Genomic DNA, 69,241 nt, shown 5'->3' with positions numbered 1-69,241 from the left:
GGTGACTTGGGGCCGGCTGCTAGCGATCGGCCGGGGTTTGGACAGGGCTGGGTGGAGAGGATTTTTTCTCTCGCCGGGGGAGGCGGTGGGTTTCCGTAGTCTTAACAAGTAATGTTCATTTCCAACGGTAATGAACGATTAACCGACCTGGCAGAGGCGGGCGGTGGACAGCTGTGTAAAATGGGCAGCTCTTTGCACAGCACTTGCCCAGTATCTGCCTGCAGCCCTTCGGGGAAATCCTCCTCTTGGGCAACATTTCCCTCCTGGGACTAGGCCTCCTTCCTTTACTTCCGATCTCCGTGACCTTTCTTTGCAAACGCGTCGCGCTGGAAAGTGGTGAACCAGGATTCGCTCTGCCCCTCTGACCTCTAACACCCTCCTCCGCTGGGGGCACGATGGGAGGAAGACGGTGGTCCAGGGCGGACGGGCGGGGTGAAGGGGACGACTGAAGGTCGTCACTGTAAGCAAACCACTAAGCTGTCAGTGGTTGAAAAAAAATATTTTTCTCCCCTCTATAGACCGAAAAAAATGCAGACCACCGGGACACTGCTCGTTACTCCGGCTCTGGTAAGTTGCCACTCTGGATGGATTTTATAATGCCCGGTGTGGGACCCATCCGTGATTAATGAATGAACAGAGGGAAGCTTGACATCCTAATGATAATGGCTCTTTGGAGAGGACGCAGGGTGAGATACAGTTAGCCCCTGTTTATTCGACCCTGTAAACCAAGCTATCTTGGCTTGGGGATGTCGTCAGAGTCAGGATCTGACCTTTACCCACAGCGTCTGACTTGGCCATAGCCAAAGAGCCCACTGAAGCAGTGATTCTCCATCTTGGCTGCACTTTGGAATCACGTGGGGAGTTTTTAAAAATGGTGATGCCTCCGCTGCACCCTGGACCAGTTCATTAGACTGGGAATGGGCAGAACCCATGCATCCGTAGTGCTTAGAACTCCCGGGTGTTCCCAGTGCTCTGCTGAGCTTGAGAACCTCAGCATTCCATTCCTGAAAAACTTCAAGGACAGGATGCCAAGGTTCTGGCAAGCGTCTGGCCTTGTCATTTCATTCAGGCTGTATGGCCCTAAGCACTTTTTTAGCCAGTGTTTCCCCGTCTGATTCCTTCTGTGACTTTAGTACATATATGCCCTGTACCTGCTAGAATACAGGGGAGATCCTTATTCTGTCCTGGGATACGATTAGGGCCGGGCCTAAACTAGTGAACTTTGGTACCCCAGTTTTAATGGGAAGTTTGCCACTGCAGACTCTGCCAGGGTCTTGGGACAGCCCTTGGTGGGGCAGGCCTCTCTGGTAAAAGCAGGAATCTGTGACTTGACCGTGAGATGCATTGAACTTTTCCCTTTTATAGTATTATAATTGTTTTTTTTACAATGCTCAGCAATGTTGTTGGGTTTGTTTGTTTGCTTGTTTGTTTGTTTTTCTTGTTTCTGATTAAGGTGTGTGGTGGGGTTGTTGTGTCTTTCTGCTTTTTATAGATCCGCTGTTGTACCAGGGGTCTAATCAGGCCCGTGTCTGCCTCCTTCCTGAACAGGCCTGAGATCCTATCTAAAGAGGTAAGGGAGCGTGGGCCATTCGTGACTTTCCCCAAACAGGTGTCCTTCAGGTTAGGAAAGTTGCCTTTAGGCCGTTGGGGGAGGAAAATTAGAAAATCCTGTTTTCGTGGTTTTAAGTTCCTCGAGTTGAGCGTTCTGAGAAGCTTGTTCACAAGCGAGGTTTCCCTAACCCACTCAGTTTCCCTTGCTGCCACTGGAACCAAACCCTAAGACTAAGTCCCATATACTGCACAGTCCTAGCCCTCTGTCATCTGGGCATTCTGCCAGCGGTTTCAGAGCGCGGGTGGGTGGGGTGAAGGTGGAGCCAGCCGGCTCTGTGCCTGCTCTCTCCCTGCTCTCACTCCTGTTCTTCGCTCTCTTCCCTCTCTCAGCCGCAGCCTTCGTATAACAACTCCCTGCTCCAGGTGGCCAGGCGGGAGTTCCAGACCAGCGTGGTCTCCCGGGACATTGACACGGCAGCCAAGTTTATTGGTGCTGGGGCCGCCACGGTGGGTGTGGCTGGCTCAGGGGCTGGCATTGGGACCGTGTTTGGCAGCTTGATCATCGGTTATGCCAGGTAAGTTTGGGGGTGGCCTCAAGCACCTGCCACTACAAATCCACTGTTTTTTTGGCAGGGGAGAATCAACAGGAGGGGCTCCCTTTGGACTTGGAGTTGATTTCATTTACCTCCTGTTCCCCATCCCTACCCCCACCCCCTGACACCCCCCCCCCCCCCCGCATACTGATCTCTGAATCAGAATTGATATGTTTTCAATCTGGTTCACTTAAACTTGCCTCATTAGTTACTCTGTGTGCCCTTCCAGGCCCCCAGATAGGCCGGGCCCTCACTGTTCAGATTTCCCCTTCACTTAACCTTCCTGTCCTCCACCACCCATGCCCTCAGTCCCTTCCCCTTCCTTGGACTGGCATCGATCTCTGTCCCTGGCAGGAACCCGTCTCTCAAGCAGCAGCTCTTCTCCTATGCCATCCTGGGCTTTGCCCTGTCTGAGGCCATGGGGCTCTTCTGTTTGATGGTCGCCTTCCTCATCCTCTTCGCCATGTGAGGCTCCGTGGGGGTCACCTACCCATCCCTGCTGCTTCGACTCCAGGCCACACCCAGTACTGGAGTGTACTGAGCTTTACCATTAAACACAACGTTTCTCTAAACCCATAAGCCTGCGCCTCCGTCCTTTGGCCGCGGGGAGGGCCTTGGTGGAAAGGTGGGACGAGGGAAATCGATGGTTCAGACATTGGTGACAAGAACCTTCCAAGGTTAAGAAGCTGCACTGCCATGAATTGATGCGCAATGTTTGTAAGGGCTTACCCTTGGCTCAGCACTCGGGAATCACTTCTGGCGGTCCTTGGGCGCCATATGGGATACCAGGGACTGAACTCAGATTGGCTATGTGTAGGCAGGCACCCTGCTCACTACACTATCTCTCTGGCCCAAAGTGCAGTATTTTTGAAGAGCTTACTTTCACTAAGTTCTATACCAAGGATATACATTGCAATGCTCAACAGTCTCACAAATTAGAAGTACTATCATACTATCATCTATTTTGCAAATGAGGGAACTGAGGCCCAGGAGGGCAAAAATTACATGTCTTAACAGAAAAGCTGACAGAGATGGGGATTGCCCTTGGGCCAGCCTCAGCCTTTCATTGCCACCCCATCCTGACTTTTATTTTGATCACAAAACGAGTTGGCTTCTAAAGGGGAAAAATAATTGTACAGCCCCTGAGAGGTGGACAGAGACCTGCATTTGGTTTCATTCTCAGCTTCTTCAGAAATCCCTAAAGACTCTTGAATAAAGCAGATGAGGAGCATAGTTCCTGTGCTTAGGAATTTACAGTCTGTCTTTTGTTAGAGATGAAATGAGCATTTTCTGATGGTGAAGCTACTCATGAAATGCTTAGAGAATTTTGTGCAGTATTTCAGGTGCTGCTCTGTGAGCTTCCTGCACTTGCTAAAGTGGGACTAATAAGGCAGGCAAGAGCAGAGCTGAAGGGGCTGGAGCGATAGCACAGCGGGGAGGGCATTTGCCTTGCATGAGTTCAACCCGGCTTCAATCCCTAGCATCCCATATGGTCCCCTGAGCATTGCCAGGAGTAATACCTGAGCATTGCAGGGTGTGACCCAAAAAAGCAAAATAGAAAAAGACAGCAGAGCTGAAGTGCCCTGCAGGACCAATGCATGGATGAAATTACTGCAGAGGTACTAATAAACAGGGTCTCAAACTGGACATTCAGGGGCTAGAGCAATAGTACAGCAGGTAGAGTGTTTGCCTTGCATACGGCCAACCCGGGTTTGATTCCCAGCATCCCATATGGTCCCCAAGCACTGCCAGGAGTAATTCCTGAGTGCAGAGCCAGGAGTAACCCCTGTGCATTGTCGGGTGTAACCCAAAAAGCAAAAAAAAAAAAAAAAAAGAAAAGAAATGAACTCAGCGCCTGAGCGATAGTGCAGTGGGTAGGGCGCTTACCTTGCACGTAGCCAACCCGAGTTTGATCCCTGGCATTTCATATAGTCCTTCAAGGAGCACCTCCAGGAATAATTCCTAAGTACAAAGCCAGGAGCAGCCCCTGAGTGTGCTGAAAAGACTGGGAAAAAAAAGAATTCAATTTATATGTAACTTGGAAGATGGTTATCCTAGAGCTCTGCAAAAGGCCAAATAAATCTAAGGTTCTTGCCCTCCAAGGACTTTGGGCAGTGGAATGTACAGTGGAAACAAGTGGAATGGTTGTTGATGTATGATGGAATGTGTGTCCTGTAGAAGCAAAAGGAAGAGAAGCAAGGAGACTGGCATTAGCTGTCAGACAGTATAAGGAATATTCTGTGAGAATTTCCAACAAGCCAGTGAAATGTTTTCCCACAGAGACACAGTAGTGAAGCCCATAAAGGCCACATAGGTGGTCAGTAAAAGCGGACGTTTTAGCTCCTGCACTGTGTTCTCATCACTGCTGACTCATCTGAAGGTTCATGGACAAGCCGAGGCCCAGATCAGACAGCAGGCCAACATTTCCAACCCCAAAATCCGTTCATCATACAACAATCGTGGTCTTTTACCACAGGATGTCACAACTTTTGACTTCAAAAATTCGCTAATTCATTGCTAGGGGAGGAGGCTTATCCTGTGATGCTAAGCCACATTAGATGCTAATAATAACTACCTCTCCCCCACCACTAAGTATCAGCTATTGAATAACGTCTGCTGGCAGAGGGGGGCACAAACACAACAGTTGAGAACTAGTGAGCTACTAGGGTTTTTCTGTCATCTTTGCCATAACTTTCTAACAAGTTTTCCAGAACAAGCCAGTGATTGAAACTTGAGGCAGAGCCAAGAAATCAGGGCCACAGAAAAGGAATGTGACTGAGGTTGAACTGGGCAGCAGAGGTATCCCCAAGGGAGCAATGGATTAACTGGTAATACAGTTATGAAAGCGAGCACAGTAACCCTTTGGGATGTCGTGCTGGCACCCCAACCAGGCCACTACCCTCTGATGGTAATCAAGGAATAGCCTCCAGGGAAGGTGCTTTCATTTGTTTTCCTGTGGCATGCCAGGAACTTCACTTTTTACCAGGAAGCTAGTAAGATGCTTCCTTCAGTGTGGGCTCCAAATAGCCTTGGACTAGCTACATTTAGAGGTGCCAAAGTAATAGTACAGCAGGTAAGGTGTTTGCTTTGTGTGCTGTCAACCAGGGTTCAATCCCCAACATCCCATATGGCTCCCTGAACCTGCTAGGGGTGACTCTTGGGCACAGAGCCAGGAGTAAGTCTGAGCACTGCCAGTTATGGCCCAACCTCCCCTCCTCCCCAAAAAAAAGAAAACCCACTCAAATCAGCAGGATCAGGAAGTGGTTGTTGGGCTCATGAAACCTTAGAGTCAGGGGAAAATGTTTTCTGGCCCCTAATAGGTCAATTAACTGTGAACCGTAGAACCTTAGTCACTAAAGCTCTTTATCTAGAAGCTATATACTATTTTGCTTTTTGCAAAATATTTGTGAATGGATACAGAGGTACACTGTTCCAGGTCGAGGGTCTACTGTCTGTATTAATTCTCAGAGGGGTATTGCTCAGGAAATAGTAACCACTGGTTGGAACTGGGGCAAAGCATTTGCTTTACACCAAGCTAACCTGGGTTTGATCCCTGCATTCCAAATGGTTTCCAGGAGTAATTCTTGAATGCAGGGCCAGGAGTAAGCCCTGAGCACCTCTGGGTGTGGCCCAAAAACAAAGCCTGGATTTGGAAGTCAAGAATCCAACTCCAGGGGCTGGAGCAATAGCACAGCGGGTAGGGCATTTGCCTGGCATGCAGCCAACATGGCCAACACAGGTTAGAGTCCCAGCATCCCATATGGTCCCCCGAGCACCCCCAGGAGCAATTCCTGAGTGCATGAGCCAGGAGTAACCCCTGAGCATCGCTGGGTGTGACCCAAAAAGCCAAAAAAAAAAAAAATCCGACTTCAACAGTGACTCCTTTGCTAAGAAGTGACTTATCTCTTCTGAGCCTTGGTTTCTCCATCTCTAAAATGGGATGAACACACTTCAGGGGATGTATAAGCAAATAAAGGTAAAACTGTCATATACATACTAATGAAAGTATGTATACTTTTATTACTATGGTATGTATTACCATACTAATGTATTTTATTAGTATGGTATGTATTACCATACTCATAAAAGCTACTGAACACAAAGAAGTACTCACAGGATCTATAAAATTGAGATAACATAATCACAAATCTTTTTAATTTTTAAATATAGCTATTCTTATCAGAAGGCTCAAAACAGCCAGTCCTGGGGCCAGAGCGGTAATACCACTGGCAAGGCATTAGCCTTACACTTAGCTGTCCCGGGTTTAATCCCTGGCACCCTGTATGGTCCCTGAGCCCACTAGAAGTGATCCCTGAGCACAACTGGGTGTGGCCTTAAAACACAAACACCCATTCTACACCCTGATTGTTCCTGTTAGGGCAGGATTAATGATCTGGACTGGAACTCTTTCTTCAGTTTCCTCTTTCCCTGTCAGTGAGCCCACTACAAAAGACTGGGTTGGGTCGTGGGGATGGGCTGCTTTAGAGAACAATGGGCCTCAAGACTTTGCGGAAGGCAAGAAGGATCTTCAACCTCCTTGGAGAGGATTAGGGCATAGCAGCCACCCCAATCCAGGAGACACTTGCTGCCCTCTGTCCTTGGATGAGGGCAAGGACCTAATTTCCTTGAGCCGGGTGCTACCAAACTTGGTGGCACTCAAGGTTAGTGCTGGGGAGGAAGGAGGCTGAGCTCCAGGAAATCTGCTGGGTGGTACCAGCCATCCCCAGAGGACGTGGGAATAGTTCCGTAGAGGACTCTGTGGTTCAGCTGCCAGTGAGAAGCAGCCAGGTGTAGCCCTGAAAGTTGCTGGCCTGCGGGCTCCCCACTTCTACATGTGTACCCCTCCCCTGGGCTTTCCTCTTCCCAAGCTGAGCAGCTTCAGGGAGCTTCCAGGGGAGGTGGTGCGTAGGGCTGTCGTTCCCTGCAACACTTCTGTCCTTAATTTGTAGATAGTACTTCTTTGTGGAAGCATGGCTCCGGCCTTTCGGAAAGGAAAAGGGGCTGGAGCGATAGCACAGCAGGTAAGGTGTTTTTGCCTTGCACGCGGCAGACCCAGGTTTGATTCCCAGCATCCCATATAGTTCCCTAAGCACCACCAGGAGTAATTCCTGAGTGCAAGAGCTAGGAGTAATCCCTGTGCATTGCTGGGTGTGACCCAAAAGAAGAGTATCTGAGGAGAAGAGGAAATTGTAAAGGTCCATGTCCAAGGGGATCATAGCTAGCTAGCAAAGCGTCTCTGTGGTGCTCACCTTTTCTGCAGTCAGGTCTGAGACATAGAAGCTCGGGGAGCCCATAGTCAGAAAGATGAGTAACCACACCGCTAGAATAAAAGGCGGTGTGTGCTATATAATAAGGGTGTGAAAAGTCAGCCATGAGGACCAGAGAATGGAGTAATTAAGAATGAGTAATTAATAATAATAATACGCCTGGAGGTATTAAGGCTTGGCAGTGAAAGTTCTATTCCAGCCAGTTATTTGAAGATGAGTAAGAATAAGAGTTAATAATTATTGAACATTTACTCCAGCCAGACACAGTGCACATTCATTATCACATTACATCTTCTCAGTAAATTACCATTATTTTACCAATAATCTTGTGAGGAGTGGAGCCTCAGTGGTTTAGTAGCTGGGACATCCTCAGTAGAAGGGGAAAACCATTCCAAGTAGAGAAAATGTGAGCCAAGACACTGTTAGTGGACAAGTGAGATACCAATTATTTAGACTGTACCTGCAACCTTACAAAATACTTCTGGAAACGTCACAATCCTCAGAAAAGGAGAATTAACACTCTAGATATATGCGGAAATAGGCTCAGAGGCTGGCTATATACTACTCAGATATAAAGCTTGAATCTTCCTCTGACTGTGAGGTAACTGGCTTCTCTTCATTGACTCTTGGCTAAAGGACCTTGCAGTAAGACTCAGTGCCTGCCCCCTCCGCCATAAACCCCATCCTTCCCCAGTAAGCAGGGAACTCATCGAAGAATCCTCTAACTTCGTTGTTTTGGGGGAGCGGGACCATACTCAGCAATACTCAGGGGTTGCTCTCAGCTCTGCACTCAGGAATTATTCCTGGCAGTGCTCAGAGGACCATATGGGATGCTGGGGATTGAACCCCCGGCAGCTGAGTGGAAGGCAAACACCCTGCCCACTGTACTATATTGCTGTGGCCCCAGAATTCTCTTACTGTGTGCCACTACTGTTCATAGCCATGGAGGAGCTGGGGAGTTCTTGTGATATGTGAGCTTATCAACTCATTCAACTACTATTAACTCTTAACTACCTAACAAAGATCTGAATCCCTTGGAAATGAATAAAACATTGAAGTTGTACAGACAACAACAAATGCACAACATAGCATATTGTGTGTCATGGCCAGCAGTATGACCGGCCCAAAAAATACTCTAGAGATAGTAAAAGGTCATGTAATTTTGGCTTTCTTGTTCATGACTTAATTAATCAAAGGCAACTATGGTTACCAGATTCTTGAATAGTTAGAAAGATGCAGTCATACTTATTTATTTATTTGAATAGTTAGAGAGATGCAGGCATACTTTTTATTTTTTTTTTGAGGGGGCGGTCCCTCCTGAGTAATCGCTAATATCACTGGGTTTCCCAAGTTGTTGGCTGAGACTCACTGGGAGGGACCCCCAGGCCTCCTGAGCACCAAAAAAAGTAGTTAATGGTAGTTATTTATTAATGTTTAATAGGGTTATTAATAGGAACAATTTATTTAATAGGCTTATTAAAAGGAAAAAAATAACTTTTTTTGTGGGGGTCACACCCAGTGATGCACAGGGGTTACTCCTGGCTCATGCACTCAGGAATTACTCCTGGCAGTGCTTGGGGAAACCATATGGGATGCTGGGAATCGAATCCATGTCGACCGCATGTAAGGCAAACACCCTACCAACTGTGCTATTGCTCGAGCCCCAACAAAACTCTTAATGTTAGCTAAAGTTTAGCACCCAGTAAATATTGGACATTCAGGTCCCTTACTAGAAAATCCAGGGCTTTGAAAACTGGACTTCTTTTCTGGTATTTTTTTGTTTTTGTTTTTTCTTTTTGGGTCACACCCGGCGATACACAAGGGGTTACTCCTGTCTCTGCACTCAGGACTTACCCCTGGCAGTGCTCGGGGTACCATATGGGATGCTGGAATTGAACCCGGGTTGGCCGCGTGCAAGGCAAACACCCTACCCGCTGTGCTATCACTCCAGCCCCTGGACCTCTTTTCTGAAAAACATTTTCATTTGAGGTGCCCTAGATTCTATCCCCATAGAAATGAAACCATTTTGGTAGCAAAATATAATACAAAGTGAAAATCTCCATCTGATTCAGTATGACTGTTCAAAAATATACAAAGTGAAAAACAATTTTTTTAAATGTACAAAATGAGTCAGAAGACTTTTAAGTTTACTGCAGAAATATTGAATCTATCTGGTTACTAGGTATTGCGTCCAGTTTCTTCTGGGAGTTCTAAAACTCAACTGGCACCAAGGTTTAGAACAAAATTCTGTTCTTTTTTGTTTTGAAGAGACACCCAGCAGGATTCAGGGGTGGAAGGGAAGATGTGCAACCCCGGGACAGAACCCTCCTGCTCAAGCTTCTACTCTTACTAGGGAGAAAAGAAACTGTTATTTTTCTTTTCTTTTTCCTTTTTTTTTGGGGGGGGGTACAGGGGGCTCAGGGAAGAAACCACACCAGGTATTCTCAGGGATCCATCCTGGCAATGCTCAGGAGACCATGTGGTGTGGGGATGGAACCCAGGTCTGGCATGTATAAAGCAAGCACCTTGTTCCATCACTGTATGACTGAAACACAATCATGAAAGCTTTGTAACTGTATCTTAAGGTGTCTCAATTTAAAAAGAAAAAAAGGGGATTGGAGCTATAGCATAGCGGGTAAGGCATTTGCCTTGCACGTGGCCGACCCAACCCAGGTTGGATTCCCAGCATCCCATATGGTCCCCGAGCACGGCCAGGAGTAATTCCTGAGTGCATGAGCCAGGAGTAACCCCTGTACACCTCTGGGTATAACCCAAAAAGCAAAAAAAAAAAAAAAAAAAAAAAAAAAAAAGCAAGCACCTTATCCACTTGTACAGTCTCTCCTGCTTGGGTGTCATATTTTTATTTATTTGGGCCACACCCAGAGATGTTCAGGGGTAACTCCTTGGCTCTGCACTCAGAAATTACTACCGCAGTTGTTCGGAGGAGCACAGGGGATGCTGCAAATTGGACCGGGTGGGTGGCGTGCAAGGCAAGCGCACTGCATGCTGCACTATCCTCCCCAGACCCTGAAATCATCATTTTAAAAGAAGGCTTCTTTGTATCTTAGTGCATAGTATTTGACACCTTCCCTATCTCAGCAGTCCTGAGAAATCTTCCTAAGGTTTAAAACTCAGCCTCTTGATTCCTGTATATTTAAAGTCTCGTGGAAGAAAAAAAAAAGTCTGAGCGTGGAATCGGGAGGCCTGGTTTTCTGCCCTTTTTCCAGCTTGTTTCACTATCCCCATGGCAACGCCTAGCAACCATGCCTGGCATTTAGCAGACCCTTCAAGCGCTCTGAATAAACTCCAAAACGAGGTGGCTTATCACTCGCGGGTTCTGATTCTTTCCTTCCTTCCTCGCTCCTTGTTGCAAGCTGCGGCCAACGGCAACGTCGGCGGCGGGGAGCAAGGAGAAAGGCGAAATCTCAGCCCTGGGCTCAGACTCATCGACCCAACGCGCCTAGAAGAAAGCGGGGTCCCTGATCCCGACCCACGCGCACATCTCGGGGTCGCTCTCCTTAAACGGGAATATCGTCCTCCCCTCTCAACACTTGAAAAGAAAGGTTCCATGGAACCGTGTCCTCAACCGCACCTCGGTGTCCTCAGAACCTCCCCCCGCCACGCGCGGGCCCAATGCAGACCCAGAACCCTCGGCCAGCCGGCGGGTTCCTCCCGCTCGGCCCTCCCGCCCTGGAGGACCGAGGGTGGACGCTCTTGCAGGGTGCCTCTCGCTGGTCGGGGCGGGGGTGGGTGGAGCCAGCGCCGCCCGGGCTGTGCAAGCGGAGGGAGGGGACACTCTGGCCCGGCTCTCGGTGGTGCGGGAGCGGGAGGGCGCAGCGGCCGCTCTGGTCGGCGGACGTGCTGCCGAGCAGTCCCGGAAGCGAAGCAGCTATGGCGGAGAGTCCGACAGAAGAGGCGGCGACGGCGACCGCGGGCGCCGGGGCGGCGGGCCCCGGGGCGAGCGGGGTCGCCGGCGTTGTTGGCGTGAGCAGCGGCGGCGGCGGCGGCTTCGGGCCGCCTTTCCTGCCGGATGTGTGGGCGGCGGCGGCCGCCGCGGGCGGGGCCGGGGGGCCGGGGAGCGGCCTGGCCCCGCTGCCCGGGCTCCCGCCCTCCGCCGCTGCCCACGGCGCCGCTCTGCTGAGCCACTGGGACCCCACACTCAGCTCCGACTGGGACGGCGAGCGGACCGCGCCGCAGTGTCTCCTCAGGATCAAGCGGTGAGCCGGGGTCTTTCCTCCCTCAGCCCCGGGGCTCCACGGCGGGGCGCGACCTTCCCCGCGGCCCCCCCACCCCACCCACCCACCGACAACACCGCTCCCTGCGCCCCCCGCGCGGCGCCCCGCCTCCCACGGCCGCGTCCTGTGGCCGGGACCTGTCGCCCCCCCCGCCCGCCCCCACCCCGCGCCGGACCCCCTCCTCGCGTGCCGGGCCGCGACCCCGCCCCTCGGCGGCCCCCCGAGAGCCCGAGGCTCGCCGCCAGAAACCCGACTCTTGGGCGCTGCAGCAGCACCGGCTCCCGCCCTCCCTCCGCGCCGCCCCTCTCCCGGGCTTCCCCACCCGGCCGGGCTGCCCCGACGCCCCACCCATCGGCCCTCCGCCCCCCACCCCACCCCCACCCCCACGCCGCCTGCCTCGCCTAGGAACCCCGTTTGGAACGCACGAGCTCGCCCTGCCCAGCCGCCACCCCGCCGAGCGGCTCTCGTCTCCTGGACGCACCCCCCCCCTCCCAGCACACAAGTCTAGCTCGCCGCCTGCACCCACCTGAAACCGTCCCTTGAGCCACTTTGCCAGAAACCCCTCCTCTTGCTCCGCCCCCCCCTCCCCCGCTAGCTGTCCACTCCGCCACCTGTTATAGGTACCCAGCGTGCTCCCCTCGTTCTTGCTGTGGCTCTTCTCCCACTCAAGACTTTCTTTGCTCTGTTTTCCCCCCCTGGAATAATCTGATGTACTTTCTTGAAACCAATCGAGGCACTTCAAATATAGGAACAAAGGCCCTAAGTCCCTTCTGTGCTTATTTCTTGGGTGACTGATTTTTAGATCTTATCTTTCAATACTTTTTTTTTTCCAAAAGTGTTTAGGACAGTACATATCACATGGGAAGAGGGTGCTACTACTTTGGCTACTGTTAACCCTGAAACCTGCTTCCTGCCGACCACACACTTCCTTCCTCTTCCACGTTCCCATCACTGCCCTCCTCAGTTAGATTATCTAGATCCCTTTCCATGTCTACCTGCCCACCTTTCAAGGTTGTTATAAAAATGAACCCACTCCGACTTTAAAAAGGACCTGGCCAGTGCCTGTTACCAGACTCCCGCTGCCAGCATTGCCATCTTGAAGTTAGGAAACTCCACTCGGGCCAAGCGATAGCACAGCCAACACACGGCCAACCCTGGTTTCATCCCCAGCATCCCATATGGTCCCCCGAGCACCTCCAGGAGTAATTCCTGAGTGCAGGGCCAGGAGTATCGCGCTGGGTGTGACCCAAAAAGCCAAAAAAAAGAAACTCCACTCTCTTCTTCTGCTCTGGGCTGGTTGACTCTTCCAGTATAGACACACCTTTGAGTTCCAGTACTTTGTTCTGGCACTTCTCCTGACCTACATATTCTGGCCAGCCCCTAAACATGTCCCTGCCTCGGATGTCCAGGTTTAGACTGATTCTCAAATGTGAGAAGGAAGTCGCTGCATATCATCTTCCAGATGTGATGACATTCTCAGCATTTTGGGAGTGAAAGTTCCCTCTCCCACCTGAAGAATGTTGCCCTGAGAATGTCTCCTGGGCAAGAAGACCATTGTAGCTCTGCTAGCTCACTTGCTTCCTATAATCCCTTTGCCAACAATGGCCCCCTCTGTGTGGTTTATGGAACTGATTTTTAGTGGAGTTGATTTTTGCCTTCACAGTTACTAAAATGTCTTTATTAGGCATTTATCCATAGTACCTACATGTCTTGGAGGTGGGAAGTGAATGAATTGCCATGTGAGAGGATGTTACTTTTACAAAGTGACATTTGATGCCAATTGGGATCTCTGATTTCCACACCCCCCCCCCAGCTTCCTACCCTCCCCCTGAGGAAACAATGACCCTTTGATAACAATTTGCTCTCTGCTTGCCTGACAAGTACTCAGCTGAGATTTCTCAGCCTTCCAGACAGTGCAAACATAAGTGGTACCAAGCACCAGTTTCTCAAGCCCTGGTCTCATTGAGGTGATAACAACTACCCTGCTCAAAGGATACCCTTTTTTTTTTCTCCTCTCCCTCACTCCCTTCCCCACCTCCTCTTGGTGTTAACAGGGATATCATGTCCATATATAAGGAGCCTCCTCCGGGAATGTTCGTTGTTCCTGATACTGTTGACATGACTAAGGTATGTAACTTGGTGGGATTCGGGGTTTATTGGGAAATTGGCCCCTTAAAATTGAAAGAGACTGGGGTGGAGAGATAATAACAGTATAGGGTGCTTGCCTTGCATGCATCTAACTTGGGTTCAATCCCCAGCATCCCATATGGTCCTCCAGCACCACCAGGAGTGATTCCTGAGTGCAGAGCCAGGAGTAACCCCTGAGCATTGTTGGGTGTAGCCCAACCTCCCCACCTCCCCCCCACTTCTTTTTTTTTTTTGTAAGAGCCTAAAGGAGATTTTTTTCAACTTTCATCTCTTACATAGATAAAGAAACCAAGATTCCAGGAGAATAAGTGACTTGCCCAACGTGGCATAGGGGAGTGGAGCAGAGCCTTGAACAGGTGTTTGTTTATTAGGGTATTTGCCAGTAGTCTTGGTTGGTTTGGAAAATAGCAGTTTATTCCTGTTGTTTAACTCTTTATAGAGCACTCTCATTCTCAAAAGTGCTCTAGTTTGGATGATAAATTATGTGGTCATCCTATCCATTGTCTATCCAATCCTTTCCCCGTCTCTCCACACCTTTAAATATGCTGGTATAAATCAGATGCGCAGAGGAGGATGGGGACAAGCTTGGGTGAACAGTGTTTGTAAAGGACGTGGTTAGACTGCTGTCTTTACTGGTTGCTTTTGTATATCCCTTTCACCCCAAAGTCCATTCCTATCCTCTATTCACACAGAAAGTTTAATATGTAATGTCCGAGTCCTTGGCATAGATAACTATACCTCGGCTTCTATAGAGTGCTCTGCCCTCAGAAGAAAATACTCTGTTAGACTGATGTTGGGAAGAAATCAGATTTCTTACATCTGGTGTTTAAGTGAAAATTCAACTTCAAATCTCTTCCAGTAAAGAATCAGATTTTATATTGTTGATACCTATTTTGTTCGAATACATTTTACTGTTAAGTTACTGATTTTTTTTTTCCTTAGATGATTGGAAATTTTTTTTTCTTGGGTCATTGTATTCTCATTCAAGTAGCAGTGTTACTGTGCTAGTCCCTGGGTCTCCGGAATTGATGCCATATTGATTCTGTTGAGCTTGCTATTCCAAATAACTGAGAGCTAAAAGATGATCCAGGGTGTCACCAGGGCAAGGAAGAGACTAGAATGACTTGCATTAGATTGCAAGTTCTTTGTCCTCTTGCGTTTCAAATTCTGAGCAAACCTAAGTGCCTAGGAGCTTTTGTAGGATATGATAAGCCTGTCCTTTCCCTTCAGAAAGGGAGATTTTGTATAGTAATATGGCTAGAAGAGAACTTAAGTTTTCTGTTACACTAGGTGCTGCTGAAATTTTTGTTGTTGTTGTCAGTCTGCAGTGTGGGATAAAGTTCTCTGGGGTCCATCTAATGGCTCTGAGTGGCCCCTGAGTTTTTCCTGTTTTTTTTTTTTTTTTTAATTATATCCTTGACACAGCTGGATGCTTCCTGAGCCACTCCACAAACCCTCCACAGTAGGTTTGGTGCTCTGCAGAGGAAGCAGATCCCCCAGGGCTCCATCACAACCCCCAGCTCTGCACTGTGATTGGCACTGGTGCTGTGGCCTGAAATCCTTTTCCTCTTTGCATTCATCTAACCTTCCCTTCATGCCACATGGAGGGTGGAGTTGCATCGTAAGCAGTCTAAGCTAAGCAAATGCAAGCATATGTACTCTGTAAAATACTGCTTACTTAAATGTGCTAGGATAATGTTTTTCATATTACCTTTTCTACCTATTTGATACATCTAACCCTGATAAAGGAAATTCAAGCAAAAATGTGCTTTCATGAGTTTTACGGAATATTCAAGGTATTGACTAGATCCAGTCTTCACTTTGGGCTCTTTAGAATGTAGCTTGAGTAAGATGCCACTCCACTATAACGGGATTCCCTAAGATTCTGCACATACTAGTAGTATGAATGAGTACAGGCTGTTCCATACTGCATGGTGAGGATACGGACTGTGGTTTACCAGATGAAGGTTCTGCTTCTGGTGTGGGTAGCAAATAGAAACCAAGAGGGGTTGGGATGGGACATCACCTCACAATTTTGAGATGGGGTTTTATTTTGCAGATTCATGCATTGATCACAGGCCCATTTGACACTCCTTATGAAGGGGGTTTCTTCCTGTTCGTGTTTCGGTGTCCGCCCGACTATCCCATCCACCCACCTCGGGTCAAACTGATGACAACGGGCAATAACACAGTGAGGTTTAACCCCAACTTCTACCGCAATGGGAAAGTCTGCTTGAGTATTCTAGGGTAAGAGGAGACTTCTAAGTGGCCAAATTGGTTATTAGCAAATAATTGCACTAGGCCATCCTTTGTCAACCAGGATTTCTCGTCTGACCTACAGAATACAGAAGATGATTGGAGTGACAGTTAATTTCCTCAGTTCTCCACTCTAGGGGTACACAACTCGTATTCTAAAGAGATGTTAATTCATTGTGCATGATGAATGCCTTAATGAAGTGGTTTTCTCTGAGCAGCAGGGGTTTCAGGGACCCCACCCTACACTTGCTGTATCAGAAACCAAGGGGAGATGGGGATCCACCCATAGTGTCTACAATGTCTCTTAAGTGTCTAAAATGTCTGTCACCTGCTTGAGAACCACTTCATTAGAGCATCAAGCTTGATTTTTTCCCACGTAGATTGAGAAAGGCTGTAGATCTTTGCCATTTAAGATTTTGGGTGTCTTATTTCTGAGGCTCAAAGAGTGTTTTGGAGTGGTGGTGATGGTGATAATTATGATATTAGAACAACTGAATGAAAAATGTCTGATGATGGAAACCACACAAGAAATAAAATACTCAAGAATCAGGTACATTTTGTTTCTGGGTGCTAGAGATTTTTGGTTTCATGTAGTTATCTCTTTGGGGATTAAAACTTCCAGAATGATATATCTTTTGTCATAATTTGGATTGATCTTTATAGCGTAGTCTTAATTTTGCTAATACAGTAAAGTGAAGGTTGAAGTTGAGAAAGTTGCCTACGTGGTGATACTGTTTTACTTTTGCCTGGCCTGCACCTTTTGTAGGTTGGGGGAGGGGTGGGATAAAGGCAGATGAGACAAACTAGAGGCTTAGGGATTTTGGTTCTCATCCAGGAGCATGTTGTGATTGTGTAAGTGAGGAATTCCTTTGAAGATGTGATTCTTAAAGAAGTCTTTCCTCTCATTAGCACATATAATGGTTTGTGCTGGTAGGATAATAGTATATGTAGCCCACAGTGGTAAGAATGTAATTGTTCCTGTATGAAACTTGTTCATGAAAGGGCTCTCCTAGGTTCTCCTCTGACATCAATATAAAAATAAGCCTATTTTGAGCCAGCATCAGCTCATAGTAGACGTTTGGGAAGTAAGATTTTGGGGTAAAGGAGAACTGTTTTGACAGGAATAGGAGAAACAACAGACATTGAAAATTGGGAAGAATCAGATAGAAAAGCCCCAGTGTTCTTGGTTGACTACGTTGGCTTTGTCAACCTCATTTCTTCCCTCCCTACTGAGGAAATAAAATACTGCATTGACATACTGAGAAGGTTTTCTGTGTTGACTGGAACCCCCAAAATTGTGAAATCTTAAGAAACCTTTAAAGTGCAAGGTCGGGGCTGGAGCGATAATACAATGGGTAGGGTGCTTGTCTTGCACATGACTGATCCAGGTTCTATACCCAGCATCTCATATTGTCCCCCATCCCACCAGGAGTCAGCCCTGAGTACAAGCCATACGGCCTCCTGATCCCCACCAGGAGTAATCCCTGAGCACAGAGCCCAAGTAAGTCCTGAGCACTCCTGGGTATGACCCAAAACTAAGAAAAGTGCAAGGTCTAGAAGACCAGAGAGACAATACTGTAGGTAAGGTGCTTGTCTTGCATGCAACTGATCCAGGTTCTATACCCAGCATCCTATATTGTCCCCATCCCACCAAGAGTTAGCCCTGAGTACAGCCAGGTGTGCTCCTCACCTCTGAACCCCCTCCAAAAAAGTGCAAGGTCTAGAGTTACTGACATAGCAAAGCAGAGAATAAGTAGAGAGACAACCACAGCAAATGCTGATAAAGTTGCGGAGTTCATGCACAATTCAATCAGCCTAATCAGTGGCTGAATAAATAGCAGTACTCCTACATTTTAAAAAAAAATGCTGATAAAGTTGCTGTTGTACATCACTTATTTGAGCTTTTCCCCAGTCCAGCAGAAGCAAGTGGCCACGTCACTAAAAGTAGCTGTTCCAGCTCAGGTTGTCTTCAGTTTCCAGTTCAGTGTCATTTCTTCCTTTAATTGCGGTAGAATCAAATGTCATATTTTAATTTTTTTTTTCTGCCATACCCGGTGATGCTCATAGCTTACTCCTGGATCTGTGCTCAGGGATCACTTCCTGGCGTGCTCAGGGGACAATATAGGGTGTCAGGGATCAAGCTCAGGTTGACTGCATGTAAGACAAGCACCCTACCATTGTACTATCGTTCCAGCCCTTCACCTTTTAATGTCCAGGCTGTCTTCATTTCCCCAGTACTTAATCAGATTTATGAGGAGAGGATTAGTTTTGATGTTTCTCTTATTCAGAATGTTTTACATATATTATTTCCAGATCTTTCAGTCTAGAAGTATCACTTGCTCTTTTCCTATACTTTGAATGGAGTATATTAGTCTTTGAAGAATTTGACATTCTTCAGGGTGATACAGAATTGGGTCCCTGATCATCAACCCCACCCATGGCCTCTAACCAGATGGCCATTATCCCCTCTGCTTAACTTCTCTCACCTCACTAACTCCATCCCACCTCTGAGTAAATAAGCACACTCCTTGAGGGCCACACAGATTAACTTTTACCTTACCTTTGGAGCTGTTTTTGGCCTAGTTTTTTACGTTTTTTGTGCTCAGAACCTTCTCTGACTTCTGTTTGAAGAAAATCCCTTCAAAGTGATGTTGATTGCTCTCTCTACCTTCATCTTTTTTTTCTTTTTTTTTGGGGGGGGGTCTACTAGATAAGAGGACTAGGCAGTTAGCTGATTTTCTGATGAATGAGGGTGAGACAGAGGCTGGAAAATTCCAGAATATTAATAGTGAAAGAGAAATGTTGAGTCACCTGTGATGGGGCAGCCAGACCCAAGGGTTCTAGTGGATTGCTCTCTTTGTGACTTCCTTTTCCATCTCTCTACCTCACCCTCTTCCCTTCCTTTGATGTGTTTTGCAGTACATGGACTGGCCCTGCCTGGAGCCCAGCCCAGAGTATCTCTTCTGTGCTCATCTCCATCCAGTCTCTGATGACTGAGAATCCGTATCACAATGAGCCTGGCTTTGAGCAGGTAAGCCACAGGGAACCAGCTTTGGGATGTGGAAAATTGTTTTGGTTTTGTTACTGTTTTGTTTGGGGGCTACTCCTGACAATACTCAGAGTTTATTCCTGGCTCTGTTCAGAGATCACTCCTGGCAGGCTCGGGGGACCGTATGTGGTGCCAGGGATTAAACTTGGGTCGGGGACTAAACGTGGGTCGGTTGGAACCTGAGTTGGCTGTGGGCAAGGAAAAAGTTCCACCCACTGTACTGTCCGGTTCCAGAAAATTGGGTTTTAAGAGATATGTTTGACAGTCTTTTGTTTACCTTTTCCATCTGTTATGTCTTGTAAGTTCTTAATGATTTTAGGGGGCTGGGGTTGTAGTTCATCAATAAAGGCTATGCCTTGAACACCTGAGACCTGAGTTTGATCCTTGGTAAAAGGATTAGGAGGGCACACCTGCAGGTGCTCTGCAGTGGCAGGTATTTAACTGAGGACTCCCTCAAGCCTTTGAGCCATCTCCCCAGCCAAGATGGTTTTTTGTTGCCAAAGATGGTTTGTTTGTTTTTGTCTGTGTTGTTGTGTTTTACTTGTTCGACACATTTGATCATACTCAAGGCTTACTTCTGGCTCAGAGTTCAAGAATTATTCTTGTGGCTTGAGGGTCCATATGTGGCACCAGGGATTAAACCTGCTTAACCACATGCAAGGCAAGCCCCTTACCTGTTGTACTTTTTATCTATTGGGCTATTGCTCCAGCCCCAGTATATTTTTTTTAAGGGGGGGGTTGAAGCAATAATACAGCAGGTAGGGCGTTTGCCTTGTACATGGCCGACCCGGGTTCAATTCCCAGGATTCCATATGGTCCCCTGAGCACTGCCAGGAGTAATTCCTGAGTGCAGAGCCTGGAGTAACGCCTGTGCATAGCCAGGTGTGACCCAAAAAGCAAAAGCAAAAAAAAATAACAATGCTGTTAACTGACTTGTCAAATTATTTCTATTTGACTTGTATCATTAGCATTTGGAAATGAATTCTGAACCAGTTAGGTAGGGGCTGTAATAGCCAGTGCATTCTTGTGTGTGCCACCTTTCTCCAGTCCCTTCCTGAAGGATTTTTCTAGTTTTTGTTTTGTTTTGGTTTTGGTTTTGGGCCATATCCAGAGGTTCTTATGTTTTTCCTGGCTCTGCACTCACTAATCACTTTTGATGGGCTTGGAGGACCATGTGGGATACCAGGGATAGAATCTGGATTGGCCATTTCCAAGGCAAACATTCTACCTGTTGTACTAATGCTCCAGCCCTGACTTCCTAGTTGTGATTACTGCCAAACCAGACATTCTTCTGATATTAGGAGGGACATTGCTTATAGCACCAAAAGGTTAAGACCAGAGTATGATGGTGCAGATGATTGAAGAGAAAGCAGAGCAGAGAGAAATATATTTTCCAGGGGTACACTTTGCATTAGACACGGCCATTTGTTGTTGGTTTGTGGGGTCACAACTGGTGATTCTCAGAGCTTAACTACTGGCTCTGTGCTCAGGGGTCACTTCCAGTGGGGCTCAGGAACCATGCATGAATTCCTGTCAGGAATCAAACCTCGGTCAGCCATGTCTAAAGCAACACCTTACTATACTGTCACTACAGCCCTTGGTACCACTATTTATAAAATTTAGGAATCAGAAATTTGTCTATCTTTTATTTGTTTGTTTATTCGCTTTTTGGGTCACACCCAACAATGCTCAGGGGTTACTCCTGGCTCTGCTCTACTCCTGGCGGTGTTCAGGGGACCATGTAGGATGCCTGGGATCGAACCTGGGTTGGCTGCATGCCCTCCCTGCTGGACTATCTCTCCGGCCTCTCAGAAATTTTTTTGAGATGGCTTGGAGACTTCCTCTCAAGCAGTGCTCAAGCAGCCCTGTGACTTGATTTTTATTTTTATTTTATTTTATTTATTTTTTGCTTTTTAGGTCATACCCGGTGATACACAGGGGTTACTCCTAGCTCATACACTCATTACTCCTGGCAATGATTGGGGACCATATGGGATGCTGGGAATCAAACCCAGTTTGGTCGCGTGCAAGGCAATCACCCTACCCACTGTGCTATCGCTCCAGCCCTTGATTTTTATTTTGGAGCCACATGTTGGTACTCAGGACTTACTCCTGGCTCTGTGTTCAGGGATCACTCCTTGTGGTGTTCAGAAACATGTGCAGTGTCGAACCAGGGTCAGCTGTGTGTAATGCAAGTACCCTACTCTGTTCCCTTATTTCTGTTCCTTACTAATTACTGTGTTGTTTTGCTGTTCATCAAAGTACAGTGCCTAAAAAATACAGCTTCATAAAGATAATAATGTCATCAAAAGAGAAATGGTGCTAGAGCCAACGTGATAGTACAGAGGGTTCTTTCATGCAGCCTACTGGCATCCCAGATGGTCTCCCAAGCCTGCCAGAAGTAAGCCCTGAGCTCAGCCAGGTGTGCACCCAAAACAAAACAAAAATCTTTATTTTGGGAGTGTTAGGATGAACTCAGATCCTTACACATGCTATACATGTCTTCTGTTACTGAACAATATCCCCCAGTCCTCAAAAAAAAAAATTTTAAATGTAGGAGGAGAGTGGTGCAATGTAACTTTTAAACTGATCTATCTAGGGCTAGAGAGCTACCTCAGAGCACTAGTGTTCATGCCTTGCCTGCAGGAGGCCCAGGGTCAGTTAACTGGCACCACATGATCCCCTTTTCAGCATCCTCGCTGAGATCAGTGCCCAAACACCAAGCTGGAAGTAATCCCAGGCACCGCCAGGTATGGCCGAAGAACTTCAGGGTTCACTTGTCATTTGACAGAATAATTTCCTCAAACATTTAAACTATCACAGGGAGGGTAAAGAAAAATTGGACAAAATACCCTTAGTTATCTGGTGAGATAGTTCAAGTGGTAAAAACTATTTAGCATGTTTGAAACCCTGGCACTGCATTCCTCTCCATCAGAATAGCTCTGGTGGTCCCCCACGCACTAGTTGTGATCTTTTTAAGAAAATAATATCCCAGGGCTGGAACAATAGTACAGCGGGTAGGCACTTGCCTTGATTGTGACTGACCTGGATTCTGTCCCTGGCACCCCATGTGGTTTCCTAAGCCCACCAGGAGTGGAGTGAACACAGATCCAGGAGTAAGTCCTGAGCATTTTATTGGGTGTGACCCAAAAGCTAAACAAAATAAACCAATTATTCCACAGTACCACGGTGATTTTACTATAGTATAGTTCAGGAACCATCACAGCAGGCTAGAGATACATACCGTTTTCTTGTTTACTAAAAAAAAATTTTTTGTTTTCGGGGCTGGAATGATAGCACAGTGGATAGGGTGTTTGCCTTGCACACGGCCAATCGGGGTTAGATTTTCCACTATCCGCTATGGTCCCCTGAGCACCAACCAGGGGTAATTCCTGAGTGCAAAGCCAGGAGTAACCCCTGTGCATTGCTGAGTGTGACCCAAAAATAAAATCTGTTTTGGGGCCTGAGAGTACAGTGGGTAAGGTGATTGCCTTGAATACAGCAACCCTGAATTCAACCCCTAGCACCTCATGTGGTTCCCTGAGCCCACCATGAGTGATCCCTGAGCACAGAGCCAGGAGTAAACCAGAGCATAACCAGGTATGACCCTCAAACAAAACTTTTGGAGAGTTAGGGATGAACTTAACTTGTCACACATGCTACACATCCCTACTGAACAACATCCTCAGCCCTCATCAAATATTTGTATCAGAAACCCACACTGTAATTGAATTGGTTAGAGGAAGGAGCATTGACAAGCCAGTGGGGAATTTGTTAAAGACTAGGGGCTGGAGCAATAGCATAGTGGGTAGGGCGTTTGCCTTGCGTGTGGCTCACCCGGCTTCAATTCCCAGCATCCCATATGGTCCCCTGAGCACCACCAGGAGTAATTCCTGAGCCAGGAGTAACCCCTGTGCATCACCAGGTGTGACCCAAAAAGAAAAAAAAAAGGCTAGAAGACTAGAGTCCCTTCTGAACTCCCTACCCATACAATGATTCAGAGTAGCTTTCTAGACCAAAATTAGAGGGTACTTTTCCCCCCAGTTATCCTTCTTGTTAAATTCCTAATAGTTGATTTGTGATTCTAAAACCCCACAGACATGTAGAGTTACTCAGGCAGTATCCTGGTGCCTATGGCTTTCTAGACCAAGATGTTTAATGTCATATATACCCATTTGCCCTGCATTCTTTTTTTGAGGCGGTGAGGGGGGATTGGGGAATCAAACCCTAGTTCTTTTACATGGGAAACATGAGCTTTACCACTAAATTATATCCCTTGCACCTGTGCTTCCATCAATATTATATTTGGTTATTTCCTTAAGAGCATTTCATTTCAGGCTTAGGAAAGTTTCATGGATCTAGTTTTCTGCTTATCAGTGCCATGATCTGGAGCAGAGGAGATATCGAAGTATATGGGAAGGTGGTGAATGGTCTCAAACATAAGGACTTAGTTGCTCTTTGTGGATCTTTACCATGGAATGGAAAAGGTATCTTCTTAGCTCATTGCCTGAGTCACATACTCCATACTAATCCTTAATATCTTCTACTTTTTGCCTAAAATTTGCACTTGGATATTCTGATGTCTTATCACATTATAGGAGAGACATCCAGGCGATAGCAAAAATTACAATGAATGTATTCGACATGAGACCATCAGAGTGGCAGTCTGTGACATGATGGAAGGAAAGTGTCCCTGCCCTGAGCCTCTACGGTATGTGTCAAGAATCTTCCACTGGTACTCGGTGTTCCCTTGGAAACTGAGCTTTGAGAACCTTTGGGGCAAAGACCATATTGGGCATAACGGGAATAAAAAATGGAAAGTTCGTGTGTGTGTGTGTGTGTGTGTGTGTGTTATTTGGGAAAAAAAGAAAAACCAACAACCTTTTTGTTGTTTTTCGAACCACACTCAACTGTGTTCAGGACTTACTCCTTACTCTGCTTCGGAATCACTCCTGGCCATGCTCAGGGAACTATATGGAGTGCCAGGGATTGAACCTGGGTTTGAGCTTGTGCAAGGCAAACACCCTACCCGCTGTACTCTCTCTTGGGCCCCCCAAAAAGAAAGTTTTAGTTCCTGACTTTATTTTATGGTCCCTGGTTATACTGTTAGAAAATGCAGGTAAGGACTGGGGTGTGGCGCCACAGCAGAGTTCTTGCCTTGTTTGTGTGATACCCTGAGTTCAGTCCCCAGCACTGCAGAAAATGAATATATAAGGAGCCGGGAGCTGAGAATTACCCAAGAGGAAGTTCACAGTTCTCCATTCTTGGGGAGTGACATGCCTGCTGATGGGAAGGCTATAGAGACTCTGTACACCTGAGTGGTATTTAATTGCCATTAATCACCAGTGTGTGCCTCTCCTGGTGAGCATTTCAGCAAATTACATGTGTGAAGCTGAGCATCCACCCGTTTATCCATCTGCACATCCCCCACTTACTGCAACAGGGAAGAGAATGAGTGAGGGAAGGACACTTAATTTTTCATACTTTTTAGTGTTCAGCTTTATTTCTGAGTGTTAAGAATAGATGAACAAAGTCAGAGTTAATGAAATAAACCCTAGCGTTTTGAACTAAAACTTTGAATATTGAGTGAGGTTTGGAATAAGAGATGGACAAATCATAAATCAAAGTTGAGGTCCTGAGGATCCATAATAAGTCTCCCATTGACCAGACCCTGAGTATGGGCACACAGTGGCTCCATTTCCCATTGAATGGTCTCTCTGGAAAATAAAATAAGAGTTTTGGGAACTAAAATTTAATTTGGGTGGCTGGAGTGATAGCACAGTGGGTAGGGCATTTGCCTTGCACGCAGCCGACCCGGGTTCGATTCCCAGCATCTCAGATGGTCTCCCGAGCACTGCCAGGAGTAATTCCTGAGTGCAGGAGCCAGGAGTAATCCCTGATCATTGCTGGGTGTGACCCAAAAAAGAAAAAAAAATCAATTAATTTGGCATTAAGAGATTAGGGGTAGCTGGTGGAGAAGGGGGGAGACCCTGTCTCCCTGTGTTCCTGATCTATGCTTCTCTGTTGTTTTCTAGAGGGGTGATGGAGAAGTCCTTCCTGGAGTATTATGACTTTTATGAGGTGGCTTGTAAAGATCGCCTGCATCTTCAAGGCCAGACTATGCAGGTAATATGGGCTCTCCTGCCAGCTCTGGAGTTCTGATAACTGGCCCTGTCAACCCACCCACTCTGTGAGGTTGATAGCCACATCCCTCATAGCATTCAGTGTCCATAGGCAGGAATGTGTGGCGTTTGAGTGTCTGAGGCCTTGAGAACCAACTGATTTTCCTGTCGTCCTATAGAGTTGGTTGTAAATTCCTGGCATGACTTCAAGGGATGTTCTATGAGCCACACTGTGCAGTCATGTTATCCCTTTAGGACTCAGGTTTCCTACTGAGTGAGTGCTTCACCTCAACTCCTGTACCTTCTGCCTCTTTCCCTGAAAATGCGATGAGCAGACTTAAGTGGCATGTGGAGGAATAGTCCTTTCTACCATGATATAAGTGCTAAGGAGTGCCACTGGAATTAGTCCTGCCTGGAATGATCAACAGTCTTCAAGTCAAGAACATCAGCCCTCTTAGAAACTCAGAGATGGTTACGAGTCATCCACTAGAATTCTGTCTCTGGCACTCCAAAGAGAAAGAGGATTTAGAGAAACTTGGGGTTTGCTTTGCTGGGTGGTGTTAGTGTTTTAGAGTTTCACATTAGCCAGTACTTTATTTTCTTAAAAACTCAGCATTGTCAAGCCGGACAATATAGTATGTAGGGTGCTTGCAGGCTGCTTATCTGGGTTCCATACCCAGCATTCCATATGGTTACAGGAATGACCCTCCAGGAGTGATTCCTGAGTACAACTGAGTGTGACCCAAAAATTAAAAAAGCATTGTTCGCAGAGGAGAAAAAGAGGTCCTTGTTAAACCAAATTATAAATAGGGCCAGAATGATAGTTGAATGGATAGGGTGCTTGCCTTGCATGCAACTGACCCGGGTTCAATCCCTGGCACTCCTGTGGTCCCCTGAACACCACCAGTAGTAATTCCTGAGTGCAGAGCCAGGAGTAACCCCTGAGCATCACCAGGCGTAGCCTCAAAACAAAAAAAATCTTACTATGGTATCCAATAGCCTTTCTGATACAGAGTATGAAGGAAAGAGACTGGAGGGTATAATAGCATCTGGGGAGGAGGGGCCCAGGTGGCACTGGAGCCAAGGATGAAAGGAGAGTTTCTAGATGTGGAGCTGAGCCCTTGTGGAGCGTAATTCTCTAACAGAAGTGAGGGCTGTGTTTCACAGTGACTGTGACTTGTGTCCACTTATTCATGTTATAAGGGTCATGTATCAGCAGAAGCACCACAGGTATGTATGTAGGAACACTCTGAGAGGCAAAGGCAAAGTCGTTTACATTTTTTATGACTGTCAAAGAGGTGCCTGCTTAATTTGTTGTTTTTTTTGTTGTTTTGTTGGGTTTTTTTGAGGGGGAGAGGGGATGGGCAGGCACATCCAGCAATGCTCAGAGTTTACTTCTGTGTCTGCAGTCAGGGATCACTTCTGGCAGGGCTCAAAGGACCACATGGGGTGCCAGGGATTGAATCCGGGTCAGCCACATGCAAGGCAAGCACCCTTTCCCACTATAGTTTTTCTCTACCCCCTGTGCCTGCTTAGTTTGAACTCTGGCCATTACTTCATTGCTGCCAAGTTCTTTTGTTTTAGGGCCATACCTGCTTGTGCTCAGGGATCACTCCTGGCAGTATTTAGAGGACCATGCTGAAAATTGAACCTGGGTTTGCTGTAAGTCCCATACCACTGTACTATCTCTATGGCCCTGCCATATTAATTTTACATTCCCTTCTTTTATATAAGTGTCCCATATCCTAGCCATAGTACTTTTGAGAGTTGATGGACATTTAATCCTCTTCTACATAATGTTTGGAGAGTTTTGCTCTAGAATGATGGGACCAGGTAAGGCTAGGTGACCTAAAGTGATGGCTCAGGAATCTACCGAGAAATGTGGGGGTAGCATCCTGGAGAAGCTGCTAGACGCTAGACTGGCTGGGACCTTAGAAAAGCAAATCGTCCTTAGTGGGTAACATATTCGTTGGTTTGGGGAGCCATACTGAGCTGTGCTCAGGGCTTATTCCTGGTGCTGCACTCAGAGATCACTCCTGGCAGGGCTTGGGGGACAATATGGAGTTCTGGGAATCGAACTCAGATTGTCTGCTTGCAAGACAAGCACCTTACCCGCTGCGCTGTTGCTCTGGCTCTCCTGTGGTTTTTTGAAGCAGACCTAAAGACGAGTATTCTGGGCTTGAATTTCTTTTTCCCATCTATTTCACTGTCACTGTGAAGGAAAGCAACCATACTTTTTGGGGAGTTCTTGGGGGCCCCACCCAAGGCCAGCCTACACCAGACCTCTCTGGGGTAATAAGTGCCTTGAATTTCCTAAACAGTGATGCCCCGTGTCTTTGGAACCGGCTGGCTGTTCTCGGAACAGTTAAAAGTTGAGCATCTACCCCCACTGGTCCAAAGTTGCTCCCTCCAGGGCGAGCCATCAGGCCTGACTGCCGTCCCACATGTCTCCTTTCACCCACAGGACCCTTTTGGAGAGAAGCGGGGCCACTTTGACTACCAGTCCCTCTTGATGCGCCTGGGACTGATTCGTCAAAAAGTGCTGGAGAGGCTTCATAATGAGAATGCCGAAATGGACTCTGACAGCAGCTCGTCTGGGACAGAGACAGACCTGCACGGGAGTCTGAGGGTTTAGACCCTGCTCCCCTCTCCCTTGCCCCCTCTCAAGAGTCCCAGCAGAGTCCCTTCCCCCCACCCCAGGAACGGAGAGGCACCGTGTATCTCCCTCCAGACGTGACATCATCCCGCAAGATGGCAAGAACCAAGCAAGCTTGGATCCCGGGGTGGGGGAGAGGGGAGGCGGGTCCTGGTCTGACTGCCTGGGCTCTCAGGTGTCTGGAGCCATGTTTGTCCCACCTCAGGGACTGAGCTCCCCCGTGCGGGAGCACCCTGGGCAGTGGCCTCTGGCAAAAACAAAACAACCAACGCACCTCTCCACCAGGCCAGCTCCTTAGAGCTAGGTGGGAGACAGATTGCAGTTATGAAAGGGAGTATGCCCAGTGTAGGGGGCTTATCTGGAAGGGAGCTTGGGGTGGGGGACTGTCTGTGACACTTACGCAGTCTGGGTAGTTGTCTGTCTGTCTGTCTTCAGTCTTGAAGCGGAGCTTCCCCATACCCTTTTCCTCCCTCTCTGCCCTTGTTCTTTCCCGCAGGCCAGCAGGATTTTTTCTTCCTCCTAATTTATAGTCACTGTTCTAGACAGACCAAAGAGATGGAACAGTGGTGGAGTCTAGGCTGCTGCTAAGTGAGCTTTACCTAGCACCCGAGCACCTTTCTCCTCTGCGCACCTCCCCATTTCCTCACCCAATTCGAGATTTAAGACAGAAGGTAAATGTGGCTGGGACTGAACCAAGGTTTTGGTAAAGCCTGCACAGGTACCCGAAGAAGCCGGAAATGCTGTTTGTTCCCACAATCACTGATCTGAAAAAGTTCCTGGTGCCAGCCGCTGCTGAGTGTCTGGGGTTGGAGCCACTACGTAGAATAGTCTCTTACGGATTTTCATAAGTACTGGTCACAGTGAGGATCTTTCTCCCAGGGCGGGGTGCAGTGGGGAGACTGATGCTAGTCCTCTTGTGTTTTGTTTGGCTATGCTTGTGTCTTTTCTCCCCTCCCACAGTCTGCCCGCCCCACCAGGTGCTGGGACTGGTGAGGAGCAAGGGTAGCCAATGGCAAAAGGGATTGGGGCTGGGACTCAGCGACCCCCTCCCCCACTCCCGTCCCCCTCCCAGCTGTTCTTTGTCACTGGCTCTGATGGGTGTTTGCCTGGCTGTGTTGCTTCTATTTAGCTGCAGTGATCCTTTAGCTGGTTGGCTCAAAAAAGATGTGCGTTAGGTGCTCTGTGATACTGGGCACCAAGGAAATCCATCCTTTCCCTTAGGGATGTGTTCTCCCAAACTTTCCCGTTTGCTGTTGTCCTGTCTCCCAGTGGGGGATGGTGGTCCACAGGACACAGGGCCTCAGTCAGTATCCAGCCGCGTGGAAAGGGAGGGGAGGACTTGCGCCTGCCCTGTCGGCTGCTATGGAGGCCTCTGCCTTGTGGATTAGGGGACATTCGGGTAAGGAATTGTGAGGAAGGGTTTGGGTGCAAAGGAGAATGCTTTACTTGGGGGGGCAGGGAATGAAGAAACTGGATGGGAAGTGGGGAACGGAACCTGAAGGTTGGGTCACTTCACATGGAGACTCAAGAGACCCTGTTTCCAATTTCCCTCTTCTGTCCCCAGTGAGGACAAGGCTGAGAAGAATGCCCTGGGTCTGTGGGTCCAGTGTTGTCTGTCATCCATATAAGTGTTCCCACTTTCAAGTGACAATCCTCTCCTGGGCCCTGCCATGGGCAGAGCATGTCTGGCGTTCTGGCCTGACTTTTATGCCCTAATCTTGAGTTGAGGAAATACATGCACAGGAGTCAAAAAGATGTCTTTATATCTGACTGTACATAAATGAAGTTTTTTTTTTCTTTTGGTGCAATAAAGTTTGTTTTAGCAGAAGGAGGGAATGCCTGTGGGTGAGGGAGGGTTTAAGGATGGGGTCACCTCAACAACTGAACCATCTCATAGCCTGAATCTGTTAGGGAGAAAGTGCTCAGTGAGTAGTCTGTGCACTGTTGCACGGTGTAGAGGGCAGCGAAATTATCAAGACGCGCATTCACCAATCAGAATAGAAGAATCTCTTAAAGCGGACATTCTTGCCGTCGAGGAGAGGAATGCCGCCCTTCTCAGCTGCTTCTGAGGCATGTCCTTCAAGCACAGGCTGGGTAGAGTCCAGCTTGGAGTGAACCTCCCTGCTGAGGAAAGGCAGTTGCAATGTGGCTAAGCCAAACTGCTGAGTCTCCATGAGGGCTTCTGGGGATAGTACTAGCCTTAGAGCTCATTGCAACTTTCCCTACTTCAGAGCAAAAACTCTTTGTTTTCTGGGGCAGAGGTTTTCCTCGTGGCTGCCTGTAGGAAAAAGTGATGCAATGTCCAACAGGCCCGTGTGGTGCAAAGCACTGAGCCCTGGCTCCAGTGGACTTATGTATTTTGTTCTCCTTAAGGCCTGTGGCTCTGGCAAATTGGATGCTCTCTCCACTGCCAAGAGAAGGGATCCTAACATTTGAGGTGGATCTGAATGAGTGAGATGACAAACCAGGCATGAGTAGGTGATAAGAGGGAGCTGTTGAGGACTTTGAGACAACCTATCTACTGCTGGTCCCCTTACATTCTCTCATTCTCTCTTGGATGGGGGCTATTCTCACTGCTGGGGATCCTGCACATGCCAAGCATGTGGTCCAGCTCTCTGAGTATCCCTTGTTTTCTTCGGCCAGTTAAATACTGACTTCTATTTCTTTCACACTCCCTTGTCTCAGAACCTAAGACCTCTCTAGAGAAAGCTGGAAGAGAGGATTATTCACGGGTTTGCAGGTGTCAGATGTGTGAATTAACAGGTTCTATCATTTGTGTATCAGGGCTGCAAAGACTATAGCCTTCCTTCCAGTGAACTCTCCCATAGACTTGTGGAAGACCTGTGCGAAAGTCATTCATTCTACTTGCGCTCAATGTTATCTATGTTACTCAGGTTATCCTTCCTGGATAAATGAGGTTTCCTCCAATAAAGATGCAATGTGAAGGCACTTTAAAAGAAAATAATAAAAATAATGGGTGAAGACTATCGGGGGAAGAAAAAAAACTTGGAACTTTTTTCTGTTTTTGTTTTTTTGGTTGGTTGTTTTTTTTAAAAAAAAAAAAAAAGTCGTGCAGGTTTTATTCACCACCCACCCAATCCTCCCTCTTCCGGCTGCTGCTGTGCCCCCACCCCGCATCCCCAGAGTCAGGGGGCGGCTTCTCGGGCCTCATCAGCTGTGATGTCCTGGGAATAGAGGTCTGTGAAGAGAGCAGGCAGCCAGTAGTGAGCTTCTCCTGGGGCCTGCAAGTCCAGCCAGGCCAGACCTTCCTTCAGCAGGTGCTCCTGGAAGGAAGGAAGGAAAAGAGAAGGGAATCATAACAGACCATGGAGGATAGCTCCTAGCTGCCCCGGGTGAGGTCACCTGCAATGCAGGGGTGGCAGAGGCTTCTGAACACACAACCAAAAAATTGATTCAAAATCAAATGTGAATCCTGAGTGCTTCTAATAGTAGTCGCTGTGCAGCATTTCTTCCCCAGACTTAAGTTTTTGGGCCACACCCAACAATGCTCAGGGTTTAATCATCTTACACAGCACAGGCTAGGTGGTTTTCATAAATCAGGCAAAAGACTGAAAATTCCTCTGAGGAAAAGTCTGTTTGGAGTGACAGAGGGCAGGGCACTTGCCTTGCATGCCCCAACCCAGGTTCAATCCCTGGCATCTCATGGTCCCCAAAGCCTGCTAGGAGTGATCCCAAAATGCAACGACAGGAATGAGCCCTGAGCATTGCCTGTTGTGGCCCAAAAATAATATTGAGAGGACAGCAGGTAGAGTGCTTCCCTTGAATGTGACCTATCCAGGTTTGGTCCCAGCACCCCATACAGACCCCAGATCCCTCCATGAGTGATCCTTAAGCACACAGCTAGTCGTAAGCCCTAAGCACTGCCAGGTATGAGCAAAGAAAAACAAACAAACAAAAAAAAAAACAGGAAAAAAAGCTAGCTCTCAGTTAACTGGGTAGCATGAGTAAACCTTTTGGGGAGAAATTACAATATTTCTCCCAAATATTGTGATTAATAAAGGGCAATATTAGTACCATAGACCCATCATTAACCATTTCCATCACACCCACCACACTGGTGCTGAGGTTTATAGCTTTGGGTTGGACCCTCAGTGCAGAAGGCCCTACACTCAAGCTATTCCCTCTCCACAAGTCTGATCTATTAGAACCATGTAATAATAAGCACAGATAAAACTGTACAGGGACATCATTGCAAATAAGGAGCATTCATTCATTCCTTTCACTCTTAACAGTGTTACTTCAAGTACAAACTATTTCCGTCTGACCAGGACCTGCTGCGCAGGGGTTGGGAAGTCCCAGAAGCAGTTAAGTGGCAGAACCCAGGTTTCACACCCCTGCCTGACTTCCTCCCAGTGCCACCTCCCAAGGACTGTTTGGCCAGCAATGTGTGGAGTGTGGTGGTATACACTACCAAAGCAAGGCTGACGCACCTGCCTGGATGGTACTTGTTTACCCACCTTCCATCTAAGTCTCATTTCCTTTCCACCCCCAAAAACATACCAACACTTGCCGTGCTCGCTCTGTCTCCCATTTAAGACTGGCTTTGATATCACTGACAGTCACGTAGCCATTTTTCTGAAGGAAAAAGGAATGGGGAGTGAGTTGAGTGTGCTGTCCCTCAGAACCCAGAATATGCCCAGCCACCAATGGACTTCCCTGGACAGAGAACCCACCCTAGAGAGAAAAGGGCATAGAAAAGGGATGTTGAGCATGGTCATCAGAGAAAGAACTAGATTTCAGAATAATAAAAGGTAGGTTGAGAATATTCAGTCTTATAAAGAATCTGGGGGTGGGTAGCTGGGGTCTGGGGGCTAATGCAGATGGAGCACATGCCTGACTCATGCAAGGACCTGACTTTGACCTCCATATTGCGTGGCCTCAGCAATGACAAGGCGGCCCAAGGAGCCCCTGAGCATAGCCCCACTGGGTCTGGCCCCTACACTGACAGAAAAACCACAGGATCCCTGGAGTCAAGACATAGTTCACATATTTTGCATGCTGAAGCCCCAAGTTCAATTCCCAGCACCACATGGTTCCCCCCTAAACAATGGGATCTCTGACACACACTACACTTTTTCCGAGGCAATGATTTTCAACTGCCAGTCTGAGTGCTGGGGCCACTCTGCTATACCGAGTAATGCATAAGACTCAGAAGAATGATACGGCACAGAAATCACAAACTGCTCCAAATCTGAACTATCAGAAGACTCAGCCCATGCCCTCTACATTTTACCCATCTCATCATCAGGAAGAGCCCCACCTTCCTTAGTCTGTTTTACATCAGAGAATTAAGAAAATGAACGTTTGGGGCTAGTTTCGGAGGTAAGGCACTTGGCATGTAGTTTGAATTCCAAGTACCACATACGGCCCCCAAGCAAGGGGGTGGGGGTGGTCACTTGAGCACAGAGTAATCAGTTAGGCCCTCTGTAGTACCAAATAGAGCCTTCCTCCCCACCCCCCAAAAAAAGAGTTTTCCTTAAATACAAAGGTTTGGAGAAGAAGGGAGAAGCTGAGGAACAGGAGGATATCAAAGATCAAACCTTGTTCTGAAGAATCAAGACAGTTTTAAAACATCAAAGACAGGGCCAGTTAGGTCAGGGAGATAAAGTGCATTAGGGTGCGTGATAACCCAGGTTTAATCCCCTCACTACATGGCCCTGTATCCCAATATGCCAGGTACAGCCCTGAAGGCCCTCCCAAACATCAGTGGGTATGACCCTAGAGATCCTGAACCCCACCAGGGAGACCTGTTGTCCCCCAGCACTGCAGAGCTTGCATTCTTGGGCCCTAGCATTCAGCTGTTGGCAAGGATTGCTAAGAGTGGCTCTTGGGACGCCCCCCCCCCCCCCAAGTACCACTTAATTTTTTGTTTTTGGACCACACCCAGTGATTCTCAGAGGTTACTCCTGGCAGTGTTTGGGCGACCACATGGGATGCCAGGGATTGAACCTGGATCAGTTAGCTGCATGCAAGGACACTGTACTCTCTCTAGCCCCTTCAGCCCCACTAATTTCCACACCCCCCCCCCAACCACCCACAAAAAAGATGGGATTTAAAAATTAGTTCAGTGGTGGACATACGCCTCTCATGTCTGAGGCCTTGGATTCTACCCTTGGTACCAAAGCAAAAAGACATCAGAATCTGTCTGCACGTCTGCACGTCTTGTCTACTTCACTAGACTGTAAGCTCCTTGGGAGCAGGATCTCTATGTCGCTGTCTATACATCTAGCCTAGCCCAGTGCTTGGCCCTGTAGCTGCTCAATAAATGTCTGCTAAAGAAGCTCAGTCTGAGTGGTTCATCCATTAGCCGGTCTCAGCAAAAGACCAAGTGGTGGGGAGCTTAGCATTGTTCCACAAACCTTCCCAGTGGTAAAGCCCAGACCTGGCATGCATGACGCCCCAGGTTTGATACCTGGTACTGAAATTTAAAGAAACCACTGCTGGAGCAATAGCACGGCGGGTAGGGCATCTGCCTTGCACACAGCCAACCGGGGTTCAATCCCCGGCATCCTATATAGTCCCACAACACCACCAGAAGTAACCCCTGAGGATCGCCGGGTGTGTCCTCCACCCCCCAAAAATAGTAAAATTTAAAGAAATCAACAGAGGGCCAGAGAGATAGTCCAGGGAGTAGGGTCCTTGCCTTGTACACAGCAAACCCGACTTAAACCCATCACATACGGACCCAAGCACTGCTCTAGGAGCGAGCCCTGAGCACAGTGGGTGACAGCCCATAGCCCCTCCCTGGAACACACACCAGCCCATTCCAGGCACACGGCTCTCAGCAGCACACCAGTACCTCCGCCAGCTGCAGCACTACTGTGTGATCCATGCTGAGCTCGGCCGGAACGGACTGAATGAGGTAAGTGCCGCCCACAGGGATGATGCTGAAGCCAGTGCCAAGCGCCTTCAGTTTCTTGATGGCCCGGATCAGGTCGTCTCTGAGGTGAGGAAGAGCTGCTGAGAGACCACTATTGGCCTAGCCTCCATGCAGATGCTGCTCTGCCCTGGGCAGGATTCTGATAGGAGACTCAAAGAGCTGGGTGACACCTAACTTTGTCAGCAAGAAGGCAGGATTAAAGGGCACGGGCTGGGGTGGGGGCATTCTGGAGAGATGGAGCGGGGCTTGGCTTTCCACTTAGCAAAATCTCCCGATGCCTGACAGATTTCAAAGCACCACAGGGCCCATCAGCCAAAGGGAAGGAAGGAGCCGAAGGGTGGCAACAGGCAAAATAGGACATTCTGCCTCCCTTTGAAGGAAGAACCCAGCTGAGTCCTGCCATGTGGAAGTCAGGGCCAGAGACACGGGATTTTGCTTTCTTAGTTGACAACTAACTCATTAGGAAAAAACAAAGCAATGTGGAGACCAGCCCACATCATGAGCCCACAGTTTTACCTTTCTCAAACCGGAGTCACAGATCAGAGGCCCAGGAAGCAGGCCAGCATACATCCTATCTTCTGCACTGAGCACCGCTGCCCTGCTCCGAGCCTGTGCCACTCTCCCTGCCCTCTAGTCATCGCAAATATACATAGCCCCAGTGTTTGAACAAAGGGTGCAAGGGCCAGGGATGCATGTCATCAGGAAAGCACGTGCCTCACCCAAGTTTGATCCCCGGCACCATACCCCTCACTCTAGAAATGCAAGGGCTGGAGAGACAGCTCAAGGGGCTGAGGGCTGCTTTGCAGGCCAGAGGCCTGGGTTCAATCTCCAGTACTGCATGATCTGCAGCCCACCACCTCAGTGACTCAAGCATTGAGCAAGGAGTAGCTCCTGAGCACTGCCAGGTAAGGCTTCCCCTCCAAAAAAAACAGTTTAAAAAATAAAACAGAGCCAGAGAAATAGTACAGCCCGATAAGGCACTTGCTTCACATACAACAGACTCAATTCAATGTCCCAAATACTGCCTGTGATCCCCCCAAGCACAGCCAGGAGTGATCCCTGAAAGGAGAGCCAGGAGTAAGCCATTAGCTCCACCGATGTGGCCTACATACAAAAAAAATAAACATAAAATATGAGCTTTGCATACAGGAAGCACTGGATTTGATCCCTGACATGAAGTACAGCCAGGTGTGACGGAAAAAGCAAGGGTAAGAAAAAAAAATGTATAGGTAAAACTGGGAAAAGTGCTCAGAGGCTGGGGAGAGAGTTCCAAGAGCCAGAATGCATTTGAGCTGGGCACAGGGTCCTCACTTCAGTTCTGGTACCTTGTGGTCCCACTCATCCATAAATCCTGCCCCATGGCCCTGGTGGCCTGAGTAGCACCCCTTCACTGGGCCCAAGTATCATCACCAGCGTGGCGCCATATCGCCTGAGTACTGCAGTACTTAGAAGGAAATATAATAAACCATAAACCAAACTGGGTTGGTTTTTCTGTTGGCCAGAGGTGGTGGTTCTAGTTTGAGGCCAAACTGGACAGTTCTCAAGGATCACTCCCAGCTATGGTTGGGGGACTGTACAATGACTAGGCTCAAACCCAGGCCTCCAAGACGCAGAGCTGTGCTCAACCCTTTGAATTCTCTCTCTAATCCCTTTTTTCTTTCGGGGGGAAGGGGCAGAGGGTGCTGGTTGGGAGACTCCCTAGCAGGGGTCAGGAAAGCCGGAGGGATGGGTGTCCACTAGAATTTGATGCTCCTCAGGCTCTGCCATGCACAAGCTGTAGCCTCCTTCTCCCCGACCTCCTCAGTGGGAACTAACCCCGGCTGAGGCGTGCCAGCCATGTGCCCCAACTGCTATACTATCTCCAAGCCCCTCTCTCAGTCCTTTCTTTTTCATTTTTTGCAGTGCCAGGGATCAAACCCAGGGCTGTGTCAGCCAAGTCTCCCAGGACTCCAAATGTTCTCGTTCTTTAATTTTTAGAACTTTTGTTCTTTGAGTGACACCTGGCTATGCTCAGGGCTTACTCCTGGCTCTGTGCTCAGGGATCACTCCCAGCAGGGCTCAAGGCACCAAATGTGATGCCAAGGATCGAACCCAGGTCAGCCTCGTGCAAGGCAAAAACCTTGCCCACTGTACTACATCGTTCCAGCTCCTTAGAATTTTTTTAATTTGGGGGGGGTCTCTTGGGGGGGTGCTTTTTGGGTCATACCCAGTGACACTCAGGGGTCATTCCTGGTTTCTGCACTAAGGAATTACTCCCGGTGGTGCTCGGGGTACCAAAGGGATGCCAGGGATAGAACCTGGGTCGGCCACATGCAAGACAAATGCCCTATATTTTGTACTATCTCTCTGACCCCTAGAATATTTTTAACAGCTCTATTATCTCCACTGGGCCAGAGAGCTGGCTCAACAGGTTCATCTCATGTTTTACACTGGAAAGTCTGTGTCTTATCCTGGAGCACTACTCAGGTGTGGCCTAAAGAACAAATCATCATCTTTCTCCTCATCATATCTCCATTGAGAAATGAGTGGGTTCAGTTTTTCTCCCCATTTTTACTTGTCTAAAAATATAGTTTCCTTCTGATCACAAAGAGGAACAAGTTTGATGGTGGAGCTTCAGCCTTACGTGAGGCCCTGGGTTTGATCTCTGGACTCCCAAGCATTGCTGGGAGTAGCCTACAGCACACCAGGGTGGTCCCCAAACACACACACATTCCTAAACTAGACATACAAAAATTGGAAAAGCTAAAAAGAAAAAAATAAAATAACTGGACATACAAGCAGTAGGGAGAAAAGGTTTCCATCTATTTAAAGATCTTTCTATACTCCGAAGGGTCGGAAGCAAGACCTACTGGCTGACATCCTGGGCGAATTTGCCCCTTCCTTTTAACACCTGTTGATGGAGCTCCTCCAGAGTTATCAGACCTATCAGAGAGGACAGAAGGATGAAAAATGGCCGTTATTGCTTATAAAACCAAAGTGACTAGAGAGTTCAAAGGCAGGAGCTCATGATCGGCATGCAGGGGGCTGGGCCAAACCCCAGCACTGAAAAGTCCTGACCACCATTAGGAGCTGCCCCTGCACTGGGTAAACACTTAACCCACCCCCAAAAGCAGCACCCAGAAACACTATGACTATTACTCTTGTTATCAAAGCTATGTCAATTTATAATCAATGATTTATAACTAGCTATAAGTTTTCTTCTTCTGCTGCTGCTGCTTTTTTGTTTGTTTTTTTGTTTGTTTGTTTTGGGGCCACAGCCAGTGATGCCTAGGGGTTACTCCTGGCTCTGAGCTCAGGGGACTATATGGGATGCTGGGGATTAAACCTGAGTGGCCAAGTGCAAGGCAAGAGCCCTAGCTAATGTCCCATCTCTTTTTATTTAAGTAGTGGCAGGGATTGAACCCAGGCAGGGCTCATATACAAGATAAGTGCTCTAGGACTGAACTATGTCCCTAGGCCCTGAATGACTATTTTTTCTTGTAGCTTTGTTCTTTGTCTTTGGATGATATCCAGCGGTACCTAGAATTTAATTCTGGCTCTGTGCTCAGGGGCCACTCTTGGTGATGGCCGGGGCACCATATGTGTTGCTAGAGTTAAACTGGGATTAGCCACATGTAAGGTAATCACCGCACTGCTGCAATATCTCTCTAGCCCCATTTTATAGCTTTCTTTTTGTCTTAGGGCACTCAGCAGTGCTCAGGGGCTATATGGGGCACCATGATTGGTGCTTGGGGAATCACATGGTGCCAGGGATCAAACCCAGACCTCCAGCATGCAAGCACATTCTTTTTCTTTTCAGTTTTTGAGTTATATCCAGAGGTGCTAAGGTATTAATCCTGGCTCTGTGCTCAGGGATCACTTCCGGGAGTGCTTGGGGAATCATACATGGTACCAAGGATCAAATCAGGTTGGCCATGAAAGACAAGAGCCTTACCTGCTATACTACTGCTGTGACCTAGGAAAGTCCTATTTCTTACCTCCTATTCTCTTCTGTAGAGACTAGGGGTAACCTTTCTGGTCAATGAGCTTTGGCGAACAGAGGTAACCATTCCAGTCATTCCATTCACTATTGGGCACGGAGACCATAGATTCAATTAGAAGTAACTAAGATGCTTTTCGGGGGTCAGAGAGCTAGAACAGGGGTTAAGGCATGTACCGTACACATGGCCAATTGTGCAATCCCCAGCACACATACTGTCCACCCCCTGAGCATTGCCCAATATGATCCAATACTCTCTCTCTCTCTCTCTCTCTCTCTCTCTCTCTCTCTCTCTCACACAAACACACACACACACACACACACACACACACACGATGCTTTTCAGGACTGACATTCCTTTTTTTTTTTTTTTTTGCTTTTTGGGTCACACCTGGCAATGCACAGGGGTTACTCCTGGCTCTGCACTCAGGAATTATCCTAGTGGTGCTCAGGGGACTATACAGGATGCTGGGAATCGAACCCGGCTTGGCTGCGTGCAGGCAAACACCCTACCCCCTGTGCTATTGCTCCAGCAAACCCCCCCCCCCAAGTGACATTCTTAAGAAGTTATTGTTCTGCTAACTGCAGTACAGAAAAGACCATCACTGATCCACCCTCCTCACCTCCATTCCGATGCTTCAGGGCCAGGCACACTTCGATAATCTGGACACCCAGCTCGTAATAGAAGTCTCCCACGCCTAGCATCTCAGACCAGAATCCTTTCCCAGCTAAAAAACAGAAAGGCAAAAATTAGATTATTTACTAGTTTGAATCTGTTCTTCTCTTTCAAGGTTAGATTAAAATCTCAATGCTACGGGGACTGGAGCAACAATTCAAGAGCAAAGCCTTGCATGCAGCCATTGCCGTTTAATCCCCAACACCGTATGTGGTTCCCCAAGCACTGCCAGGTTTCATTCCTCAGCATAAAGCCAGAACTCAAACAGCCTCCCCACAACAAGATAAATAAAAAATAAAATATCTTGGGCTGGAGTGATAGCACAGTGGGTAGGGCGTTTGCCTGGCATGCTGCCGACCCGGGTTTGATTGCCAGCATCCCATATGGTCCCCCAAGCACTGCCAGGAGTAATTCCTCATGAACATGAAGCAGGAGTAACCCCTGTGCAACACCAGGTGTGACCCAAAAAGCAAAATAAATAAATTAAATATCTATCCTAGGGGAAGATATTTTAGTATCACCTATGGGAAGTCTTCCTGGCCTAGCTTTAAATTCTGGCTTGGACTAGAGAGATCTTAGAGTACAGGGTTTTAAGGCCCTTGCTTTACATGTAGCTGGCCCCAATTTGATCCTAGCCTCAGAAGGCTCCTGAACACAGTTTGGAGTGACCCTTAGCTCAGAGCCAGCAGGGAGCAGCTCTGAGCACTACTTTGGGATGGTCCAGAAACAAAAAAATGCAGCAAGCTAAAAACCCATCAGCAATACAAGCTGATTCTTGGTAATTCCTGGTAAGAACTGGTGCCGATTATCTCTAGAGGTATAAAATTGGAAAACTGTTTCATTTTTAGTTGGCCACTGATTCTGACTTAAGATGCCGCAAACTTAGTAAATTTGTTTTTCTTTCCTAGCGCATACAGTGAAATATATGGAACATATAGTCTAGAAAAGAAATAGAGAAATTATGCATACATCTGGTACCAAAATTCACTGAAGGAGCCTGGAGTGATGGTACAATGTGTGGGCACTGGTAAACGGCTGCCCTGAGTTCAATCCCTGATACCCCAAGCCCTGCCAGGAGTGGCCCCTAAGCACAGAGCCAAGTGTATGCCTTGGTCACTGCCCGGCGTGGCCCCCAAAACAAACAAACAAACAAAAATCCACTGAAGACCCAGAAGCCTAGCTCAGGTGTGGTGGTCAAGTCCCAGCACAGCATCACCACACATCAGCGCCAAGACCAAGAGGTCTGAAAATATGATGGCAGTGTCAAAGAGAGCCCTTAAATAACTAATAATACTCTAAGCAGGGGTCAGGATCAGACTTATATTTCTTTTCTTTTTCCTCTGGTTAATTTTTTTTTTGAAGGGTAAATATAGGGGCCAGAGAGATAGCCCAGCAGGTAGGGTTTTTGCCTTGCATGCGGCCAACTTGAGTTCAACCACCAGCACCGCCAGAAGTAATTCCTGAGTGCAGAGCCAGGAATAACCCCTGAGCATTGGCAGGTGTGACCCAAAAAGCTCAAAAAAAAATTTAAGTTTTTTTAAATAAAGGGAAAATAAAGCCATGAAAATTCCACTGTAGATCATTCCAGGGAAGGGGATGTACACCAGCCTATTCTGCGGGCACCCAACCTCTCCATCTTCTGCATCAAAATGGGCACAGCCGTCCTGTTAATGGACACAACCTCAGAACCTTTCACTCTCCCAGCAGGTCCTAGAAGATACCATGACTATAGCAATGACAACCACTAGGTGAGCTTCTGTTCCTTAGTAACGCAAATGCAGGCCCCCGTAGACAACATCCCTTACAGGCCAGCGGATCCACCCCAATGGTGGCACACATGTCCTGGAACTGCACCCGAAACTCCGGATTCTTCCGGATCTCCTGCTTGTGCTTGCTGGCAAATTCCTCCAGGTTGGTCTTGAACATGTCCAATTGCTTGGACATCTGTAGGATGGACAAGGAGAAAGTTAGGTGCAGATTATTATCCAGCCAGGAGACAACCAAATACCCAAACCAGGTCGCTGATCCAGAGGTAGGCAGAAATACCCTGCCTCCTACAAGTCTACCACTATGTCACTTGCCGTTGTCTGTCTTTCTGTCTCTGTGTCACCTTTACATTCGTACTGTCCAGGTGGGCCGTCAGCTAAGTGAAGCTGCTGTAGCCTTCCCTCAAGTCTGCAATAACATCTGCTTTCACAAGTTCCTGCTTTCAAACAGGGACGCATTCAACAATCTACGCACATCTAACATGATACTCTCCTGCACCCCCCCCACACACAAAAAAGTTATTCAACTGAAGGTGCACATAATAGTACATTTTGTCTTTAAATTAAGAAAATTTATGGCTCACACAATGGAAAATCGTCAGTCACTACGTGGAAGATTAAATAAGAAAAAGGAAGGAGGGCATAAGTTGGGGTGTGCAGTGGCTGGAGTGATAGTACAATAGGCAGGACTTTTGCCTTGTACGTAACTGACCTGGGTTAGATCCCCAGCACCTCATATGGTCCCCTGAGCAGGCCAGGAGAGATCTCTGAGTACAGAGTCAGGAGTAAGGCCTGGGCACTAATGGATGCATGTAGCTTCAGGGACGCCCCCCACCCCCACCACTGTCCCCCCCACCCCTCCCAGGAAAAAACAAACACTTTGAAGCCAGAACCTCCTTTGGGATCAACTCCAGACAGAGAATCTTGGAGGGAGGGAAGGAGAGAGGATGTCGGCCTAACAGATTTCATTCCAAAAGGTTTGAGGAAGTTTTTAGAATAGAATTTACTTTCTATTTGTTTGCAATACTTCATTTATTCCTATATAAGGAATAATTAAGGAAGCCTATAGTTATCCCACCAAAAGGAACCAACCATTTCTGGCCCAACATTTCTTTCTCATTTACTACACATTAGAAACTTTTTTTGGTCTGCCAGTATCACAGATCAAACCCAGGATCTCAGAAGGCATAACAAAAGCTCTCCCACTAAGCCAAACACCAGGCCCCAAAACTTACACCTGGCCACAATTGTCCCTTTCAGAGGCTTCCTGCAAGTCACCGCCCCTGGGTCCATTTCCCTGCCCTCTCAGTATCTGCACCAGTAAAGACTCCACAAAGTGGGGACCAGGACAGGAAAGGGAAGTGCTGGAGAAGGAAGCTGCAGGAGCCACACCCCCATCACTCACACCCACTTCAGGAATGTACCTGGAGAGGAGGCTGGTGCTGCGGACCATGCCAAAAGCAGGCAGCACTTGCGCATTAGACTCTTAAACCCCTCCCCGAGAAACCTCAATCCAAGAGCTCCACCCCATGTAACCTCCACGAGCTGAGACCTCTGGGCTCCCTGTGTCGTCACACCCACTCCGATCTAAGCCAGGACTAGAGCAGCGATTCTACCAAAAAGGCGTCGGGAAGAAAAAGCACGGTCGTGCGTGCCAAGAAAAGGGGCAGGTCACGGAACAGCGGCCGGCAGGGAATCAATCAACCAATCAACCACTATTTTTGTGATTACAAGGAACCTAAAAAAAAAAAAATCTGAGCATCCCGACTATCGGATTTGCCAAACAGACGCCCGACTCTCATTCAGTCTAAGCTATCGAATCTTTAACAAAGAGGTCCGGCTCCAGACTTGTCGGGTCTCCCCGCCTGCCTGGCGCCCTCCGAACGACTCACCTGCGCCAGCTGGTCCTCGGCCAACACAGTCCCTCGCTCCTTATACTTGGCCTGTCGGACAAAGAAAGAGAGGGGCGTGAGCTGAGCGCGGGTGGGAGTGGGGCTCCCGTTTTCTGGGGGCGGATAGGAGGGTCCTCTCAAACGGTCTCTTAGGGAGAACGATGCGGGAGCAAAAGAGACGGCTCATCATCCGAAGTCAACTTGGGGGGAGGGAGAGAAAGGCCCGGTGGATCTGGGCATTGCTGACCCTCCACCTCCACCCCAGCGGGAGCCGGGGGAGGGGGGACACTCACGGCCCCGGGACCCGGAAGCCCGTGTCAGATCCTGACCAGCGGCGACTTCGGGCTCTGACAGCGGGCTGCGGATCACCTTCCTCCCCTCACCTCCGCTAGCTTCTTCTTGGCGATGGCGCCGGCTCCCACCCCGCGGCGGTGCATCCCCGCCCTGGGCCCGCGGGCCTCCCGGCTGCCGGGACCCCGGGGCTCCGCGTCCCGGGCTCCGCTGCCGGCTCCTCCACGCGGAAGCGCGGGCCGTACGTCATCTCCGCGCGCCGGAAGCCTCGCGGCCGACTTCCTGCCGCGGGCGCCGGGCTCCCAGTCCGCTCGGGGCTGGGGCCGCGCCGCGCACCTCGGCGCCCGTCTGGGGCGCCCGCGAGGTCCGAGGGCTACGGTCCCCGCCGCCTTTACGCAGCCCCATGCATCCCTGCCGGGGGTGCCGCCTGGGGTGTAGAATCTGCCCGCGACTACCCCTGCGCCGCCTCCCGGCCTCGAACAGGAGGGCCACCTTCCGCGGGCCACGGGCAGAGTTTGACCCGGGTGTCATAGAGGATGTGAAGTCCACTCCGGGGAGAGAGCACAGCGGGCAGGGTGCTCGCCCTGCGCGCGGCCGACCGGGTTCCATCGCGCTCACCCCATACGCCATCCCCCACCCAAACACCGCCGTTGGGTGTGGCAACAAAAACCAATAAAAGTAGACTCCAAGCCTCTGTGGATGGAGCATCTGTTGGAATCCTAGAGATTCAGACATGGGAAGTCCTTACAGTTAAGAACGTGGGATCGGAGCGATAGCGCAGCGGGTAGGGCGTTTGCCTTGCATCTGGATTACCCGGGATTCTGTATGGTACCCCGAGCAACGCTAGGAATAATTAAGTGCAGAGCCAGGAGTAACCTCTGAGTGTTACCAGGTGTGACCCCCCCCCCAAAAAAGGCAAAATTTAATTAATTTTTTTTAAAAAGTTTCCTTTGGGGGAATCTTTAGGAAACCCCGCCCATAGCTTGGAAGTTCCTCTGCCCTTCTTTCCTTTTCCTCTAATAAGGACTTTTGGGGGAGGGCGGGAGCGGCTCATTCACTCAGGAATCGCTCCTGGCGGTGCTCGGGACCGTAAGGGATGCTGGGGATCGAACCCGGTTTGGCCGCGTGCAAGGCAAACGCCCTACCCGCTGTGCTATTGCTCCAGCCCCTCCAGCCCTTTTTTTTTTTTTAATTCAGAAAAGAGACCCCCTAGGCCTCAGCTATAGCGCCAAGGTTTGGAGTCTAGCTTTGCATGTAGGAAACTCGATTTCAAATGCAGGGTGTGGGCACCCCAGCGCATGGAGGAGGATTGAGAGCACTGAACAGGAAGTAGTGGGGGCTGGAGCAATAGCACAGCGGGTAGGGCGTTTGCCTTGCACATGGCCAGCTAGCGGCTAGCGTTGGATTCCCAGCATCCTATATGGTCCCCCAAGTCCTGCCAGGAGTGATTCCTGAGTGCATGAGCCAGGAGTAACCCCTGTGCACCGCCGGGTGTGACCCCCTCCGAAAAAAGGAAGTAGCCCCTGATCGCCAGAGTGAAAGAATAATGCGGATTTAGGAAGTTATGTGGATTGAGTGACAAAATGTACAAGAAAGCATTTAGTGTTATGCCTGGCATATAGCTATGGGCTATTCGTGTTACTCATAGTGGTGGTTTTGATGGCATTGAGTTTAACAATGAACCCGTGATAAGGCTGGAATGGGCGGGAATGATAATACAGGGGGTAGGGCGTTTGCCTTGCACGCAGCCAACCTGGGTTCAATTCTCAGGATCCCATATGTCTCCTGAGCACCACCAGAAGTAATTCCTGAGTACAGAGCCAGGAGTAACCCCTGTGTGTGGCCAGGTATGATTTCCCGACCCCCTCCAAAAAAAAGAAAGGGCTGGAGAGAGTACACTGACTTGGACACTTTTCTTGCTTTTAGCCAATCTGGGTTCCATTCCCAGTATCCCTATTTTTGGTTTTGTTTTTTTGGTTTCTTTTGTAGTTAGTGTTTTTAGTCATACATGGCGATGTTCAGGGAATACTCCTGGTTCTGCACTTAGGAATTAACTCCTGGCAGTGCTCAGGGAACCATATGTAATGCCAGGGATTGAAACCGGCCAGCTGCATGCAAGGCATGCACCCTACCGGCTGTACTATCTCTCCAGTCCCACAAAACCACTTATTATGTGCGGGGGCACATAATATTATTTTCTGTTAGTTGCAGTAGAATCTAATGTTAATAAATTTAAGGACTAAACTAACAACCTTTCCCAGGTCCATCTTGAGACTCACTCTCACACACCCCCACAGATACTAAACCCTCAGAGCCACACTTTTTTTCAAGATATATCCCCTGCAACACATCTGAGTCTTTCTCGTACACGCTAATCTTCAATAGACCTACCTACCCTTTTCTGCAAACAAACTAACAAAGAAATGCACATCCCTTCTATCTACCCACTAACCTCAAAGCCTCCCATTCTTCCTACACTACTCCCTGTTCAAGAACTTCATCCTGAGGGGCCAGAACAACAGTACTGCCTGTTAGGCCCTTGCCTTACAAGTGATCAACCCACCTGGGCTTTGAGCATCATTAGGAATAATCCTGAGCACAGACCCAAAGAAAGCTCTGATCATTATTGGATGTGGCCCCCAAACAAACAAACAGCAACAAAAACTTGCTCCACAGGGGCTGAAGAGATAGTACAGCAGGCAGGGCTCTTGTCTTGTATATGGCCGACCCAGGTTTGATCCCTGGCATCCTTTAAGCACTGCCAGGAGTAATATGTGAGTGTAGAGCCAGGAATAACCCCTGAGCATTGCTAGGTGTGGGCGGCCTGGGGGAAAATAAAACAAACTTCATCCTCAAGCTTCTCTTTGACACCACCTAAACACAGCTGTTTCTTTTCACACTCACACTGTGTGATCCCTTCTGGAACCCACGCTGACCCCTCAGCACCCTGACCTCATTATTTTTGTGGGAATTCAGGCATGCCCACAGGAAATCACATTGGCTCTTGACAGTATCTGGTTGCTGGCCTCAAGCTAAGAGTGATTTGTTGACTCCTTGCTCCCTAAGAACATTGGAGCAAGTGACAATGTGCTAGTCAATGTTTAACATTCATCCCTCCGTGTTGGGGTGAGAAGTTCTGAGTTTTACTATTTCCCATTTTCCAGGGAAAATGGGAAAGACTCTGACCATGACTGCTCCCAAGCTTCCTGTGCATGGTTTTGCAACCTGCTCCCAAACTTCCAGACCGATTTTTGGTTTGGGCGTTTGTTTTTGTGTTTGGGGCCACACTGGACAGTGCTCACAGGCTAATGTGTATGCTCGGCCTGCTGAGCCATCTCTGAACCCAGATTTTGAAAGCGTTCTTGATAATGTAATGATGGCTTTCGGAAACTTTTGGTTTCAACCATCAAGCGCAGTTCATCACTTGTTTTTAACTGACAAACTGGTAGTGGGACAAGGTGACTCAGAGCATAGATCTTTAATCCTCAGTGTCTCGGAGGCAACATAGGGCAGTTGGTATCTGTTATCTCAAAGAGCTGCAAAGCTTATTTAACTGAAATACACTTTTTCTTTTCTTTTTATTTTTTTCGAGGACATATCCAGGGGTGCTCAGGGCTTACTACTGGCTCTGCACCACATGGATTACTCCTGGTGGAGCTCAGGGGACCATATGGGATGCCAGGGATCAAACCCGGTCAGCCACATGCCAGGCAAAGGCCCTACCCGCTGTACCACTCTCTGGCCCCCCCACCATAGTTTTTTGAAGTAGTTCTTATAAAGTATTGAGAATAGTTGTTCCTGGCCCATAGTAAAAGTACTGTACAAAAGGAAAACTTCTGAATCTCACGCAAACACACACACACACACACACACACACACACACACACACACACACACACACACCAGATCCCAGAAATATAGATCCAAATTTCTCTCAGAGGCAAGCAGTATTTTGTCTTGGTTTGTGGCTATACCTGGCAATGGTAGCGGAACAATATTTGTGTCAGGGAAGAAACCAGGGGTGGCCGTATGCAAGGCAAATAGTACCTTGATTCCTGTACTCTGTCTTTAGCCCAAGACGAAGCAATTCTATCGTGGAGAATTATTCAAATAAATCTTCCACACTCTAAAGGTGTGATATGTGCTTGCAGAACTCCAGATGTTGAGAAAACCAAGTTCAGCGGGGAAGAAATTGAAAATGTCAGCCATAGGGGGTCTGGTGCCGCCAGCAGGTCAATCTGTACCTGTGCAGCGAGTGCATCAGCAGCCTGATGGCGCCTTCAGACTTCCAGATACCCCAAAATTGCTGCTGTGCCTTTGACCAGACCCCAAAAACTTGGGGCAAAGTTTACCAAGAAAGTAAACGACCAAAAGTTAGGTATGTGGGAAAAACACCCACAAACCACCTCCAACTCAGCTATATAATTGGAGGCATGGCCTCTCTGGTTCCTGATCGAACTGCTTAACGGCCATGATCCCAGAGACTCAGAAACAAATCTCAGAACCCAAAGGCTTTTGACAGAAATACATCTTGTTCCTGCAGTAGGTTACTGGGGCTGGGCCACTCCAGGTGGGAATAGGTTTCATGCCTTGGCCTGTTCCCCTTGGTGGCTCGATGACCACCATCCTCCAGAGGCCACTGGATAGTCAGATTTGGGCCTGCAGTGACGAGACATGCAGGGCCTCACCAGATGGGGGTGGAACTGGCCCTTTCCTCCCCATCCCAGCGAGACCCCGAGTCGCTGCCTACAAACGGCCTCTCTGGCTCCTGATCAAGCTGATTAATGGCCATGACCCCAGAGACTCAGAAGCAAATCTTAAAACCCAGCAGCTTTTGGCAGAAATGCATCTGGACCACATATAAGGTGGCCGCCACCTCAGAGCTTATTGGAAAGCCAGGTATGAGCCAGCAGTGACAGGGCAACTGTAGTCTCATGGGAAGGGGCACGAGACTACATCCTTCATGCCCTACCGAGGTCATGATTTCCCCCCCACGAGTGGCTCTCTGGCACAGCCATGGCTCCAGAGGCATAAGAACTAAGTCCAGAGCCCGGCAGCTTGCGGCAGAAAAGTGAATGGACCATGCGTTAAACTATGGCGCCATGCCTCCCCGGGAGGGAAAGGGTGTTGTTCCTTTACACCTTTCTCCCCCTGGGCAGCAAGGTGGCCGCCACCTCGGAGCTTATAGGAAAGCCAGGTATGAGCTGGCGGTGACGGGGCATCTGCAGTCTCATGGGAAGGGGGGTGGTACCGGCTCGTCCTTCATGCCCTACCGAGGTCACGAGTTGCCCCCCACGAGTGGCTCTCCGGCACGGCCATGGCTCCAGAGGCAAAAGAACTTAGTCCAGAGCCTAGCAGCTTGTGGCAGAAAAGTGAATGGTCCATGCGTTAAACTACGGAGCCTTGCCTCCCTGGGAGGGACAGGTTGTTGCTCCCTTCCGCCTCCCCTCCTCTCCCCTCTGGCAGCAAGGTGGCCGCTGCCTCAGAGCTTATAGGAAAGCCAGGTATGAGCCGGCAGTGACGGGGCAACTGCAGTCTCATGGGAAGGGGGGCAGTAACGGCTCGTCCTTCACACCCTACCGAGGTCACAAGTTGCCCCCACGAGCGGCTCTCCAGCACAGCCATAACACCAGACGTACAGGAACCAATCTCGTAATTATCTGGCTCTTTGCAGAAATCCAAAATCATTATATGATTCTCATAACCAGCTATAGAAAACAAAGTATTTCACAATGCCTTCTCAGCAATTCTGATTGTTGGGGCGGAAATTCTAAACAATAATGGTGCATCTTTTGTTGAAATAATGAATGTAATCAATGTAGAGAAGAGTTAAGTGGAAATCATCTGCCTCACTGGCATTGAGAGAGTTGGGAGGGGGGTATATTAGGGTTCTTGGTGGTGAAAAATGAGTACTGGTGAAGAGAGAGGTGTTTGATCATTGTATGACCGAGACTTAAACCTGAAGGCTTAGTAACTTTTCCCACAGTGATTCAATAAATAAATATAAGAAGAAAAATAAATAAATAAAACTATGAAAAAAAAGCAAGGTGGAGTTCATGCCCAAATCAATCAGCTAATCAGTGGCTGAATAAATAGCAGTACTCCTACATAAAAAAAAAAAAGTCACCCACAGCAAATTCAGTTATCAAGAGTTTTAGGAGCCACAGAGGTCGCTCAGAGGAATAATGCTCATGTTCTGCATGCCTGGTGCCCCGACTCAATCCCCAGCACTGCACAACTCCCCAAGCATAGGTGTGCACCCCACATCCAAAAAAAGCTGTTTTGTCAGCAGAAGGCCTTCAGAAAAGCATTTTCCTTCCATTTTCTTCCTTCCTTCCTTCCTTCCTTCCTTCCTTCCTTCCTTCCTTCCTCCCTTCTTTTTTCTTCCTTTGCTTCTTTTTTTTCTTTCTTTCTTCCTTTTTTTTTTTTTGTTTGTGTCCACAACTGAAGATTTACTCCTGACTCTGCACTCAAGAATAACTTCCAGGGGCTAGAGAGATAGCACAGCCGGTAGGGCGTTTGCCTTGCCCGCGGCCAACCCGGGTTCGATTCCCAGCATCCCATGTGGTCCCCTGAGCACCGCCAGGAGTAAAGTAACCCCTGGGCATCGCCAGGTGTGACCCAAAAAGAAAAAAAAAAGAATAACTTCCGGTGGTGCTCACAGAGCCCTACCTTCTGTGCTAGGGCTCTGGCGGCTCCATTTTTACAGCAACCCCCCACCCTTCCCCATTGTCTTAATGCCAGGCTTTATCTTTACGCTTCCCTGTGAGATTAGGTACTTTTTCTTTCCTCTTTTTTCAGAGGTGGGAAACTGAAACTCAGAGAGGAACTAACTTGCCAAGTCACAAATCTAGTAAGTATTTGAATTTAGGTGTGTTTGACTGTGATCTACTAAAATACAACTAGGGGAAAGGGACATTCCAGGCAAAGATGCCCCAAGCGAAAGGGGAGGAGTCAGCCTTGTAAGGAGGAGCACTTCCAGGAGACAAAGGCAGAGATGGGGGAGGTAGGAAACACCAGTTGAGAAAGGGGCGGTAGGGCGTTTGCCTTGCACGCAGCCAACATGGCTGACCCGAGTTCGATTCCTCCACCCCTCTCAGAGAGCCCCGCAAGCTACCGAGAGTATCTCGCCCGCACAGCGGAGCCTGGCAAGCTCCCCGTGACGTATTCGATATGCCAAACACAGTAACAAGTCTCATGATGGAGACGTTACTGGGCCCGGTCGAGCAAATCGATGAACAACGGGAGGGCCTTTACCTTTACCCTTCACTCCAACTTTGAGCACCCAAGTATAAGCTAGAAGTTCTACAGGAGACCTTTTTTAAAAAACTTTGTTTTTCCTTTTAAATATTGGGCCACACCCCACTGTGTTTAGAGCTTACCCCTCGTCTGTGCTCATGCATCCCTCCTGATGTGGCGTGGGGAACCAAATACAGTGCCAGGAATCTAACTGGGTCTGCTGTGTGCAAGTCAAGCACCTTTGCCACTGTACTACTATCTCTCCAGCCCCTTCTTCCATGTTCTTTTTGGTAGACATCAGTATAATCCTATCGTCTACCATCATCATCATTATCAAGATTGGGAGTGCAAATAAATCTCTCTCTATGCCTGCTTAAAATTTTCATCCTTATTCAAAGGAAAACCCAAATGCTTTAATAGGGTTGATGCATCTTGTATTTCTCGCCTCCTTGTCTGTTATGCTGACACTGGGCAGAAAGATAGCACAGAGGCTAAGTCTTGCACACAGCCAACCCAGGTTTGATCCCCAGCATCCCATATGGTCCCCAAAGTACTACCAGATGTGTCCCCAAAACAAACAAAATAGAAGTTTCTTCCTCTTCCTTGGATGGGAGATACTGTTCCTTCCTAGGAGAGATGCAAGTCCTGTTGGCCCTCTATTTGAGGGATTGTACATGCTTGGAAAATCTTCCAGCCTCTGTAACCTCATTTTTGGAGGGATTCTGAGGAGCTTGGGAGATGGCACAAAGATGCTTCACATGAGGGGCCTCCAGATTCAACTCCCAGCCCTATCACTATGTACGGTCCTGAGTGCAGAACCAGGAGTAACCCCTGTGCATCACTAGGTGTGACCCTCCCCTCCAAAAAATGAAAGTCTTCCCAAACAAATGACAGATAATAGGATTTCTCACTATTAAGTTTTGCCATGTATATGCAGTCCCTGGCTGTTAAGCGTCTAGTATTTTGGACCCAAGAGATAGTACAGGGGTTTAGGTGTTTGCCTGATATGTGACCAACCCTAGTTATATCCCTGATTCCACGTATGGCCCCTCAAGCACCTCCAGAAGTGACCCTTGAGCACAGAGCCAAAGTAGCCCGTGAGCACTTCCAGGTGGCCCAAACCCAAAAGTGTCTAGTAAGTGTTTTTAGAATAAACATATTAATTCACCGATTAAGTAAATAATCAAATAACAATTAAATAACACCAGAAAAGAGTTGTATCTGGTTTTCATCAGGTGGCATGCATGCAGAGAAACATTCACTGTGTCTATTCAGACCATGTCTGAGTAAGTTTTGACAGCAGGCACCAAGATTTATTTCAGCTGAAACTTTATTGGTTTGCTTCTTGTGGGTACCCTGAGGTGGGGCTGAGGCAGGAGCTCCGGGGCAAAGGGCAGAGTCCAGCACAGAGCAGGGCTTCTTAGTCACGGAACCTGGAAAAGCAGAGAGGGTGGGGGAGGGGGGATGCATGAAGAGGGAGGAGAGGCACTATCAGCTCAGAATCGGCAAAGTAAACCTAGCCTGGCGCCCAGCCATGGCTCACCTGTTCTTACCTTCAAATCACCTGCTTAATTATAAAGTCATTAAAATAGTCCAGCAAAGCAGAGATTGTCATCAGCCTTCACTGAGCCCACCAGAGAAGACTCATACCCCTTTCCTATGGTTTGGGTGACATTCTTCTCTCCCTTTTTAAAAAACTTTTATTTGTTTTGTTTAGGGGTCACTGGAGGATTGCTCCTGTCAGGGCTCGGGGGAACATGCACTGTTGGGGATGGAGCTCAGGCCTGCTCCTCTCACTCTCCTTCCTTCCCCTCATACAGGGAACTATCCCCTCTTGGTTCCCCTAATCCCTCCTGAGTGTCCCTGCAACCCAGAAGAGGTTTGGTCTCTGTGTCTCTGTATCTGAACTAAGAATGAGCGTTCAGGGGCACTAGACTGATAGCACAATGGATAGTGGCCGACCCAGTTTTGATCCCTGGTGTCCCATATGGTCCCCCAAGCACCACCAGGAGTAATTCCTGAATGCAGAGCCAGTTGTAACCCCTTACCATCGCCGGGTGTGATCACTCCCCACTTAAAAAAAAAGCCAAAAAAAAAAGAGAGTGCCCTGGGTCCTCACAATAACACAGCAGGTAGGATGTTTGCCTTGTAGGTAACTGACTTGGGTTCCATACCCAGCACCCATATAGTGCCCTGAGCACCACCAGGAATGATCCCTGAGCATAGAGCTAGGATTGAGCACTGAACACTACTGGGTGTGGCCCCAAAACAAAGCAAACAAACACAAAAACAAAGCAAACAAACATCTTCGAATGAGTGTTCTGACTCACCATGTGCATCAATGAAACATGTCATGGTATTTTGCCATCCATTATTTCTATCAAAATTGACTGGAGGACAGAATTGGGTGTATGACTCAGTGGCAAAGGGACTACCTTGCCTGTAGGAGACTTCAACATCTCGAAAAGAAGAGGAGGAGGAGATAGAGGAGGAGGAGGAGGATGGAGAAGAGGGAAGAGGAGGAAGAATAGAGGGCAAGATTTACTAGCTTGGGAGGTGGATTTGGAGAGCATGAGTTTTGGCTACAGAGAAGGGCAGCATGCTTCCAGCTAATGGGTTTCCATCACCAGGAGGGTGCCATAGCCTGAGGGTGCATAGGCAAAGCTAAAGAGAGGTTGAGCAGTTCAGCTCGGCTGGGCAGGGGCACCGAGTACAGCACTGCACTTGGAGGAAGTGGCAAAAGAAATGCAAGTAGCTCTGGAGAGACAGTACAGTCTAAGTGGCTAAGGTGCTCGCCTTGCATCCAGACAACCCAGGTTTGATCCCAGGCACCCCACAGATCAGGAGCTCAGAAGTAATCCCTGAGTGCAGAGCCAGAAGCAAACCCTGAGCACCACCAGGTGTGGCTTCCAAACAAAACAAAAACAAAGAAGTTTATGGCTGCCCAAAACTGGCTGCCAACTTCACTGGACTCTTTTTATAGGAGTTGGGGAGGGCCACACCTGGAAGTGCTTGGGGGACCATGTGGTGCCAGAGATCTATCTGGAACCCACCATGTGCAAGGTACTGCCTTGCCCCCTGTACTGTCTCTCTGACCCCTCAATATGACTGAATTTCTTTCTTTCTTTTTTTTTTTTTTTTGCTTCTTGGGTCACACCCAGCAATGCACAGGGGTTACTCCTGGCTCTGCCCTCAGGAATTACTCCTGGCGGTGCTCAGGGGAATCATATGGGATTCTGGGAATGCCCTAGCTGCTATACTATCGCTCCAGCCCCTATGACTGAATTCTTATTCTACACGTGTTGCTTTCACCTTTTCCCCTGCGTATCTTATTTTATTTATTTATTGTGGGGGAGGAGGGAATACATGTTCTGGTATGTTCAGGTCTAACTCTTCACTCTGCACTCAGGATCAGTCCTGACGGTGCTCAGGGGGTCATATGTTGTGCTGAAGGTTGAACCTAGGTCGATCATACGGGTGCAAGTCAAAGTGCCCTAACCACTGTACTATCTTTTTGCCATCTTTAATCCCCTCCACATGCATCATCTTACTTAAATCCGGAACAATACTTTGGCAGGCTCTAACTAGTCTTCATTCTTAGGAAAATACAGAGATTCAGAAGGCTGGGGCATGTATGGGGGGTTGCCAGGGTGCGTTTTGGGGGAAACTCAAACTCGTAATATCGCGACCCAAGACCCCCAGAGCACCTGAAGCCCCACCTCAACCTGCAGAACTTTGTCTCGTCCATCACACAAGCCAACAGCTCTCGGAGCAGCACGTCCTTTAGCAGACCCTCATCGCTGGAGTCCTGGCGTGGGGAGCTGTGAGGGGAAAGCCAGGGGTCCCACCACAGAGAGTAAATTCAGGGTGCCCACACAGCCACCTCTCAGCCGTTCCCCCCCAATCCTGCAGACAGGGAAGAGGCAGTTCTGCCAGGCCAGCCAAACCAAACAGTCCCCACCGGAGCTTTGCCCCCTCTTCCAGGCCCAGAGATCACCCTGGGGGAGAGAGGGGGTCCACCTCAATTCTGCTATGGCCCTGGAGTCCCCGCTTCCTCAGAATGGGTTTCTGGTCACTGGTCTTGGTGGGTGCCTCCTTTCCCCCAAACAGCCTTCATGGCGTTTTCTGGAGAGAATGTCTTCCTAAGGTCTCCTTCCGGGCCTCTCTTTTCCCTTCAGTGACTCAGAAAACCTGTCCCTCCACCTCCCCAGGGCCCTGGGCCTCATTCCCCCCAGCATTCTCCCCTCAGCTTGAAAGACCCCTCCTAACTCAGGTGGAAGGAGATGCTTATCTGAGCTCTCCCTCTGCTCAGGGGTCCAGGAGAGAAAACAGTGAAGCCAGCCCCTCCCCCAAGCTGGGGCATCCTCTCCCTGCCCTTTGCCAAGGCCAGACTCACCCCTGCACCTCACTGCTGGCCTCCTCCTTCCGGTTGGATTGCTGGGCTGGCTCCAGGGCCCTGGCCTCCCTCTGAGTGAGGTTGTGCTTCCAGCTGGTCAAGATAAAGATCTAGGGTAAGGGGGGCTGAGGAGCTGCCACAGGTCCTGGGGCCATGTGGAAGGATCTGGACTCTTCAGGCTCCTCCTCCTCCTCAGGGGCAGAGGGATCTTTCTCTGCTCATCCTCCCCCACTGCTGCCCTCAGCCGCTGTGGGAGGGATGGACTTCCAAAAACTACCATGTCTGAGGTAGGGGAGACAATGAGAAAGAGAAGGAAAAAGGGTCTAGGAAACAACTTAAAGTTGTTTAAACTTGGGGCTAGAGCAATAGCACAGCGAGTAGGGAGTTTGCCTTGCATGCGGCCAACCCGGGTTCGATTCCCAGCATCCCATATGGTCCCCCAAGCACCGCCAGGAGTGATTCCTGAGTGCAGAGCCAGGAGTAACCCCTGAGCATCGGCTGGGTGTGACCCCCTCAGAAAAGTTGTTTAAACTTAAACAACTGGAGTGCATGCTCTGCATGGCGAACCCTGGATTTGATTCCTGATACTGCAGGGTCCCCCAGTACCATCCAGAGCTCCCCAAAGCACCAGTGGTGCTCGTGCATACCCACCACACACACACACACACACACACACACACACACACACACACACACATTTTTAAAATGAGGTATAGGCTAGAGAGAAAACACAGAGGTTAAGATACTTGGCCTTCAGTGGCCAACCCTGGTTAGATCCCTTGCACCATATATGGTTCCTTGAGTGCCACCAGGAATGATTCCTGAGCACAGAGCCAGGAGTAAGCTCTGAGCATCATTAGGTGTGGCAGAAAAGAAAGAGAGAGAGAGAGAGAGAGAGAGAGAGAGAGAGAGAGAGAGAGAGGGACAGGGAGACAGGGAGGGAGGGAGAGAAAGAGAGAAAGAGAAAAGAGGAGAGAGGTGGAGGTTGAAGATAAAGCAGGTAAGGTGCTTCCCTTGCGTGTAGCCAATCTGGGTTCAATCCCCAGCACCCCATATGGGCCCCCCAGCATGGTCCAGAGTGTTCCCTTAGTGCAGAGTCAGGAATAAGCCCCCCAAAACAAACAAAATCACATATAAGCAAGAGAAGGAGGACCTAGAGCGATAGCGCAGTGGGTAGGGCGTTTGCCTTGCACACGGCCGACCCAGGTTCAATTCCCAGCATCTCATATGGGGTCCCCTGAGCATTGCCAGGAGTAATTCCTGAGTGCAGAGCCAGGAGTAATCCCTGTGCAATGCCGGGTGTAATCCCCCCCCAAAAAAAAAGTTTAAAAAGAGAGAGAAGGGGCTGCAGAGATAGTACAAAAGCAAGAGAGAGAGAAGGAAAAGAAAGGAAAGGGAAGGAAAGAGAGGGGATGGAGAGGGGAGGGGGGAAAGGGAAGGAAGAGGAGGGGGAGGGGGAAGGCAGGGAGGAAGGGAGAACAGGAGAAGGAAGGAAGACCCTTTACCCTGCTGGTGGCAGCTCAGCTCCCTCTTTCCTCACCCAGGACCTTTCTGGGTTTCTCTCTGAGTAGCCTCTAAGCCCTCCTGCCCCTGAGAAGAAAACAATTGGAAAATCTGCCTGGCCTTGACAGGGCATGTCCAGCTGCCCATTGGTGGCCCGAGGAAAGGGTGTCTGGGGTCCCTGCAGGCCATGTGGCCCCCTGGGGCACAGGAGCCCCTGAGCCCACACTCACTCATTCTTCTTCCCCTTTTGTGCCAGCAGCCAGTTCACGAAGTCTTGCTGGCGGATCTTGTCCATGGCGATACTGTAGTCACTGATGAAAGTCCCCTCAGCATACCGGGGGCCCCGAGCTTGGGGGTCACGCACCTTCGGGTGGAATCTGTGGGACAGGACAGGAGAGACACAAATCCCAGGATGCCACAGAAGGGGAAGTACCTGGACATGAGGGGGCTTTAAGAGGCGAAGACGGCAGAGAAAAGGAACAGGCCAGCTTCTAGGGAGTCAGTTTCTCCTTCCTTCCTTCCTTCCTTCCTTCCTTCCTTCCTTCCTTCCTTCCCTCCTTTTTTCCCTCCTTCCCTCCCTCTCTCCTTTTCCCCTCCTTCCTTCCTTCCTTCCTTCCTTCCTTCCTTCCTTCCTTCCTTCCTTCCCTCCTTTTATTCCCTCCTTCCCTCCCTCCCTCTCTCCTTTTTCCTTCCTCCCTCCCTTCCTTCCTTTCTTCCTTTGTTTCTTTCTTCTTGTGGGCACACCTGGTGTGCTCAGGACTTATTCCTGGCTCTGTGCTCCAGATCACTCCTGGGGGGAATATATGGGGTGCCGGGGACCAAACCTGGGTTGGCTGCACATAAGGCAAGCACCCTGCCAGCTGTACTATCTCAGCCGGGAGTCTGCTTGAACAGAGATGCCCTGTTGTCCCTGGGTCAGGCACACACCCCCTCCCCCAACACACACACCTCAACTCCCATCCTCAGCTCAAAAGCTCCTTCTTGCCGCCTCAGTTCTCCGTGGGACTGGCACTGGGCCAGGGCCAAAGCCGATCAGGATCCCTGTCATCCCAAAGGACTTTCTCTTGGGCCCTTCCTTATTCAGCACTAACAATGGGGAGCTCTTAAATACCAACTCAGAGTCAGCGCCCTGATAAGCCCTTTAAGAAACTCAGCTAATCCTCACGCCCGGAGGAGTCAGGGGCTGTTTACTTCTCCTTTCCAGGATTGAGGAAATGAAGTGCAGAGTGATGAGTTGAGTACCCAGGGGAGGTGACAGAGGCTGGACCGCCCCTTCCCCTTATCCCCCACCTGCCTCCAGATCTCCCTGCTGCTGTCTCTCCCTGTTCATCCATCCTCTGCTAGCCTTGTCTGAATGCTACAGAGCCAAGGCACAGGGTGGGCTGCTGCCTCAAAGCACTGGAGAGAGGTTTGTAAAGAGACCTGGGTCCATCCCAGCCAGTCTGATCCCCCAAGACCCCAGGCACCACTAGGTGTGGCCATAAAAACGGCAATTTTTTTTTTGGTGGGGGGGGAACATCAACTGATGCTCAGGGGTTACTCCTGTGCTCTGGGGATCATATGGGATGCTGGGAAACGAACCCGGGTTGGTCCCATACAAGGCAAGTGCCCTGCCCACTGTGCTATCTCTCTGGCCCCACACAACAATAAAAAAAATGTTTTTATTCCATAGATATCATCTACTCCAGACTCTTGGCCATGAGCATTCCTTCTGAGCTGTGACTTGTCCCTCCTGCAGCCCCAGCTCCTCCTGCTATGACTGCAGGCTCAGCCTCACTTTACTCAGGCCAGATTCCTCTTCCTCAACTTTCCCTCCCGATCTCCCTTCCATCAACCCTACCTGGAGGGACCCTCGTCCTTCTCTCCGAGCACCACGCCCAGGAATAGGCACACCAGTAGCACCGAGAGGGTCTTCATGGCCAGCATCTTCCTGGGCTGCGAGAGAAGAGGACCAGGGGAAGCCCTGGGCTGTGGGAATGGCCAGGATGGGCCTTGGTGGCCACTTGAAGGGACAAGAGGAGAAGTCGCATTTGTCTGGCTTGGTTAACGTGCAGTTGGGGTGACCGGGAGGAGGGGAGTGGAGGGGAGCGAGAGCTGCATGCTTGTGCCTCGATGGCCCCTTCCTGTCTGCCCCCTCTCCCCCGCCCCAGCCCTGTGGCTCCTATCCTGGGACTGGCCCCCCAGGGCCCTCCCCATTCCCACGGGCCACTGCCAACTCCCAACTTGGTGATTAACATTTGGCCATCGCTGAAGTCAACCCTGGACGAGAGCCAGGCAGAGCCAGCCCTGCCTCCCTGAAGTCCTTGGCCCTTTCATCTTGGAGAAGAAGAGCGGTTAGACACCCCTAACCCCCTCATCCCCCAAACATAGCCAGCGCAGGTCTCCAGCCTCCTCGGGGTCCGCTCCTGTCTCCTTCCTTTCATGGAGGAAAAGTGAAAGGCCGCAGGGAGGAGCAGCTAGGAGGTGCAAGGTCCACTTTGGAGCCAGAGTCCTGCCCCAGCTGCTCTCTTACCGGCTCCTCCTGGCGTTTCCAGAGCAGGACACAGGGCACCGGGTCTCGTCCTCTGGCTGCTTGGCCTCGGAGCCTGCTGCTGGCTCCCTTATATCCAGGCCTCGCAGATCGCTGATTAGCCTAAAAGCATCTTATCACAAGAAATTAAGCCCACAGCTCCTGCCGCATTAAGTCCATTTTACACGTAATAAAGTTGCCCTTTCTGCCTGAATGGCGCTAATCGGTGATTAACATTTGGGTATCTACCTCAGCTGTGCGGGGTCTGCCCCTGGGTCGGGTCGGTAAGAGACCCCCCTCCTCTTTCTTTTTCTGGGCCCAGAACCCAGGCCCAGAGTTCTTCTGCCCCCCCCCCCCCCACACACACACCGCCCCATCTAGAAGTGCCCAAAAGTTAGTTAGGGAGCCTGGTGAGGACTGACTTGGGGTCAAGTGACCCTAGCTTGAGGACTCTAGGACCATGGCCATTTGGACCCCACTTCTGGAGAGTGTGGCCCCCACAGCTTTGGCAGGGTCCTGAGAACCTGGAGAGGGTCCCTTCTGAAAGGGGGGGGGGTCGCAGCAATCTGAGAGAAGAACGGGACAACGGAAGGGTGGGGTTTTGTAGTGGTGAGAGGGGCTGGGGCATTTACCCTCAAGCTGACCTTCTGTGTAGGGGTAGGAGAGAGTTGGGGCAGCGACAGCTCTATAAGAAACATTTCCATGGGCTGGGGAGATATTCAGCCAGGCGAGCTCATGTTTTACAGGGAGGAGGTCTAGGTTCCAACCCCTGGCACCACATAGAAACCCCTGAGCATTCTGGGAGCAACCCCTGAGCATTGCTGGGTATGACCCCCCTGCAAAGAAACAGAAAGGATTGGCATACCCCACTCATCTCGCCGTTGGGGAGGGGAGACAGGTGGCCCTGTGGTCAGTGGACCCTCCTCCCCATCCGGGTCTTGCTGAATCTCTCTAGCAGACTGGGGGCACTCTGCAGGGAGGGGCTTTGTCCTTGTCCCCCCCCCCATCGCCTCAGGACTTCTGACCTTCTTGTGTGAGCTGAGGGTTACCTCCTGTCATGAGTAGGTTCCAGGTGGTGCCCGGCCAGGTCCTCCTCTCACACTGAGGTGTCTGTCCCTTGGCCTGTCACGCAACCCTCCACATTCAGCTCTGCCCTCGGCCCCTCTTTCCTGGGGAGCAGGGGAGGACACAGGCCACAATTTTTCTTTTGCATTTTTGGTTGTGGTGGGGATCAAACCTGGTGTCTCCTATATGGATGCTGGAGATTGAACCCTGTTTGACCCTTTGCAAGGCAAGTGCCCTATCCATTATGCTACGGCTGGCTTCAGCCCTTTTGTTTTGTTCTGGAGGGTGCATGCCCAGAGGAGCTCAGGGTTTGCTCCTGGCTCTAGGCTCAGAAATCACTCCTGACAGTGTTAGAAAAACCGCATGTAGTGCTAGGGATCAGTGGCAGACTTATTTGTTTTTTGTTTGTTTGTTTGTTTTTGTTTTTGGCTTTTGGGGTCAAACCTAGCAATGCTCCTGGCTCTGCACTCAGGAATTACTCCTGGCAGTGCTCAGGGGACCCTATGGGAAGCCAGAGATTGAACCTGGGTTGGCTGCATGCAAGGCAAACGCCCTCCCCACTGTACTATTGCTCAGGTTTAGTGGTTGACTTTTGTGGTGGGCTAATGTGGATGCTGGTGGCTGATGTTATTGCCTTGACTGGGGATGCACACATGTCTGACCCCGGGGCGCACCTTTTGGCTGTTGTGCCCCCCGGAGGTCACACATCAGGCTGAGATATCCACACACTCTACCGCATGGTGCTCCATGGGGCAGTCACACGGCTTGCACTCTTAGCTAAGGCACACAGGGAATGGTTGAGGTGCTCCCAGGGGTAGCAGCCTGGAGTTCTTTGTACCAGAAACCTCTAGGCTCCTGCTCTACCTATCAGCTCCCGCACCCATCAAAGGCCCTTCCTGTCCTTTCCAGGTGAATTCCTGGTCCGGAACAGTTCCAGCATGAAATTAAGTGTTTGTGTGGGATGAGCAGTAACTAGCCAAGGAGGGCGACTCACCTCTGCTTCCAGGAAACCTCGCCCACCCACTAACCATTTCTGGGCCATCTAGAGAACTGCCTATGGGGCAAACCCTCCAAACTCCGTCTCCCAGCTCTCAGCTGGAGATAGGAGATAGGACCTCGTTTCCTGGGGCCCTCTGAAGGATGAGGGGGCTCTGGCGCACGTGTGGATTTGTGATGGGTTCGCAAGGAACTGTCGCCAAGCTGGACTCTTCTGTCCGCAGGCAGCGGGCATCCAAGCAGGCAGGGCACTGTTCCCTGTGCCCCACAAGTCAGATGCCAACCAACTTGGGTTTTGTGGGGGACCCCTGCTCTTCACATTCTTGTTTGCTTAGTATGGGGTGACACCAGGTGGTGCTTGGGGGCTACTCCTGGTTCTGGGCTCAGGGTACACAGATGATCCTGGGGCTGGGCTGGCTCTTTGGTTTCTAGTGGTGTGAATCTTCCCCTCCTGCCCCCACGTGGTCATCAGATCTCCCCACACACACACTTAACACCCAGCACTGCGACCGCCTATAGGTGCCCCCAGTCTCCCTGTTCTGCATTCTGCTTTTTACTTCTTTTTTTTTTTTCTTTCAGTTTGGGACCATAGCTGGTGGTGCTTGGAGTCTCCTCCTGGCTCTGTGCTCAGACACTGGATCTGGGTCTCCTGCATTCAGTAGGAGCGTTCTGCCCAGCTCCTGGATGGCTATTTCCACTCTTCCCCCACCAGACTCCCCAGCTTTCTCCCTAGCCCTGGATGCTGCTTCTGAATTCATTTTTTTCTCTTTTTTGGGTCACACCTGGCAATGCACAGGGGTTACTCCTGGCTCTGCACTCAGGAATTACTCCTGGCGATGTTTAAGGGACCATATGGGATGCTGGGAATCGAACCCAGATTGGCCACGTGCAAGGCAAACGCCCTACCCACTGTGCTATTGCTCTAGCCCCTGAATTCATTTGGTTTTGAAACTCACCAGCTGACTCAGAGCACTGACCTCCCTCTCTCTGTCTCATTCCAGATGCTGGCTTATTTTTCTGCACAGAGGCAAGAGGTGACAAGAACTCTGACAAGTTTGCTGAGTCATCCGGTCCCCTGATTCTTAGGACTACATCCAGCTTTCTTCCCTGTCACCTCCCAAACAGTCATGGAGAGGGAGCTCAAAGGACTGAGTATAGCTTTGTAAGCAGGAATCCTGGGTTCACTCTTCAGCACTGTATTGTCCCTTAAGCACTGCCAGGAGAACCCCCAAACTCAGAGCCAGGAGTAGCTCGCATCACTGCCAGTATGCGCCTCACCAATAACAAAAACAAGCTGTTATGGTCCCAAATATTTTGGCCCACACCAGCCCTTGCTATGACTCAGTCAAGACAGATACTTTGCAGCTGAGGATATGGTTCAGCAGCAGAGCACTTACCTTGCATATAGGAGGAGGCCCTGGGTTTGATCCCCAACACCAAGGGGGAGAATAGAAGAGTGCTACTGAGGCCAGAGAGTTAGTATATGGTGCTGTTTGCCTTTCATGTGACTGACATGCTTTGCATGCAGCTGTCCCTGGTTTGATTCCTGGCACTGCATGGTCCCTAAGCACCACTGGAAGCAACCCCTAAACTCTGATGAGTGTGATCCAACCTCTTTTCCCCTGCCCCCCCCCCAGATACTTTTAAGAAGACTCTTCGTTTTTTAACCACATTTAGCAGTGCTCAGGGCTTACTCCTGGCTCAGCGCTTAGGAATAAGCAGGTCTTGGGGGACCATATGTAGTGCCAGGCATCAAACCTGTGTCAGCTGCCTTACCTACTGTATGATCTCTCTGGCCCCTTTAAGAGAAGACTCTTGTGCCTATAGCCCTCACCACCACCACCCCGTCGCCCTATTTTTGGACACAACCTGGCAGCTCAGGGCTTACTCCTGGCTCTGTGTGCTCAGGGGGCTCAGGGGACCACATGGGGTGCCAGGGAATGAACCTGTGTTGGCCACATGAAAGGCAAGCACCCTATCTGCTATAGCTCTCTCTGCATTCAGATGCCAGGGATCTGTTTGGAAGAGTCGGCTCAGTTCTAACCTTCATCATTCTTTTTGTTTGATGATACTATTTAGGGGCCATAGGATTTGGGGGATCACACCTACCAGTATTCAGTGTCTACTGCTGGCTCTGTGTCCAAGGCTTGCTGAGAGTGGAAACCATGTAGTACCCAGAAAGGAGTCTAGGATTCTGTATGCAAAACCTGCATTCAGCCCATTGAACCATTTCCAACCCTCTCATCCCCAGGTGTGCGGGACCCAGGGTGTAGATCTCCAAGCCTGCTCGGATTGGGACTGAGGCCTCCTCCACCCAGATCCAGCACCTTCCAGTATGTAGGTGTTACACCCACCAACTTCCCCAGCGCTGTGTAATCCCATCAATGGCCAAGACCCAGAGACTATAAAACCCTGCTCCCAGAAGCGTGTGGCACAAATGCGGCTGCACGACATCTTATTATCTAGGTCTTACTTTGGAGAATCTGGTAGGCTACCAAAAATGTCCCGCCCACACGGCAGAGTCTGGCAAACTCCCTGTGGCATAGTCAATATGTCAAAAACCAGTAACAATGATGGGTCTCATTCTCCTGACCCTGAAAGAGCCTCTAATGTGGCACTTTTAAACTCAGGGCTAGGACAAAGGAGACGTTACTGGGGCCTGCTCAAGGCAATCGATGACCAACAGGATGACAGTGATACAGTGATACATCTGTTTTTGTCCAAAGAGCTTAGCCATTAGTAGCTCTAGCTGAATCTTTGGAAGAAGCACAGTTAAGATGGGGTTGGGGGGGGTGCGGTGACAAGGTTCTGACTTCCCTGGAGGGAAGTCATTGGTGATGCATCTAGAATCTTCCGGAGAACCTCCTTCCTGAGCTCTTTTGGAGGAGGCAAACCTCTCTAGGAACAAGGGGAGAGAGGAGAATGGAAGCCTGCACAGGGACTTAAAGAATGGAATTGGGGCCGGAGAGATAGTACAGTAGTTATGGCATTTATTTGCTGTGCACAATGGCTGACCCAGATTTGTCCCCTGAGCCTGCCAGGAGTGATCCCTGAGCATGACCAGCTGTGGCCCCAAACCCAAAAATAAATAAATGAGTAAAAACAGTAGAGGATGAAACTGTTTCCAGAACTCCCAAGGCACCACTGCTCCCGCCCTGCTGGGCACTCTGCACTCTGCAGAGTGTGGCTGGCTCTCTGGGGAAACCTGCTCTACATTTATCAGATTAGGGAAGAGAGGATTCCAAACCAGCCTTACTGCCCCACCATGCCTAAGGTTATGTTTGACTTTGTGCATAGCATTCCCACTGGAGCCTTACCTTGCCCATGTCTAAACTGAGGCTAAGATGACAAAGTTGCTCATAGGTTCTCACAGAATTTAGTGCCTTTTTGCCCAGTCGTGCTGGGGATGGAAGCATACGGTCCATGGATTGAACCCAGGGCTTGGTATATACCAACTATGTACTTTCAAACACTTTGAGGGCTGGAGAGCTAGTACAGCAGGTAGGGTATTTGCCTTGAATGCAATCAACCTGGGTTCCATCCCTGACACCCCAAATGGTACCCCCAAGCTCATAAGAAGTGATTCCTGAGTGCAGTGCCAGGAATAATCACTGAGCATTGCTGGGTTTGGTCATAAAAACAAAATCAAACACTTTGAGTAGTGTTCCTCAACCTTTTTCCACTAGTTTCCATCCAAGGTCCTCTCGTTCTATTGGTTAAGCCCCCTCATCTCATGCTGTGATTTATGTGATTTTTCCTTTGTGGCTCTAGGGAGTACACAGAGACATGGGTTTAAAGCAACCTGCTCTTCTTGAGTTTTGTTTAACCTTCTGTACAGTGGAAACTGGAATAGTTTCTACTTCAAAGAATTGATCTGGAAAATATATAGAAAATGAGAAAATACACCCATTATGTTACCCTGAATTTTCACACATTGGTACTTTTTGTTGGTGGGGGTAGTGCTGTTTGGTTTGGGGGCCACACCTGAGGATGCTCAGGGTTTACTCCTGACTCAGTGTTCAGGGATCACTTCCAGCAGTGCTACTGGGGGTACCATATGTGGTGCTGGGGATGGAACCCGGGTCAGTAGTACGTAAGAGTCCTACCTGCTTTAATATCACTCAAGTTCATCAACATTGTTTTGTTAATTTATTTTTTGCTTTTTTGGGTCACACCCAGTGATGTTTAGGGGTTACTCCTGGCTTTGCACTCAGAAATTACTCCTGGTGGTACTTGGGGGACCATATGGAGTGCCAGGAATTTAATCCAGATTGGCAAAATACAAGACAAATTCCCAACCCACTGTACTATCGCTCTGCCTCCCCCCACATTATCTAAGTGTATCTGACACACATTAAATTAAACATTCTTATAGTTTAAGGGCTGGAGTGATAGCTCAGCGGGTAGGACGTTTGCCTTGCAAGCAGCCGACCGGGGCTCAATTCCCAGCATCCCGAATGGTCTCCTGAGCACAGCCAGGAATAATTCCTGAGTGCATGAGCCAGGAGTAACCCCTATGCAACACTGGGTGTGACCCAAAAAGCAAAAACAAACAAAAAAACCTTTTTATTGTTTAGGTAACAAGGTTACAGTCCCATGTTAATGTTCTTCGTTATGATGTATAAAGTATGTGTCATTGCATCACCATCAAAATGCCCAAGATCGGGGCTGGAGTGATACTAGCACAGCGGATAGGGTCTTTGCCTAGCACGCAGCCGACCCAGGTTCTATTCCCAGCATCCCATATGGTCCCCTGAGCACCACTAGGAATAAGTCCTGAGTACAGAGCCAGGAGTGACCCCTGTGCATTGCTGGGTGTGACCCAAAAAGCAAAAAAAAGAAACAAAAACAAAAAACAAGCAAACAAAAAAAAAAACGCCCATGATCCTCACTGGTGTCTTTTTAAAAGTATTTAATTATTATAGTGTAGGTCACATGTTTACAAGTGTTGACATGTTTTTTATTTTTTTCAATTTGTTTTGTTTTGGGGTCATACCTAGCAGAGCTCAGGGTTTACTCCTGGCTCTGCCCTTAGGGATCATTCTTGGCAGGGCTCAGGGGAGAGCCAGGGATTGAAACCAGACTGGTTGTGAGCAAGGCAAGTGCCCTACCTGCTGCTGTACTCTCTCAGGGGTCTTTTTTGTTTTTTCTTTTTGGGTCACACAGGATGCACAGGAGTTACTCCTGACTCTGCACTCAAGAATTACTCCTGGCGGTGCTCAGGGGACCATATGGGATGCTAGGAATTGAACCCGAGTCGGCCACGTACAAGGCAAATGCCCGACCTGCTGTGCTTTCACTCCAGCCGCTCTCAGGGGTCTTGATGTCTACATTTACCTCACTTCACCACCACTGATAGTTCATGAATACGAGCTATTCATGTTTATTATTGGGGTAAAGGTTTTGGGTCACACCCAGAGTGCTCAGGGGCTATTTGTGGCTCTGTACCCAGGATAAACCCCTCTTGATGCTCAGGGGAGAATATGTAGTACTGGAGACTTAATGGGGGGGGGGGGGCGTCATTCACACATAAAGTCAGCCTCAAATCTCCTGTATTATCTTCCTAGCCCTATCCATGTACTTGACAGAGATTTAGGTTCTTGTTTTCAACTTTGGGATATTACATAAAAGCTGTAATGAACATTTTGAGGTTTTTCTTTGTCTAATTTTTTCTTTTTGATTTGGTTTTCTCCTGGGGCCACACCCAGTGGCACTGAGAGTCTATATAAGGGACTATTTGGCATGGGGACTGAACCTGGGACTCTTTTTTACTAGATACATGCTTTTTCTTTTTGGACCACACCAGTGGTGCTCAGAACTTACTCTTGACTCAATGCCCAGGGGCAAATGACTCCTGGAAATACTTGGGTTGGGGCCAAGTGCAGCGCCAGAATGGAACCAGGGTCAACTGCCTGCAAGTCAAGTACCTTAACCCACATGTGATATTTCCAGTCCCTAAACACTTGCTTTTAGTTTTCTTGGGAAAATACTTAAGATCAGGGTATTTTTATTTATTTATATTGTTATTACTTTATTTTGGGGTCACACCCAGCAATGCTCAGGATTTACTCCTGGCTCTGTATTTAGGGATTATTCCTGGCAGGGCTCAAGGGACCATATGGAATGCTGAGAATTGAACCTAGATAGGCCATGGGCAAGGTAAACACCCTATCTGCTGTAACTTTTTAAGAAGTTGCCAGGGCTGGAGTGATAGCACAGCAAGTAGGGCGTTTGCCTTGCACGTGGCCAACCCGGGTTCGATTCCCAGTATCCCATATGGTCCTCCAAGCATCGCCAGGAGTAATTCCTGAGTCCATGGTAAAGGTAAAGGTAAAGGTAAAGGCCTCCCGTTGATCGTCGATTTGCTCGAGCGGGCCCAGTAACGTCTCCATTGGAGACTTTGTTGTTACTGTGTCTGGCATATCGAATACTCTCGGTAGCTTGCCGGGCCCTCCGAGAGGGGCGGAGGAATCGAACTCGGGTCGGCCATGTTGGCCGCTTGTAAGGCGAACGCCCTACCCGCTGTGCTATCGCTCCAGCCCGATGAGCCAGGAGTAAAATTCCTGAGTGCATCGCCAGGTATGACACCCCCCCCCCAAAAAAAAAGTTGTCAAACTCTTTTTCAAAGTGCTTGTATATGTTGCAGGCTCACCAACTGTATAAGCATTCTAGTTCCTCCATTTCTAATTGGGTGTTATCAGGTGTTTTTGCTTGTTTTGGGGCCATACCTGGTGAAACTCAGGGGATTACTCCTGGTGAGGCTCGGGGGAACATATGAGATGTTGGAGATTGAACCCTGGTTGGCAGCATAAAAGGCAAGTACTCTACCTGTTCTGGTAGTTTTGCTCAAGTACCATTGCTCTGGCCCCTCATTAGTCTTTTTAATTACAACCATTTGAATAGACATTTAGTGATATATCGTTTACATTTCTTTGACGACTAATCATATTGAGTGTCTTTTGAGAGCTTACTTGCCATTTATAAATTATCTGTGTAATAGTGTCTAAAGTGTCCTTTTTTTTCCGGTGCGGGGGTTGTTGCACACCTGGCTAGATTCAGGGTGTACACCTGGCTCTATGCTCAGAGGTCATTTCTGGCAGTGCTTGGGAGACCAAAAGGTGATGCTGGGGATAGAACTAGTCAACAGTACGCAAGGATCAACAGCATGCAAAATACCTTATCTCTTTACTATACCCACAGGTTCCCTTTTGGGGAGAGATGATTAGTTTTTAATTATTGATATTCCAGAGTATATTTTGGATGAAGAGCTGTATCAGATATATGCTTTATAATTCCCCCCACTCTGATTTGTTATCACAATCTTTTGAATAGCAGGTTTGTGTGTGTGTGTGTATGTACATGTGTTGTTGTTTTTGTTTGGGTGCTACACTGAGTTGTGCTCAAGGCTTATTCCTGTGCTCAGGGATCACTTCTGGTGGGCTCAGGGGACCATATGGGGTTCCAGGGATTAAACTACTGTTGCTGTGTGCCAGGCAAGAGCTCTGCCTTAGTGCTCTGCATTATTGCTCAGTCCCACAAGGTAGTTTTTTTTTATTGAACCAAGCTTAGTTCAAAAGGTGTGAGGAGGGAGCTGGAGCAATAGGAGAGATAGTATAGTGGGTAGAGCATTTTCCTCCCATGCAGCCAACACGGGTGCTAGTCCCGGTATCCCATATGGTCCCTCCCCCTCCCCTGAGCACCACCAGTAGCAATTTTAAGTGGAGATCCAGGAGTAATAAGTGATTTTTGCCATTATACACACAGTGCACACCTTGCTGGGTGAGACCCAAAAAATCAAAAACAATTAAGAAAAGAAGAAAGAAGAAAGAAAGAAAGAAAGAAAGAAAGAAAGAAAGAAAGAGGTGAAGGGAGAGAAAGAGAGAAAGTATGTGTTTAAAAGAGAATGCAGGGCCTGGAGCAATAGCACAGCAGGTAGGGCGTTTGCCTTGCACGCGGCCAACCAGGGTTTGATTCCCATGATCCCATATGGTCCCCTAAGCACTGCCAGGAGTAATTCCTGAGTGCAGAGCCAGGACTAACCCCTGTGCATTGCCGGGTGTGACCCAAAAAGCAAAAGAATAAATGGAATAAAAAAGAATGCAGATGTCTCCAGAGTGGAAAAAGCAAGCAAAGATCCACAGAGCCAAGCTA

At 49.0% G+C, this 69,241-nt stretch overlaps 4 protein-coding genes across 5 annotated transcripts in view; 2 read left to right on the top strand and 2 right to left on the bottom strand.

The window, feature by feature from the left end:
- The window catches only part of ATP5MC1 (ATP synthase membrane subunit c locus 1), a 2,888-nt gene extending 172 nt beyond the window's left edge, over window positions 1–2,716 (top strand). Inside the window, exons 1-5 of one of the 2 annotated variants that reach the window (XM_056127251.1) lie at window position 1; window positions 519–567; window positions 1,493–1,570; window positions 1,942–2,126; window positions 2,499–2,716. The exon at window position 1 is cut by the window's left edge and continues 100 nt beyond it. In XM_056127251.1, the coding sequence (XP_055983226.1) occupies window positions 529–567; window positions 1,493–1,570; window positions 1,942–2,126; window positions 2,499–2,613 (417 nt within the window). In that variant the 5' untranslated portion in view covers window position 1; window positions 519–528 and the 3' untranslated portion in view covers window positions 2,614–2,716. The remainder of the gene's footprint in view (window positions 2–518; window positions 568–1,492; window positions 1,571–1,941; window positions 2,127–2,498) is intronic. The other variant, XM_056127252.1, reaches the window with a different exon arrangement.
- Window positions 2,717–11,202: 8,486 nt separating this feature from the next.
- UBE2Z (ubiquitin conjugating enzyme E2 Z) lies at window positions 11,203–29,674 on the top strand. The gene is made up of 7 exons (XM_056126932.1): window positions 11,203–11,628; window positions 13,701–13,773; window positions 15,854–16,041; window positions 18,970–19,081; window positions 23,698–23,810; window positions 25,135–25,225; window positions 27,686–29,674. The coding sequence occupies exons 1-7, from the start codon at window positions 11,303–11,305 to the stop codon at window positions 27,854–27,856; spliced, it is 1,074 nt and encodes a 357-aa protein (XP_055982907.1). The 5' UTR covers window positions 11,203–11,302; the 3' UTR covers window positions 27,857–29,674.
- Window positions 29,675–30,972: 1,298 nt separating this feature from the next.
- Window positions 30,973–43,620, bottom strand: SNF8 (SNF8 subunit of ESCRT-II). Its single transcript, XM_056126933.1, has 8 exons — window positions 43,475–43,620; window positions 43,092–43,142; window positions 41,239–41,377; window positions 39,381–39,485; window positions 37,628–37,700; window positions 34,698–34,839; window positions 32,399–32,473; window positions 30,973–31,161 (listed from the first exon to the last, which is right to left on the bottom strand). Exons 1-8 carry the CDS (start codon window positions 43,526–43,528, stop codon window positions 31,024–31,026), a joined length of 777 nt encoding a protein of 258 aa, XP_055982908.1. The 5' UTR covers window positions 43,529–43,620; the 3' UTR covers window positions 30,973–31,023.
- A 9,610-nt stretch (window positions 43,621–53,230) lies between these two features.
- GIP (gastric inhibitory polypeptide) lies at window positions 53,231–58,446 on the bottom strand. The gene is made up of 5 exons (XM_056126545.1): window positions 58,361–58,446; window positions 56,751–56,897; window positions 55,018–55,110; window positions 54,341–54,442; window positions 53,231–53,285 (listed from the first exon to the last, which is right to left on the bottom strand). The coding sequence occupies exons 1-5, from the start codon at window positions 58,444–58,446 to the stop codon at window positions 53,231–53,233; spliced, it is 483 nt and encodes a 160-aa protein (XP_055982520.1).
- Between the last annotated feature and the right edge of the window lie 10,795 nt (window positions 58,447–69,241).

Source organism: Sorex fumeus, unplaced genomic scaffold (assembly GCF_029834395.1).
Source record: "Sorex fumeus unplaced genomic scaffold, SorFum_2.1 ptg000063l, whole genome shotgun sequence".
In the NCBI taxonomy this organism is placed as follows: Eukaryota; Metazoa; Chordata; class Mammalia; order Eulipotyphla; family Soricidae; genus Sorex; species Sorex fumeus.
The sequence above is the reverse complement of the archived record's forward strand: the minus strand, read 5'-3'. Positions and strand labels throughout refer to the sequence as shown.

Bases quoted from the DNA above. Each gene is read 5' to 3' on its own strand.
- UBE2Z (XM_056126932.1), top strand. From the start codon at position 11,303: ATGGCGGAGAGTCCGACAGAAGAGGCGGCGACGGCGACCGCGGGCGCC. The intron at 23,811-25,134 runs GTATGTGTCAAG...GTTGTTTTCTAG, and splicing joins CCCTGCCCTGAGCCTCTACG to AGGGGTGATGGAGAAGTCCT. The intron at 25,226-27,685 runs GTAATATGGGCT...TTTCACCCACAG, and splicing joins TTCAAGGCCAGACTATGCAG to GACCCTTTTGGAGAGAAGCG.
- SNF8 (XM_056126933.1), bottom strand. From the start codon at position 43,528: ATGCACCGCCGCGGGGTGGGAGCCGGCGCCATCGCCAAGAAGAAGCTA. The intron at 39,486-41,238 runs GTAAGGGATGTT...TCTGTTTTTTAG, and splicing joins TGGGGTGGATCCGCTGGCCT to CTGGGAAAGGATTCTGGTCT. The intron at 37,701-39,380 runs GTGAGGAGGGTG...CCTCTCTGATAG, and splicing joins CCTGAAGCATCGGAATGGAG to GTCTGATAACTCTGGAGGAG.
- GIP (XM_056126545.1), bottom strand. From the start codon at position 58,446: ATGCTGGCCATGAAGACCCTCTCGGTGCTACTGGTGTGCCTATTCCTG. The intron at 55,111-56,750 runs GTGAGTGTGGGC...TATCTTGACCAG, and splicing joins CAAAAGGGGAAGAAGAATGA to CTGGAAGCACAACCTCACTC. The intron at 54,443-55,017 runs GTGAGTCTGGCC...TTCCCCTCACAG, and splicing joins GCCAGCAGTGAGGTGCAGGG to CTCCCCACGCCAGGACTCCA.